The 72,089-nt window shown below is 36.9% G+C and overlaps 3 protein-coding genes across 6 annotated transcripts in view; 2 read left to right on the forward strand and 1 right to left on the reverse strand.

Moving 5' to 3' along the window:
* The first annotated feature begins 1,401 nt into the window (after nucleotides 1-1,401).
* LOC149816316 (uncharacterized) lies at nucleotides 1,402-19,233 on the forward strand. The gene is made up of 8 exons (XM_089987523.1): nucleotides 1,402-1,824; nucleotides 1,954-2,094; nucleotides 10,709-10,936; nucleotides 15,086-15,293; nucleotides 16,243-16,379; nucleotides 16,967-17,047; nucleotides 18,155-18,221; nucleotides 18,465-19,233. Exons 1-8 carry the CDS (start codon nucleotides 1,490-1,492, stop codon nucleotides 18,786-18,788), a joined length of 1,521 nt encoding a protein of 506 aa, XP_089843649.1. The 5' UTR covers nucleotides 1,402-1,489; the 3' UTR covers nucleotides 18,789-19,233.
* LOC149816317 (ubiquitin carboxyl-terminal hydrolase 4-like) lies at nucleotides 7,674-36,043 on the reverse strand. Of its 4 annotated transcripts, XR_016427661.1 has the most exons (8): nucleotides 35,378-36,043; nucleotides 25,145-25,261; nucleotides 22,884-22,982; nucleotides 22,612-22,800; nucleotides 22,312-22,493; nucleotides 21,283-21,686; nucleotides 17,369-17,505; nucleotides 7,674-7,852 (listed from the first exon to the last, which is right to left on the reverse strand). XR_016427661.1 is itself a non-coding variant. In XM_089987526.1 (7 exons), the coding sequence occupies exons 1-6, from the start codon at nucleotides 35,498-35,500 to the stop codon at nucleotides 21,287-21,289; spliced, it is 1,110 nt and encodes a 369-aa protein (XP_089843652.1). In that variant the 5' UTR covers nucleotides 35,501-36,043; the 3' UTR covers nucleotides 7,674-7,852; nucleotides 21,283-21,286. The 4 variants fall into 4 exon arrangements, 3 of the variants coding, with proteins under 3 accessions (XP_089843652.1, XP_089843651.1, XP_089843650.1); XM_089987526.1 differs by lacking the exon at nucleotides 17,369-17,505; XM_089987525.1 differs by lacking the exon at nucleotides 7,674-7,852 and having other exon boundaries at nucleotides 17,284-17,505.
* Nucleotides 36,044-46,535: 10,492 nt separating this feature from the next.
* Nucleotides 46,536-72,089, forward strand: part of LOC149816318 (ribosome biogenesis protein nsa1-like) — a 29,845-nt gene continuing 4,291 nt past the window's right edge. The window contains exons 1-11 of the mRNA XM_089987807.1: nucleotides 46,536-46,617; nucleotides 46,801-46,913; nucleotides 47,730-47,759; nucleotides 47,859-47,992; nucleotides 53,650-53,826; nucleotides 53,999-54,062; nucleotides 54,220-54,327; nucleotides 54,816-54,969; nucleotides 62,937-63,026; nucleotides 65,448-65,503; nucleotides 69,839-69,896. Coding sequence (XP_089843933.1) covers nucleotides 46,536-46,617; nucleotides 46,801-46,913; nucleotides 47,730-47,759; nucleotides 47,859-47,992; nucleotides 53,650-53,826; nucleotides 53,999-54,062; nucleotides 54,220-54,327; nucleotides 54,816-54,969; nucleotides 62,937-63,026; nucleotides 65,448-65,503; nucleotides 69,839-69,896 — 1,066 coding nt within the window. The remainder of the gene's footprint in view (nucleotides 46,618-46,800; nucleotides 46,914-47,729; nucleotides 47,760-47,858; nucleotides 47,993-53,649; nucleotides 53,827-53,998; nucleotides 54,063-54,219; nucleotides 54,328-54,815; nucleotides 54,970-62,936; nucleotides 63,027-65,447; nucleotides 65,504-69,838; nucleotides 69,897-72,089) is intronic.

Raw genomic sequence — 72,089 nt, forward strand, 5'->3', positions numbered from 1 at the left:
CGGATCATCATGGCTATTGTATCCTGGGAGAAGGACGTCGGTCCCTATTTGCACTGTATGTGGAGGTGAATCTTATCTAAGGGGAGTACTTTAGTACGCCTAAGCCTATTATATAATATTAACATGTTTTTGTTGTTTCTATTATGTTCTTTGCATCTGTTTTGTCATTTGCTTTTGTCTGGATTTTGATATTATGTGGATATCGACATGTTTGCTCCCTGATCTTCAATCAACTGTTAATCTTGATTACTGTGTTGATTCATTTTCTGATTTATGTCATGATGTTGATTGTGAAACGATGTAATGGGGAAATTATTTCAACATGCTCTTCTTTGTTCTCCCTTTTCTTCTTCTTTCTTTTTCGTTCTTTCCCCTTCTGCGAGGATGCTCGAGAATGAGAAACCATTTTATTATTTTGGTGAGAACCTGAGGCAGGTCGTTGCAGTTTTGCAGATGAGATTCAAGAGAGGCAACAATGACTCTGAACAACATAGTAGAAGTCTGAGAGGCATCTTTCTTTCTCTCTCTCTCTCTTTATCTTTTTGTATTTTTCTTTCTCTCTTTTTTTTATCTTTTTGTGTTTTTCTTTTTCTAGCTTGCACTGTGTACAAGTGGGGCCTTACTATCCTGCTTGCCTAACTTTGAATTTGATTTTTACTCAAAATGTGGGTGCATGATATTGCACTTACTTATCTTCTAAGTTTGTTTGCAGGCACAACAAGAAAACAAGGAGAATCCTAATTTGGCTCTATCTTGCTTTCCAATTTGTTTGACACGAAGATGAGCTAAGCTAATCCACAAGGGGAATGTTATTTATACAATGAACATATCACCTGAAATTTTTCTCGTAGGATTTTTTGTTTAGAAATTGGAATTGCTCGAAGAATAATTTTGTATTACTGGGGTAATTTTGGAGTTTTGGATTTTTTGTAGGGAAAATATAAAATGAGAGTCTGTTTGGGTGAGGTCTAGCTGAGCAAGATAATTGTGTTCTTTATTGGTTTTTCAATAAAAATCCTAGGCCATAACATCTATTTATCCCAAATCTGTCTACTAACAAACTCATATACCAAGAAAAAAACCAAACTGGTTAACAAGAATTGGTATACATATAATTTTTATGTTTTGGTATTTGGATTATTCAAAGCAAAAATCTATATTTAAGGCAAAAATTATACTTTGACAAAAAATTAAAACATATAAAATGATAGGCGAATCGGAAAACTAAGTAATCCTACTCATTATTGGCCAACTGTCATTAAACAATAAACATTTAAAAAACAACATCCACGTAACATGTCAAAACAAACGTTGGACTTGGTACAGTTGTCCCATTTTTTTTTTCCTCAACACTGAACAAGCCATAAAATTCCGTTTTTCTTGCAAAATATTTCCAAAGGTGCCACTCAGAAACTTACCAAAGGAGCGACCGACCGAGAGGGCGTCGTTCCAGGGCGATTGAGGGACTCTGGAAGCCCTAATTCCGGTGATGGATTCGCCCTCCGACCGGTTCTCTGGCCCGTCCGGTGATCTCGCGCACCAATCCGGCGAGAACGGCGTCGTTCCCAGGCACGCATCCGGCGGGAATGGGGGTTTCTTCAGTAAGGATTGCTCGGATACCGCTCCGGATCGGGCAGAGACGGCGTTCCCGGCGCCTTCTTCATACGCCGTATCGCCATCAAGATTGCGTCTACCAAAGGAATGGGAGAGGCTGGAGAGGGGCGTTTCTGCGTCGGCGAAGGGTTTTGCTATCGGCGCAGGCCTCAAAGGAGGCCTCGCCGCGTTCTCCATCCTCGCCCGCACGAAGAATCGATCGTCTTCGAGGTGAGAATTAAGTTTTTTTTTCTCGGAGAAGAGACACGGAGAGATAGGGTTTTTTGATCATTTTTGGTTTGTAGGCATCTCTTTTTCCCCTCGTATTTCATGTGCGATGTGGTCTAATTTTTGGTTCAGGAAGAGCAGATCTGTGTCGAATCATGACGCCGTGGTGATCGCCATCAAAGAGACGTTGCAATACGGGCTCTTCCTCGGCACGTTTGCGGGTACATTTGTTTCCGTAGATGAGTGTATCGCTGCTTTGGGAGGGGACGATAGGCACGTTACTTTTCTACGCCTTTGTGTCTCTCCTTGCTTTTCCTTTTTCGTTTTTCTTGTTTTCATATTCATTCTTCTCAAATTCTTTATGAGGTGCTCGATGGACTTAGTTTCCACCTTGGTAAGAGCAACAATCGAGTTACTGATGCATCCTATAACTTGGTTATGAGTGTTTGTGTTGACGACCCTCAGTTGGGCAGGCGTTCTTGTGCATTCTTGATCAATTTGTTTCTATCTTCGTTTTCAGGTCATTGCTATATGTTGAGTTATCATGCATTAAAGAACCTGGGGAGAATCCTACTTTGGGCAAAAGTAGATTTGTCTTTGAGGTGGATGATCATTGGTCCCCATCTTATTTCTTAATCCACCTAAGGCTTGCGACTATTTGATACCACTGTGGTGATATTCAAGATGACATCTTGCTCTATAAGGAAGATGGTTGTGGCTAGGGTGTTCGGTGTAAAATAACCATCCATATTAGATGTGCTTATTACATTGATTGCTGACCTTTTTTAATCTCCTCCCGCCTTCTTTGTGTCAATATTCAAGCAACCAAGTCTCGCTGCCTTTTTATAGTTTCTACTTTATTGCCTTTCGGTTCATAGCCTTCCTTGAGTAACTCCTATTGAACATGACTTTAATGAAACATATGTAAGTTCTTCTCTTCTAAATTCTAATAGCTATTGGAAAGGGGAGAAGCGATGTCTTAGTCCACTAGATAAGTAGTGTGTCCTTGATAATCAGCTCATATATCAACCATTTCTTTGGATATAAGCCAAATTATGCACGCTTCTATGTGATTGAAGCTTTTGGAGATTCAAGTAGCTAAGGGATACTAAATAATTCAATCTGAACTATGAGGAGACATTTAGTTTAATCACTTGAATGGGTGGGAGCTTACCTGGAAAGTAGTTGGCTGTGAATGGCCTGCAATGTGTAGATAATAGTTCTCATTCGGTTTGTTGTGCTGGTTAAAGAAGTTGGAAACAATGCTTTATTGACATAGTTTTGTGTTCAGTACAGTAGATCTTGGCTCTAAGAAACTAACCAAGTATGTTGAGTCCTTGAAAGATTTAAGTATTCAACACTCTTTTAGTGTCTCGAATATGGGATGGTGAACTGTTAGTGATAATTCAACAAAGAGTCACAAGTAGGGGTGTCAATGGGTCAGGTTTGACCTAGACCCAACCCGTACCATACCCTATAGGGTCAAGGTTTGGTGATAAACAAGAAGGACCAATTAGAATCTGGGTGGGACCCGAAGGGTCCGATTAATATATGGATCCGGGTATGGTTTGTGAAATTTCATACCACACCCAGGTCTGATCCAAGTTTCGACTAAGATACGCAAATTTTCAATGTAAAAAAGATAAAAAAAATATTACTTTATTGGGTATGGTTCAGGTCTGGTTCATGAAATCCTTATAGGAACCGGGTATGGTTTCTCTTATGTTGAGTCCCATTAGACCCGGGTCCGGACCGGATACCGTCATCTCAAATCAGGTCTGGGTTTGTTTCCACTTGGGTCTGATCCAAACCTGACCCGTTGCCACCCCTAGTCACAAGACAAAGGGTGTTTATTATCAACAAGTCCTTTTGAATTAGGGTGCTCAATAGAGCTTTATTGGGTTAGTAAAAAGGTATTTTAGACTTGGAGTTACTTCATGACTTCACATACACCATCATATTGGAAAACATTTATGTGTATGGTCAAGTAGTGAGTAATGCATGAGGGGAGAAAGGACGTTATGAAAGCATACTATTTGAATCAAGGTTGTTTGTATCGTGTCGATACGTATCGTTACTTTTTGGTCTAATGTTACGATACACACTTGTATCGTGATACAAGTGTGTATCATACTCGTATCAGGTCTATCATACAATACACTCCTGTATTGACCCCGTATTGTACGATATGGGTCTGGCGCACTTTAAAAGACCCGAAAATAAGTCTTTTCGTTTTGGGTTAAAAATTCCTCTTAAGAGTCGTCTTCTACACGTGTAGAGGCTCTTGGAAGGGAACCCACACACCTTAGGTTTCATGAGATCGATTTGGGGGCCAATTCTTGCGCAAAGGAGAGGGCTTTTGTGATTTTCTCAAGAGTGCATTTTCACCTATTTTTTCATTCAAGAAAGTGAGTTAAGGTAAAAAATCCTTATTTTTTGCTTGTTATTGAGTATTTTTGGGGGAAGATGGCATCGAAAGATCTGGCATGACAATGGTGCTCTCAAGTAACGAGTGAAAATTGATTAAGAATCAAATGCAACTATTGCCAAAATAGGTTTTTAGGTGGTATCTTTCGGTTTAAGAATCATTTAGTCAGGGCACATAATGTGCAAGCATGCACGTCAAGGAAATTGTCAGATACCGTAAAATGACAATGTTGAGAGGAAAAAGACAAGAAAGAGAGATTAATGAGGCATAAATGGGGTATGTGGAGCCCTGAGAGGATGTGTATCAAGGTTGTTAAATGCGATGAGGCGAAGCGAGGCGTTGAGCCTGCGCTTCGCCTCTGAGGCGTACGCCTCAGGTACTGAGGCATACGCCTCTCACAACATGAGACTTTCAAGTATTCGTGGTAAACGAGCCTTGGAAAGCTGAAACCCCGATAATACGTATTCGACTGCATCAGAACGACCTTTGTTTAATGATCAGATTTGGAAAGCTGAAACCCCATCTGTAAATAATCAGATTTTTTTTATATTTACCTTAGGTGCATCACTGCAACGCCTCAGTACCTTCAGCGTGCGCTTCGCCTCTGAAGCGTACGCTTCAGGTATTGAGGCGTACGCCTCTCACAACACTGATGTGTATTATGAAGATGAACTCCCTACTTCTGATCTTACAACCCATAGCATAGGATCTGAAGTACTAAGTTTTGCAGCGAAGAGAAAATGTATGGTTGGTATTAGTAGTAGTGTCGCGGGCACAAAGAGAAGAGGAAGAGGAGAAATAAGTTGAGCATGAGGGAGTTCTTCAAGGGAAGGACCAGGATGTAGAGCAAGGCTCTATTAGGAGTTTTTTCCCACCTAGGACTGCCCCTGCGATGCAGCCTGACATTTGTATTGATATGACTCCTCATCGTTAGTCGAGCATGCAGATGTCACGGTTGAGAGATAGTGTTATGATGTTTGCATTCATTTCAATGCGGCAAATTCCTTTCATTTTAGGCCATGACAGATGTCATATGACTCATAACCAGTATCAGGCCTGGATACAATATGCCTTCATATCATGCTTTAAGAGAAAATATTTTAGATGTTAATGTGAATGAAATGAAAGCTTATTGTGATGAGATTAGGCAGTCATGAAGAAAGACTGGTTGTAGCATCATGGCAGATGGATGGACAGATAGAAAGTCGAGGACCTTGATAAAGTTTTTTGTCTATTGCCCCCAAATGAACCTTGTTTTTGAAATCAATTGATTTGTCTGATACACCCAAGACAACAGATGTATTGTTGAGAGTTTTTTATTAGGTTGTGAAAGAGGTTTAACTTCAAAACATTGTACGGTTTATTACTGATAATACAACAAATTATAAGGCAACAGGTAAAGAATTGGCAAAAAAAGAATTGTCATTCTTTTACACCCCGTGTGCTGCCCATTGCATAGACCTCATGCTTGAGGACATTGGCAGCATGGATGGGGTTCATCAAACAATTGAATGCTGCCAAGAAATTACTAAATTTATTTACAATCATGCATGGGTTTTAACTTTTAAGCCTAATGAAAAAGTTGGCTAGTTGTGCTGAGTTGATTCGTAGTGCAGTTACTAGATTTGCTACGAATTTTTTGACAATGCAAAGTTTAGTAAAGAATAAAGTTGCACTAAAAGAAAGCACAGAGAAATTGTAAATATTGTATTCAGAAGTGAATTGTGGGATTCATATGTGAAGTTGTTAAGAATAACTATACATTTGGTGAAGGTGTTTTGATTGATTGACAGTGAACCAAGTATGGGTTATCTCTATGAGGCCATGGATAAGGCAAAAGAGGTCATTATAAATAATTTGAAGGGAAAGAAAAAATTCTACATACCTATATGGAACATCATTGATCATAGGTGGACTAGACAACTTCATCAACCTCTTCATGCTGCAATATACTATTTAAATCTTGCATTTAGATACTCTTCTACTTTTAAAATGGACAAGAAAGTCAATAGGAGAGTTTTGGATTACATCGAAAGGTTGAACCATGATTATAGCATTCAAGATCAAATTCATAAGGAAATGGAAACTTATGATAATGCATTGTATAATATGGGGAGACCTGCACCAATACAAAACCGTGCCACAGTGTGTCCAGGTAATTTATTTTGTCTATTTCAATTTTAATTTCAAATTGTTATTTAGTTATGATGTTTTGTATGATTGTATATTTGTTTTCAAAGTTTTTTTTTTTCAAACTTGTGGTGGGCCATGTTTGGAGGTGATGTTCCAAATCTAAAAGCTTTTGCCATTCGCATTCTAAGCCAAATATGTAGTGCAAGTGGATGTGAGAGAAACTGGAGTGTCTTCGAGCAAATCCATACAAAAAGAAGAAACATATTGGAGCACAAAAGGCTACATTCGTTACAACTTACGGATGAGGCATAGGTATATAAAATTATAAAGTTTATTTGTCATTTTCATTTAAAACTCAACTAATTTTAATTTTTGCATGTCGTTTTTTTAGGCAAATCGAAAAGTTATCAGAAAGGAGGCACAAGGAGCAATTCGATCCCATCAGTTTGGAACATTTTGATGAATTTGATGCATGAGTTGAAGAAGAAGCATAGGCCTTTTTGAATGAAGAGGACATTCAATAGATTAACGTGGAAGGAGCACAAGAGGTAGATGATGAAGACCCCTCATATCTTGGAGACGATGTGGATGTCGAAGAAAAAGAAGGAGAAGATAATGAAGATGATTATGATTATTGATGTATCATATATTCATGTTTTATTAAAAACTTGTTCTTGTGAGATGTTTTTATTTATGTAATATGAAGGTATGACTCTTGTAGTATGTAATAGAGTTATAAATGCTTCGAAATGTGGTTTTATGTATGTAGTTTGTGCAATTCATCATTATTTCATGTGATATGAATTTTTTGGATTTTTATTGAATTTTTTTATTTAAAATTTACTATACAATACGATATGGTGTTACTATTGGGTTGATCGATACGGGTAACGATACGCTGCTTATAACCTTGATTTAAATGAGCTAATTAAATGCCTATGTAGTCAAAAGGCTAGGTAGTGCCTAGTCTATGGACCTCTAAAAAAACTAGTCAGAGACTAGACGGGACTAGTCGATACCTTAATTAAAAAATAAAAAAATATAAAAAATATGCAAATGAACTGCTAAAATTGGTAACAAACATGTATGCAACATAAAATCAATCACCAATAAGTAAAAGATAAAAAAACATATTGAACCTTACAAAACTTGCCAAATATTAAAAACAATTGAATAAGCAAAGCAGACAACTATCAACAAATACCAACTAATTTAAAAAAAACTAAATTCTTAAAATAAAGTGCTAAAACTAACAACAAACATGTATCCAACATAAAACTACTCAACAACAAATTCACGAAGCATAAGATATTGCTATTGTCAAGCATATAAACATGTTATATTACAAAACCTGCCCAAATATTATTAAGACCAACAACAAAGATGTATCAAACATAAAATTAATCAACAAATGCACAAAGTACAAAATACCTCTATCATGAAGCACATCTGCCTATTATATTACAAAACCTACCCCAAAATTAAGAAGAATTGAATAAATAAGCACGTCAATATCAACAAAAGCTATGCAATTTAACCTTAATCTGAATTCTTAAATAAAGTTAACAAATGCTTAAGTATGAGATATCGCTATCATCAAGCATAGTAAAGTTGTTATATTACAAAATCAGTCCAAATAATAAGAACAAAATAGTCAATACAATTTTAAGGAGTCAAAGACTCCAATATATATAGTCAATACATATCAACCAGTGTTGTTAAAAATGCGCCTCAAGGCGCAAAAGGCACGACTCTCTATGCCTTGAGGCACACTTAAATAGCACACCTTACCCGTGGCGCGCACCTAATGCGCTATGAGGCGTATGCCTTAGGGCGAGGCGTGCCTTACCCTGAGGCGTATGCCTCATTTGATTTAGGTCAAAGCCCCCATTTGACCCAAATTTGGGGCAAGCCCAACCCTTATTAAGGTTAGGCCCTCTCTTCTTTACCTCTGTCGCTACTCAATCCTCTCTCTCTCTTGTCTCTCCATCCTCCCTCTTTCTCATCTCTTGTCTCTCCCTCCTCTCTCACTGCTCCATCCTCCCTCTCTCTCGTCTCTCGTGTACGCTTCAGAAGAAAAAGAAGAAAAATAAGAAAAATAAGAAGGTATTTCTTATTTCCCTCTCTTGTTGCTCACTCTCTCATCTCTTCTTTCTCTCTCTTCTTTTTCCACCTCTTTATTTTTTTATAGTGTTTGGCTGACCCTTTTGATATTGTGTTTGGTGAAGATAAATGGATTTTACGGCTTTAAATTAGGGGGTTTTGTGTGTTTGTTAATATTCTTGCATTCTTTTGTGTATTTGTAATTTTTTGGCATTCTATTGTGTATATACATGCAAAAATGTGTTGGCTGACCCTTTGATATAGTGTTAGGTGAAGATAAATGGATTTTAGGGCTTTAAATTAGGGTTTTTTGTGTGTTTATTAATATTTTTGCATTCTTTTGTATGTTTGTTAATTTTTTGGCATTCTATTGCGTATATACATGCAAAAATGTGTTGACTGACTCTTTTGATATAGTATTTGGTGAAGATAAATGGATTTTTGGCATTTCTTTTATTTACTTATATTTTTAGATATTTTTTTATTTTATTTTTAAATTAAAAAAAAACTGAGGCTTACGCCTCACCTCTGTTTTTGGTGGAGCACTACGCTACGCCTCAATGCTTTTCATAACATTGATATCAACAAATGCACAAAACAAAGAGAAGAAGAAGATGAGGCAGTGCAAGGGGGAGAGAGAAAGAGAGACACAGAGAGAAGAGATGAAGAAGACGAGGCGGAGGAAAGGAAAGAGAAGAAGAGGCGGGGGAGTGAGACAGAGACAGTGACAAAAAGTGAAGAAGAAAAAGAAGGGGGAGAGGGAAAGAGAGGCATAAAGAGAGAAGAAGAAGAAGAAGAATTAGAGGAAGGGGGAGAAAATGATGAGTCGGGGAGAGAGAGAGAGAGAGAGCTAAAGAGAGAGGAGAAGAAGAAGAAGAGGCGGAGGAAGGGGGGAAAGAAATGTCAAGAAAATGACACGAATCCCAATGCACTTCATAATAGATATCAAGAACCAAAAATACAATGTATTTGAATACATACTCGCTATAGAAGTAACAATGGAGCACAAGAATTATAAAATAAATAATTTCATTGAGAATGAAATTCAAATAATACAAAAAGAAATGCAAAATTACAAACCTCACTACAAACACTCAAAACCCTAAAAACTACCCATCACGCTCTCACCTTACAAAGGCACACACCCACCCATATATATATATATATATATATATATATATATATATATATATATATATATATATATATAGAGAGAGAGAGAGAGAGAGAGAAGGGAGAAGAAAGAGAGTTTAAAGGAGAGGAGGCGCCTTCTAGCCGTTGGACTAGCCTCCAACAACTAGAACTTAGTCAATCTAGGTTGACTAAGATATATATAATATATATAATTATATATATTATATTAATATATACATGTGTATATATATACACACTAAAAAATACATCCATCTTAACAAGAAGAAGAACAAAGGCCAAGGAGAGAGAGGAGGAGGAGGAGAAAAAGATGAGCCAAGGAAAGAGAGAGAGAGAGAGAAAGAGAGGAGAAAAAAAAGAAGAGGCAGAGGAAGGAGGGAGAAGAAGAAAAAGAATTAGAAGAAGAAGATGCAGACGGGGAGGGGGAGGAATAAGAAGAGCTAGAGGAAGGGGGCGAGAGAAAGAGAGAGGAAAAGAAGAAGAAGAAGAAGCGGAGGAAGGGGGAGAGAAGAAGAAGAAGCAGAGGAAGGGGGAGAGAAGAAGAAGAAGAGGGGGCAAAAGCATACTCGAGGGTGACAACGATGCAGTGAGGGCGACGATGGAGGGCAGGTGAGAGTGAGCGAGAGAGAAGAGAGATCGAGAGAGCAAAGATAGAGTAAGAGGGGGGAAAGAGTTTTATAACTCTTCCCTCCCCCTCTCGTTTTTTCGTATTAAAAAATTTACTTTATTGCCCTCATGCCTAGGCGAGGGCAAGTTAGGCGCTGAATAGGCATCTAGTCAGAAAAAAGGCCCTTTTTTTAACCTAGGAATCTGGCCAACTGGGCGCCTAGCCGGCGCTTTTGACTACATAACTAAATGCGTCAACCACAATCATCATAGTTGGAGCCATTTTTTCTTCTTTTTTTTGTTGTCACTTATTTTTCTACACTTTTTTTGGCATTAGCCTTGGTTCTCAAACTGAATTTGAAACATTTCTTCAAATAAAGCAAATAAAACATATTAAGATGGTCCATTTTCTCTTTTCATCATATCCTACTATTAAGTAATAACCACAGATTATTTTTGGTTCAGGACTGCAAGATGGAGAGCACTGGTTGCTGGAGGAGTTGCTGGGCCCTCAATGCTCTTGACTGGTCCAAATTCTCAGCACACTAGTTTGGCTATATACATTTTAATGCGTGCTGCAGTCCTGGCATCACGTTGTGGAATAAAGAGTGAGAAATTTGGGCATATTTGTAAGCCTTTGGCATGGGCACATGGTGACATCTTTCTTATGTGCTTGTCCTCTTCACAGATATTGTATGTGTGCATTTTGGGTTTGCAAATCCTCTTCTTAATCACATGATTCATTTCTTTGTATTGTTCACATGATACTACTGTATGCGCACTTATGTCAACTAACTTCAATATATTGATTATTAGAATAAATATAGTCCCTATTTGTGATCACAATTTTGTTGAATTATTTGATTTTAGTTCAATAATAACTCCATTCCATGTTGGTTTTATGTATCACCTCAAATGAGAAGCAAAATCTCAATCCTCACTGGAGAGAAAAAATGGGTTTTTGTTAGCCTTCTAATGTTCATTATGGGCTGTTGGCTGCCATAAACAATATATATTTACTAGAAGTCACATTGTTGCCAAAAAGAATCAAATTGCAGGTGTATTATCAAGCTAATAAAAAGTTAATTTAGTTTCAATGCTTTCATAATGCTTTGATATGAACAAGTTGCCCTTGTATTCTGTTGTAGTGTAGGGAGGGAGAGTAAAGGCTTGAGTAAGCATATCTTGAAAAAGTAAGTACACTGACAAAAGAAATGTGCAGACTCAGGATTGCTCTGTTGCTCAAAGCTCTAAACATGAGGTTGCACAAGCTGAAGAGAACCTGAATATCAACATCTTTCCTTTTCTGGCATGTATGGCTGGAAAAAATATAGATGACTAAAGAGTACTATTTTTCTTAGTGAAATTGTGCAATAAGATGCTTAAAAAGAAAGTGAAATGCATTATAACTGCTTTTTGCTTGTAGGATGGTGAATGATGAAATCAATTGGGATCCATAGATATCGGTTAGTGCTCAGTTCTGTTTGATAAAGCTGTGTAAAGGTGATTGATAAGATGTGATACCTAGAAATGCATTATAATTACTTTTGGCTTATATGATTAATGTAACATTAGTGAATAATGGAACATCTAGAGATCAACCAGAGAGTTTAGATCATGGGTTATCAGTCCCTACCAATATTGGGTACTCTTGGGTATGGGTCATCTAGGTTTCGAACTTAAATTGGCCCATTTGTCCATCTTATGTGCCAACCGTCGTGTAGCCTGTGCTTGACATTAAGTGTCTGTTGTTAACTGTATTTTTGTTGATGATTATTTGTTCACTAACTACATACCTTTGTCATGCTTTATATTTTTTGTTTGTAATTGACAGTCTATAGCTTTATATCTAGAGCATATTATTAAGTGTAGTATAATTGAGCATTATATATATATATATATGTTTGTAGGGATGGCAGTGGACCAGGGTTGGGCGGGGGGACAAGATTTCCATCCCCGCCCCTTCTCAAAATTTTGTGCCCTCCATCCTCGTCTTCATCCCCGCACAGGTTTTGATTTTAATCTCCATCCCCGGTCCATTCCCAGTTTCATGTCCTCCATCCCTGGTCCAAACGGGGCTAGGCGGGTCGGAGCCCGTTTCCTCGGTCCTTCTGCTGTTAGAGGAAGGAGAGGAGAGAAACGCGGCTGGTTAGAGGAAGGAGAGAGGAGAGATTCAAGAAAGGGTTTTATGTTAGGGTTAGGAATATATATATAAGGGTATAATAGTAATTTTTTTAGCAAAGATTGGGGCGAGGCTCGACGAGGCTGGGCGGGGGAAAGAGTAAGTCCATCCCCGCATGGGTTTTGATTTTAACCTCCATCCCTGGTCCATTCCCCGTTTCATGTCCTACATCCCCGGTCCAAATGGGGCGAGGGGAAACGGGGCCCGTTTCCCCCCCAGTCCACTGCCATACCTATATGTTTGTATATGTATATGTTATCCATACCGATGTATTCATCCTTTTGAAAGTTTTTGAGTCGTAGACTTTGTACCCATGTCGTACCCTGTATCCGCGCACACCCATGTATATGTGACATAGGTTAATAGTGAATACTATGAAAAGTTGTTTCTTTGCCAGCTATATCTTACTGTAGTCTTCATGAGGTACCTCTTCCTGTTTAGGTACCATTTGGCTTCCCCTACATATCTCCAGGATCTTTGAAAGGAACTGCTGTCAACAAAGGCGTAGCTAGGGGGGGTAGCCCAGTCCTGCCTCCCGAAACAGTTAAATTTTTTTTTTTAAAGCCCAGCCCTGATTCCATATGAAATAGGTTTTTAATTTTTTATCCATTTTTGTAGCCCAGCCCAGTCCTAGCCCAGCCCTGACTGCAGCAAATAGTTTGATTCGTCCATATGAAATAGATTTTTATTAATAATTATAGCCATTTTTTTTATCTCAAAAAAAAAAAAAAAAACGGGGGCGCTGCCCCCGAACCCCCGACTATCACACGTTTTTTTTTTTTGCTACCCCCCCCCCCCCCCCTCGCATGAATCCTAGCTACACCACTGGCTGGCAAAAGACTTGTACAACAACTTCACCTTACATAGATACTTTCTGCTACTTTTATGGCAACAATGGCTTTGGCCATTTTCTGATGATGTTGGTGCTCCATCTGTATACTGATTGAGGAAAACTTCAACTCCTATGTGCTCACTGGTGCAGTAGTGTGACACTAGTTCTACCATGAGTCTAGGTGCTGGACAAGTTGTTCTTACCTTTGTGGTTTTTGGGGCTTCATCTGGATATGTATGTTTTATGCTTCTAGTTTTTCTTTCTTTCAACTAGCCTTACCTAGCCATGTGTCAAAAGACAGTTTCCATTAGTCATCACTCCAACTCATTACCTAGTTCAAGAAACCTAATAAAAATGTGAAAATAATGATCTCCGTTATATCACTATATGGCTACGTGCTCTGTTAACACATGTTGCAGCAACTTCATCTTCAAATTTCTAGTTGCTCTGTCAATGATATTGTCTTGGATACTCCTTTGTAGAACCCATCTTAGGTTTTTAAGTTGTCCAACTCATGGTTGTGCTTCCCTGTAGCCTGCATTATGGGACTGCACATGGTTGGCTCTTTTTATTCCCTTGGTCACTTTTGTCATGTTAGCTACATGAGATAGTGATTCATTTTCACATGAAAGTGAAAGCTTTCTTGTGTAACATTAAGTGAGCTCAACTCAAGTTTGTTTGTTTAATAAACGAGCCAAGATCAAGGTCTACTGATCCCCACTTCATGGTGCAAGACTGTCAGTATGTTGGATAAAACCAGATCCAACATGATGCCAACCGGTAATGACACTCACTAGGATGGGTGTGGCAAATTAATTGTGTTGGATCCAGAGCATTGGATTCATAGGTGGACCAGACCTGGTTTAGGTATTTATTAACCATAATGAAGTCCCACCTAAGATCTGGTTAAGATATGTTCCTTTTATATTTATCTTTTCCTTAAAAGTATGGATTCTATCTTATCAATCCAATTTTGGTTTTGCTACCCTTTTACCGGACTCAAACTTAGGAACTTGATGCGTGTGGGTCAAAGTTGGATTCAGATCCAGAGATGGCTGGGCAATGACAGAATCTGACATGTTAATAGCTCTATGCAGACAATTTTGACAAATTGGAAAGTGTCCACTTTCATATATATTTCAGAACAAATATGAGAAACTGATTCACGAGTTTCTACAATTACTTTTGCATGTAAAAGTGAATTCCTAAACATATCTCGACCGAAGGATTTTTCTTGCTTCTTGATTGATTCCTTTGTTGTGGCCTTATCATTTTTCACTGCTGAAATCCTCTCAAACCTTAGGCCATCACTTGCTGCTTGTACAACTGCTTGTTGACAATTTTGTGTTTCAGAATTTTAAACTATTTAAATTTTGTCTTTTGCCATGTAAGGCTAGTTAATTAAATATTATAATTCTTAGTTATAGCCTGTGGATTTTGATGTTTGGGATTCTTCCCCTCGCACACTGCAGGTGATTCGTGTACTTCTGCTTCTGTTGTTTTACAAGCGTGCTTGCTTGCTATAATATACCTGTACTTTACAAGTTATGCATTGCTCTTGGTGTTCATGATTAAAATACTGCAGAACAATTATAGGTTACTAATGCCTATGTATGTGTCATAGGCAAACTCTTGACATAGAGAAGTCTTAATTGCATTTCTTGTCACATCAGACAGAAACAAAGATTTATAGCACACATATAGTAATTGTAACTGGCAAATAATGGGAACAAACCATCAAGTATCAAACTATCAAACACATGATTCTTTTGATGTCAAAACATGGTAACTTTAAATAGGAGATAATGCTTGTTTAAATGTTCTGCAGGTCTGCTTATATCCTGAAGCAAGATACCTTGCCTTCCTCATATAGGTCCTTCCTCAACAAGCATGGTGGGAAGGATTCTGTTATTTTGCAAGGTGTGAAAGGGATTGCAAGCGGCAAACCATTAGGAAATTTGGAGAAAATTGAAGGTTATTACAAGTCCATTGGTGTAAACGTAAAACTAAATCCTGATATGAAAGTCCCGTGCACGGTATACATTTTTCCATGGTTTATAATAGTTTCTCCAAGTCTAATGCTGTATAAAATTGACTCTGGTTGGTTGCCCATTCTGTTCAATATTTTATCTTATTAAAAACTATTTTAACGAAAAACACATCCATGAGTCCAACCGTGTAGGTTTTGTCCTTAAAATATGTTTAGAAACCAAAACTAACCTTTGGGTCATGCTTAGTATTGATCTGTTTACTAATTTCATGTGTTAAGGTTTACTACAGCATGATATTTTGACCATTTTTAAACCATCCACATCTTCATGAATTGGGACGCCTTGATTTTCACTGTCTTGGAAATTGAATCATGATACTTTGGAAACCTACTATAAATAAATCATGATACCCACATATGTACGGTCAGATTTACATTTGGTGGCTGTATGGTATCAAGGTTCAGAACCACAATAAGGGCATGTTTGTTTTGATCACAGGTTTTTCAGCTGTGAAAGTGATTTGTGTGATTCACATTCTCAGGCATTAACTTTCTCATGTTTGCTTTTAGGTTGTGAAATTGACTTGTATGAAAATCTATCATGTGATAATGTCTCATGTCATGTCATGTCACTGCTTTATCACATTCACAGCTAAGCATCTAATGCTTGAGAAATTTATTTGCAGGGTTAGATGTGTAAAACTTTCACAAGTTTTGAGGCTTCGACATTTACAGATGGAATCACATTCACGGGTTGCATTTTTGCATGTTTGCAATGCCCCTGTGGAAGTTCTAAAATGTGATTCAGAATCACAAGAAATCTGTGAAAGTTACAAAATCACAGGCATTGCAAACATGCCCTAAATTTTCTCATGTGTGTGTGTAATGTACGAATGTGATGGATGTCCGTTTGCATGTGCCCACATATATGTGTGTACGCTTTCTTTTGATGATAATATGTTCCAGGAAATAATGCTGTTTCTATGCATTTCCAGATGGTTCATGGGAATCAATCATGTGCTGGGCACACAATTACTTTCCTACTTCAAGCTTATGGAAGAGCATTGCCAGTTTATCTCCCTGTGTATTTGATTCCTGCACTTATAGTTCATAGACAGGGGTTGTTGAGAAGGTATTAGTTGTTTGCAAACAATAGTTCCTCTTTCCATGTCTTATGCAATATATTATTGGGTAATGTTTAGATTTAAGTAATCATAGTTTTCAGATTCTGTAGAATTCTTATAGACAGATCCACATTCACTTGTGATCCATTTGTTTACCAGTTAGTCGGTAACCTATCATAGTATAATTGCTGGAATTTCTGGCATGAATTTGCCACAAGAAGTTTAAGTATTTTGAAATGGTTCTTTTTATTGCTCCTCATATTTTACTAAATTTTCCTAGAAGAATGGATTACAAGTTGCTGTTAGCATCTTTGGGATTGTGATGTGGACTTCAGAGTTATGTTTAAAAAAAACTCAAAATGTCAAACAAATTTAAGTTGTCTGAATCAAGCCAGTTATGGTCTTAGGATTACTAAATATTTAGAGAAGTTAAAAAACCTAGCATAACCATAAAGTGATTGAGATATGGTAATAGGAGAACTGTTTTATTGCTTGCTTTACTACTACGTCATTTGAAAGTACCAAATTTGGGATTTATGAGTCTGCTGATTCATCTGAGCTATCCTTGGCTAATCCATTTCATAATTCAATGCAGGCCCTACACTATCCTCACTAAGAGCATTCTGGGCATTGCAAGGTCTAGCTTGTTCCTTTCTGCATATTGTGCATCAGCTTGGTGAGATTTTTATCCTGTTTCAATATCAGTAGTTCCTTTTTTTTCCTATTTAAGATCAGTCAGGGTTTTCAATTTTTATAACAACCTATGCACATTGTGTCTTATGTGGCTGTGATCTGGTTAATATGTTTTATCCCATGCGTGTACTTGTTGAGATTCACTGTTTGCAAGCAGAGCGATATGAAAGTATATGTTCTTAGTAGGGTAAGAGCAGAGCCAGGGTTTTTTTATAATGATAAATATTATCAAGATATAAAAAGTAACCAGTAGAAGCAGATAAAACAAAAAGATTAAAGGTCTTAACAATGGTATCCAACTCACAATAACCCCGTCCTCAACAGATTTGTCCCTCGCCACCTTTCTTTTTGCCGGAAGTATAACATCTGCTTGCCGTGTCATGGTTGGTTCTTAAATTTGAAATCCATCTTCAAAAGTCCCACTATTCCTTTGCAACCAGACTAACCACCAGAGATGGTAGCAAGTTAGTTGAGATATAAGCAGCAAGCCATATGCATAATTTTGAGTAGTTAGATCACTAACAGTTTGTAGCACACTTGATATGGACAGTAAAGATACAAGTTGGTTCTCTTTCACTCACTCGGGCTACTCTTAGGAAGCTGATGGAAAGATTTCAGCTGCTCGTTGTTACTCCATTTTTCAGAGGACTACCCCAATTGGATTTATTTTGTTTTATAACTACTCTGCATGGTGGAACTCTCTCATCACTTTGAACCTCTTACAAATGATGGCACCAGGCTGTCTTCTGAAAATTGTCATAGTGAATAAGATAATCAACTTGTGCTGGTTAATAGGTCTTTATCATAAAAGAAGGAAGCTCAACAAGTTTCTTTTTCTCCAGAATGTGAGCCAAGATTCTGGGCATGACTTCTATTTTCTGAGTATGTTGTCCTTTTTGTTTCATGCTTCCCATTTCATGAATAATTTATGCCACTTCTAAGCTAATGAATTGTCCATCTTTTTCCAGCAACCATTCCATGTTATGAATTTTTTATTCTGATTTCTCTTAATATTCAAAAATCCCTTTAATATTCACTTGACTCGATAAGTAGTGATTCCAACATTTGTTTTTGTCTTTCACCTTTTTAGGTCATGGACATGCTTGCTTTTCAAAATTTTCCAGAGATGTAATATTCCACTGGTTGCCCTAGGAACGGTATGAAAAATCTTCGTCTCTGTTTTGCATTTTATCTCTCATTTTCTGTGAGCAGTTGTCCTCTATTTTGGATATTGTGTGTTGCTAGATAGCGTTGTTATTCAAATAGAATGGCTGTCTGTATTTCTTAATTAAGTTCCCCTTGTTTGAACTGGAGAATCCATTTAAAAGTAAGTGAACGGCCTCCTATTTTTGCTGTTTTGTCGGCATTCTGATTGTACCCTTTTTGGTGCTTTTGGCCAGTCCCCTCCTGGCTTGGCTTTAGCAATAGAGAAGAAGAGTAGGCGCATGGAGATCTCTCTCTACTGCTTTGCACGCGCTGTTGAAAGCTTCTTCACATGGATGGCAGATATTGGATTGGTCCCTCCATCTAAGAAACTTGGCAGGGCAGACGTAGTTCTCTTTAGCCTATCAACTGCCATCATCATGCACTGCTATGCACAAGAAAGAGAAGTATTCCGCTCAAAGTACCTGAATGTGCTTGATTGGGTTTTCGGGGTGCCTCCGACAATCCGCAAGGAGGCTCAGGTGAATCTAGAAAAAAATCAGAAATCTCAAAATGTTTGAGCTATATTCTAGTTACTGGTTAGTAACAAAGACGAAACGGCAGATGCCATACCAACTTGGAAGACTTGAACGACCATCTGCTAAATGTGATGATGATCGTGGGCTTTGAGGCATCGGTTGGGGTAATGCATTGAATTTTTTATGGAAAGCTGATCAATTACATCATATAGAGGCCCTTATCAAAAGGGGCATTGAATTAGGAGGTTTGAAAAAGAATGAATTACAGGGTAATGTTTTGGCCAGGTGATCAGAGTAGTATCTGCTAACGCTAGAAGGATCTTGGAACACTATTTGTTCAGTATTCAAGACAAAATTCATCACATTACATATGCCTATGTATCCTAAGCATTTGAATGAAAAATGACTTGGATATCATTGTTGTATGCTCGAATTAATTTTGAGATATTTATTCCATTTATACATCATGTATTTATGCTGCCCTTTATTATAAAGTTCATATCAATTAAACTTTATTTGTGATAAAGGTTGCTTTTTCCCTTTTATCGAGCCACTGCCCAAGTAAGAAAATTAGTTAGCAGAATTAGCCTAATTTATCTTGAAGGGTTACAAGTTTGCTTAAGTGGCTCAAGTGAACTGTGTGATTAATTGCTGCTCCATATAGCAAGTAATCTTCAATCAGCAAAGGTAGAAAAGTGGTTCAATGGTTTCTTAACTTGAAGGTTTTTCCCATCTAAAATAAGTTGCAGATGATGTTTGAAGCCGCTGTTTGCCAGAAATGAAACTCTAAAATGTATGCACACAGTCGTGACAAGCTATATCACGATGCCTCATCCTAAGCAAATTTTACTGAGTAGCTGAAATGAAAGATCTGAATATAATCTAAACACTACTTTATTTTAAGATGAAATCAATGTCTGGTTGTGCTCCATTTTGAGCTGAAATGCGAGGCCTGAGTGTACTATTTTAAGCTGAAATAACTCCGCTGGGATGGAAAGCATGAATGTAGTATGAATAGCTAGAGATTGCGACCGACTTGAGAAAGGCTCAAGCAACTTTAACAAGCCAAGGATAGCAGGCCTTCTGGTGTGTTGAGTCAAGCCATACAGTACACACAAAAGCTTCGAAACATATGAGAAGGCAGCACATGAGAACGAAAGAAGGGAATCTGCATGAGCATGGAAAGGAAGGGGAATGAAGTAAGCTAGATGAATACTTCAAGAGTCAGAAGAGACGGTCTTTGGGATCACACTTATTCACAAGGTTTGGTGTGCCAGCTTTTCTATGTTCTACTAGGCAAGGCGTACTTGTGCTTGATCCACGATCGGGTGTGTTTGAATGCTTAGTTTGAGATTCATGAAACCTTGGCCAGACATTGAGCTGACCTGACCCCTCCCACCAGGTCGAGCCAGAGATTCATGAATCTACACTAGAAAATAAGGATCCAAATTCGGTGTTTGAATTGCTCAGATTTGGGATGAAACCCATGCTAAAAGCACCACTCAACCAAATAGGTGAGAATTCAGAATTCTCGGTTTTGTGAAATGGCCATAGAGATCAAACATCCAAGTTCTGGAATTCAATGGCTTACTAATTTTGCCACATCGGTGTCTCTAGGAGACCAGCTGGGTAAGTTAAAAAGACTAGTAAACAACCAGAGGGTACCAATCCAATTAAGTAGGGGTAGGCTGTAGTTGCATGGCTCAAGACCCACAAAAACTCCAACCATATTGAGAAGCATTTATGGGATTCATATCCACCAAGTATTTATAGCTATAAGTGCATTCATCTCTATCATAGTACTTCTCTGAGATCTTGCACTGCCAACCAATCGTTCCAAAATGGTAGCTACTAGCAAGGCAGTGCTTGTCCTGGCAAGAAAGAAACAGAAAAAGTGACATGCTAAATCCTCATTCAAAGATGCTAGAGAATGAGATTCATCTGAGGAAACAAAGCCTAAAAACCCCAGCCAGAAACCCAAGATGTTTTCATATAAAAGAAAAAAGTGTGAACCAGAAATAGCTATATAACTCTTGTTTGCCTGGTCAAAAGTGAATTATGTAAACTGAACAATGCTTTTCATTTACAAAGCAATTGAATAAAGAACAGAGCTCTACTAGAGAAATTCTCCTCTGCAATTATCTCACATAACCATCATTCTCAAAACAAAACGGCAACATCACCAAGCATTCTGGCAATAGCTACAGTCCAATTACAGACACTCGCTTGATATGCATGCACTCAGAAATGGAAGATGATGTTTTCTGTAAATATTATTGGATATTGAGAGAAATGAAGCAACTGCATTTCTATTAAATACTTGGCATCGAAGAATACAAGCATCTGTGAACTCTCAACCACCATTTACACTCCTTTATTGTCCAACAAGCAAAGGATAACGTGCTTCCACCATCTACTGTACATGGCAATCAGCAATCTTCCGCAACTCACACGGCTCATTTAGAATGGCTCTTTCAAAAAAGAGAAAGAGAAGAAAACAAAGAAAAACCACCATATTCATCAGGGAAAAGCCTACCTCTTCAACTCTTGCCACCTAAACTCTCATAAAACAGGATGTATCCATGATCGGTGTTGCTCGAGTACTCCTGAGCTGATCCAAAAAACGTCTGCACAGCTGATTCATCTATCATCTCTACATTTTCATCGTCAAAGAAAAGCCAATGGTTGTGGCTCTTCACCAAGCTGACATAATGACCATGATTAGGACCACTACCGACATGAACAACAACAGCAAACAAGGAATACTCAGAGTCTGCATTGTCCATGGTGTTGCTGAGCTTTAACTCCAGGGGAAAGACAACTCTGTATGATAGTTTTTTGTAGCGGCCAAGCTGCTCGATATATTTGAAGCGTTTCAAATGAATGACGAGGATGTGAGGAGGCTTCTTTATCTTCATCCTCTTCTGTGCTTCCTGCAAGCTGCAGAGCGAGGCAATTCTGGTTAAAATAAGAACAAGAAAATCATAAAAGCAAAAGGCAAAAAAAGAGTACAGGCTAGAGCAAAAGACTTAGTCGATAAAATATTTGATTGATGCATACAACAGTTTTCCTTATGATACAAAAGGAACAGGAACCTGATGTTTTCAACCAGTGTATTCCAGTATCGTGTTCGTTTTATTTTGTGTCAAATATAAAATGATTCAGAAAGGTAAGTTCTCCAGCAAAGTGACATCCAAAATAACCAATAAGAGAAATAGAAGACAGTTTATCAGTAACAAGATTATTGGGAGGAGGGGGGCAGAAGCTGAGCAATAAAAAATGTGCCAACTATTAGGTTTATGTCATCATAAAAGGAAAAAAGGAGAAAACGGCCAATAAGAGGTTCATAAATGGTAGAAGGTTGACCAACGGCTCAAAAAATTGCAGAACTGCCTGGTCACGCAACAACACAAACATTCCCAGCAACTGCCCATGTTTTATGGTAAATAATGAGAAATATATGAAACCTTCCACCAAATTAAGATCATCAAAAGTATGAGTATGAAACATAACTCCATTTGTTGATCCTAAGGAAAGATTAAAGAGAATGATATAAACACTGAACCTGCAACATTTATCACAGAAGAATTTATCCTCAGCATTCAATGTCTCAGTAGAACTGAAATTTTTGAGACAACTGGTGATGGAACTGTTCTGTTCGATATCAAGGCTCAAATCTAAAAATGTTTCATCCCTTGCTGTAACCGTTTCACACCTTAGGCATCTAGTTTCATTGGTGAGGATACCCTGTAAAGGAAAAACAATGGCACCAACATCACCCACTTTTTAAAGCATACATCTTGAACAATTAACAATCTATAAATTACTCAAATAAGTTGCTAGAGTGATGGAAACTGCGAAGTACCTGAAAATTTTTGTGAACCCATGTAGTCAGGGACTCTTTCTGAACACCATTAGCTTGAACATTCCGCTGTCCATTTGTGGCCTTCTCTGATGGTGATGAAGTCCCTGGAGACCCTTTCGCATCATTCAACTCTTTCTCAAGGATGTCAGCAAGCTCATTTAATAGGAAATTCAAGAATTCATGTGCATCCTACACAAAAACAGAAAGACGTTCATTCATCTTCCAAAAACGATGGGAAAAGTTTGCAGGATCATCTAAGCTTACACCCATACCTGATGCATGTAACTACGGAAAATCTCATTCTCTTTCTTCACCCTTTGCACAAAACGTTTTGGAGCAATAACACCTGTTTTCTTTTTCTGAGAGCTTATCTGCATCAAATTAAAGAACCCACTTTTGGCACTAAAGACCGTACATGCAACACAGAGTACATAAAGTAATTGAACAATTGGCTTGATCATACTTATAGAGAACCCATATTTTGGCATACAGGATAGAATGGGATAATATTGGCTACACTCATGGGTAAGGAAACCCTTAGTGAAAAAATGTAACATTTTTATTTTTTTTTCAGTTTTTTTATACATCTGACCCTCCAGATGTGATATTTAGTAGAAACTGACCTTTGGATCATGTTCTTCTGACATATGTCAGATTTTATGAGGGTTGAAAAATCAACGGCCTACAATGTACCAAATTTTCAAACCTCGAAAAACACATTTTTATGTCCAAAAACTGTGATTTAAGAGTTGATTTCTACTATTTTGGCCATGCTGAACGCATCCATGAAGTCAGATGTGGTCAAAACAACCTCCAACTGTGAGTTCTAACTACAGTTTTCCTTATCCATGTGGGTAGTAAATGCTATCCCAGATAGAATATGCAGTACAAAGTACATAAAATACTAAGAAAATAAATTAAAGAAATCAACTTTAATTCCATTTTAAACAAAAAGTACAACAAAAACCATCATGAACACCTCTATTGTGTCTCATATGTAGCACTCCGGAAGCAAAAGCTCAATTGATGATCATATTACCATACTAGTTGGTTGGTCCCAGGTTAGGAGTTGAGAATTACATACTTGCTTAACAAAGTAATACAGGAAGCACTAAGTGACCCAATAAATTAGGTTAAGTTTCTTTTCCTGCCTCTCAAAGAGAACACTGATCTTAATTCTCTTTTCAATTTTCTCTAGTTTTCTTAAGATGAAATCAACAATATTTACATTAAAAAGAATAAAAGAATATGTTCTAAGTCCTCTAACCCACAAGATCCAACCCCTACTACTAAATCAAGTTTACTGTGTTTGATTCCAGCCAGTAGCCAGTTGCAAGCGCCCTGAGTGCTATTTGGATGAACATGAGAGCTCATAACTACATCTGGTGCAAGAACGCTGTTATGTGACATCTCTCTCTCTCTCTCTCTCTCTCTCTCTCTCTCTCTCTCTCTCTCTCTCTCTCTCTCTCTCTGACCTAACCATGGATAACTTGGTGCAGGAACCTACACACCCAAAATTATTGGACACGTGCAATGAAAAAGAAAGAGAAGAGAGAGAGTTTATGAGGGTGAAATCTAATGAGGATAATAAAATAGGTAATGATTATTCATTATCATGGTTTAAAGTGATGATACTGTGACAAGAAGGATGTCTATGCATTTGGATGAGTGAGGGAAATGGAGTACGCTTTTGAGTTGTAGGATTTATTGGGTATGCATTTGAAATGCAAAAAGAAACTGCATATACTTTGCTATTCTTTTTTCTTCTGGGGGGTAGTTAGGGACTTAATGTGCATGGACCAGGGGGAGGGAGGAGGGGTGGCTAGCTTTTGGTAGTATAATTTTTCTTTCTTGCTTGCCTTTAATAGAAGTGAATAGAGTAAAAATAGGGCTCCTAAAATATAAATTGCCGCATCATACAGAATGTTTTTGATAGGTCCCAACAATGTCATGCAGTTATTTGAAATGCTGATACAACAGAGAACATTCACACCAGAAACAACCATCAATAGAGGTAGTGTATATCATGCAAAGCAGATCGGATGACTCCAAGCAGCCATATGCCAATGTCATGCAGTTGACCTATAAAATGCTTAAATTACAGGGAATGCTCAAAGTCCGAACTGCAAACAATACCAAGGATAACTAATCACCCATTAGACATATTTTGCAAACGTTTCCACATTTTGAAAACAAATACCATACTTTGTAAATGTTTCCAGTCTTGTTTAGTAACTTCCACATTTTTAACACAAAGGCTAAAAACTTATCCAATGATTTGCAATGTAGAAAGATGATCAGACTTATTGTTCTCCAAACAAAGATGGAACTTAAACGTGAGTCATGTGTTAAGATGATTTCTATGGTTATACTTTATCAATAATTTCCCCTTGCTCGAAAAAAAACCCAAAAAATACTGAAACAAAAACCAAAAACATAAAATTTAAATTAATACATATAAATCTGAGGAAGAGATGAAACAGAATGCTGGTTATTGAATAATAATGCACCTAATCACCCACTAGACTTGTACCTGTGTAAATAAATCTGCCAAGCATGTCAACAGATTCTCCTCTGCATCTCCAATATTCTTATTGTTAGCATAGTACTCTAACAACTGCTCACGGAATGGTACACAAAAGTACAATGCCTGTACCACAAAATAAAGTTGAATTTCTTGTTCTTACAGAATATCATGCATAAAAGAACATGTATATAGCCAAAGCACAACCAAAGCGTGTCACAATTCAACCATTTCACAGTTAGGCAATCGCTGATTAAAGGAGATCAGACAAAATTACACATCCATCTCAGCAGTGTAAATCAGAAAAAATTCTTTTATACACTAACATATCACATTGTTACAAATTCAAACTCATGTTTGTTATAGACATTTAGACATGAATACCAGATAAATTGTTCAGGTAGTACATATGCTTCTTAACTGGAAGCAGAAAGAATGACATTGGATGGTTGGATAACAAAACAAGGAAATCGGGTACTGCCTATGCTAGGTAGACATTAGACAACTATCGGTTTGTAAAGCCTTCCCTCAAGAGATTAGTGGTTACTCTTGCCCTTTGATCCAGACAGGGCTGCCCAAAAACGGTTTATTGGCCTGTTAATGTAAACATATATGTATGTATATGTTTACATATGTATTTCTGTACATATCTAATTAGGGGCATTTTGTCTTTTCATATGTATATCTGAAACAAATGTATTTTTATCTTTTTTATTTTTCTATTTTATTTATTTCTATTGTTGTAAATATTCCCAGCCAACATGGGCTTTTTGGGAATTAGTTTGGAGCCGTTGGGTAGGTCCCAATGGCTCCCTAGGAGCTTTGTCTTGTACATAAAGGGGTCTAATCCCTCTCTCATTTTATGCAATCTAAAGGGGTTATTCCCTAATAATATTCCTTATTTTTTGTGTTGTCAGCCCTTAAGTGGCTTATTGTTGTGTTTTCTTATGTTGACCCATAAGAGGTCATATTCTCAAAGTGTTCTTTTGCCCATAAGTGGCTCACTAAAGCATATACATCAGTTTGTGACACGGTATCAGAGTCATATCATCTATTTGGTGATATTCAACTCTTCCTCAAGCATATTTGAAGTGGTGCGAAGATCGGGCCTTGCCTTGGGAAGCATGCCTACCAACTTTCTTAAAGATTAGTCATCTCATGAATGCATAGAGGCATTGGTGCTTCAAAAAGAGTTGAAAGTTGTTCCAAGTATTTATTCATCTTTCTCTCTCCTCTCTTGCTTTGTATCTTTTGGTTCCATGGCCGACAAAGAAGTGATGAAAGTAGTCCCAATCAAATTTGATGGAAAGAACTATAATTTATGGGCTACCGCCATTAAAAGAATTCTTATTGGTAAAGGATTATGGGAGTATGTTGATGGTTCCGCAATTGAACCACAACTCTTACAAAATCTATTAAAGAAAATGATGGAACCATTAAGGAAGAAGTTATCAAAGGAGAAGAAAAGGGAAAGGCTCTTGTTGGATTATAAGAAAGCCTTGAAAGAATGGTAAATTGGCCATGCTAAGGTATTTTCCCTATTCATAGGAAGTGTGAATGAAGATACATGTGAGACTATTTTGGAATTTGAGAAAGTCAATGAAGCATGGCTCTTTATCACACAAACGTATACTCAATGTGATATTGCCTTTAGATGGAAGCTTCAAGATAAGATACACAATTGTAAACAAGGTGACGAGAGTGTTAAGAGGGTATTTTGGCTCTTTAAAGAAGTTGTGGGACCAAATGACTAAGTTAGAGCCCATTTGGGAAACTTTCAATGGTGCTCAACTTAAAAAGAAGCAAATAAATAACGAACAATTTTTTCAATTTATGAGAGGATTGAGACCCGAGTTTTAACAAATGAGAAGTAATATCATTCATAGTAGACAAGATGAGCTGCATCATATCCAAGAGGTTTTAGCTCAAGTTTGTATGGAAGAGACTAGATTGAGGTCTCAAAATGAAACAAGAAAAATTAAGGACAATGTATTGGCCGTTTCAAAGCCGAGAGCCAGCACCCATACATACAAACCTCCATACTTTTACAAGAACAATAACTATGGGAAGAATCGGGTGTACGAGGGAAAAGAAGATGGAAAGAAAAGATGAGGTATTTTTTATTGTCTAAAATTCACGAACAAAGAGGAAAAAAAGGTTGCTTCGGTTGGTACTTCACAAGTTGACCAAGACCCTTCAAGCAAATCAATTTCAAACATGCCTCTTTCTCAACTCATAAAAGCATTGCAACCTCTTCTCAAAGGAGAATTTGTGATGGTTGTCGCCGTCTCTTCCTCTTCTCCTTCAGGTATGACTCCTTGGCTTTTAGACTCGGTTGCCTCATTTCATATGATGTATGATGAATTCATACTTTTCAATTATAGTAATTTTACTAGTAAAAGAAATATTTTTACTGCCAATGGAACCTCTCTTGATGTTAGTGAAATTGAAAATTTTGAAAAATGTCCCAGTTTTAGTATTCCACAAATAAGATTTGTTCCAAAACTAAATTTAAATTTGTTTTTTGTTTCTCAAATCATTGATCATGGATGTAGAGTCTCCTTCACTTCTAACCAATGCTTAACACAGGATCTCCGGTTCGAGAAACAGATTGGGAAGGGCATAGAGAAGGAGACTTGTACTACATGGATCAGTTGAAAATCTCCATCAAGACTTTTTGCCTTAATGTTCAAAAATTGGATAAAGTTTTTTAGCATCAAAGACTAGGACATCCTAGTATGTATAAATTATCAAATATTCCTCATCTGAGAACTTTTTGTAATGAAGAAATTTCATATATTGATTGTATTCTTGCTATAATGAAATCAATTCCATATCAAGAGAGGTCCTTGTCTGCTACTAAAACCCTTGAATTAGTTCACTCTGAAGTTTGGGGTCCTGCCCCTGTTGCCTCTAAAGAAGGATATATTTATTATGTTATTTTTGTGGATGATTACTCTCGCTATGCTTGAATATATTTTCTCAAATATAAATATGAAGTATTTGAGAAATTTAAAAATTTTCACAAGTTAGTGACAAATCTTCTGAAGACAAATATATCTATTTTTTGTTCTTATTCAAGGGGTGAATACATGTCTAATGACTTTCAACAATATCTAAGAGAAAATGAAATACTTCATCAAAGGTCATGTGCTAATACACCACACCACAACAAAATAGTTTAGCCAACAAAAAGCATCAGCACATAATAGAAACCACTAGAACCCTTCTCATATCTAAGAGTGTTCTCAAATAATTTTGGGCTGAAGAAGCAGCTCCTACTGCAGTAAATCTTATAAATAGGTTTCCCTCCTCAAAAATTCACAATTTTTCGCCATATGAAAAGATTTATAAAGTCTTACCTGATTATCCGAGAGTAAGGGTCTTTGGGTGTAGATGTTTTGTACTCACTCATACGAATGATAAACTATCCCCCAAAGTCATCTCATGTATATTTTTAGGATACAGAGAAAGCTAAAAGGGATTTAGGTGTTATGATATTAAAAATAATAAGTTATATATTTCTAGGAATGACATATTTTAGAAAGAGAAAATGGTTTGGACATTAAAAAGATAGAAATGAATACAACTTTTTAGAAATTTCTCTTGAAAACAATGTCACACAAAATGAAGACATTAATGAGATAACTTGCAATGAATCTCATTATGATATTAAAAAAAATGAATCCCAACATCATCCAACAGGCATTCATTACCAAAGAAAAAAAAGATAATGAACAACTAAGTGCTTTAGAAAAATATTTGAACATAGAAGAATAAGAAAACACAAGAATTAGGCACTCAGATAGACCACGTAGAGTCTCAGATAGATTTGTACTACATGAATCATTTGAACCTCATTATAGAGCTTGTTTAGCAAAAATTTATTCATACTTTGAATCTTCTACATATAATCAAGCAAAGGACTATCCTGAATGGCAAAATGCTATGAATGAAGAAATTAGAGCCTTAAAGAAATTCCAAACTTGAGAATTATCTGATATACTAACTAATAAGAAATCAATAGGATCTAGGTAGGTATTTAAAGTTAAGACTAAAAGTTATGGATCTTTAGAAATACATAAAGCTAGGTTAGTCGTCAAAGAATATACTCAAGAATATGGAATTGACTATGATGAAACTTTTGCTCCTGTAGCACGAATGTCTATTGTTGGAATTCTTATAGCCATAGCCTTTGTTAGGAAGTGACCAATTTACCAAATGGATGTTAAAAATACATTTTTAAATGGTGATTTAAAAGAAGTATATATGGATCCACCCCCTGGATATAATGTCCCTAAAAGAAAAGTTTTTCGCCTTAGAAAAGCTTTGTATGGTCTTAAACAAGCTCCAAGAGCTTGGTATGATCGTTTTAGTTTTATTATGATTAAGCTTTGATATATTTTATGTTATACTGACACCGCTTTGTTTGTTAAGAATTTCGCTGCAGATAGTATTATTTTACTACATTATGTTGATGATATGATCATAATTGGAGCAGATAAATAGGGAGTAGATCAGGTTAAATTTATTCTTAAGCAAAGGTTTGAAATGATTCACCTTGGTTTTCTCAGATTTTTCTTTAGAATTGAGGTTGCATATTCCCCTAGAGGATATTTGTTGCCTCAATCCAAATTTGTAGCTAAAATTATTGACAGATCTGGAATTAATGATGACAAAAGAGTGGATACTCCTGAAGTGATAAATGCAAAGATGATAATTGATGATAGAGAACCTCTAGAAGATTCAACTCCATATCGGCAGATGATTGGGGCATTGACATACTTGACTATTACCAGACCAAACATAGCACATTCAGTTCACACGGACAGTCAATTTTAGCACTCTCCTACCTCTGTGCACATGAGTGTTGTTATGTGTATTATCAGATATTTGAAAAAATCTGCTTCTAAAAGATTATTTTTATCTTCTTCTTCTCCTCCTAATTTAATTGTTTACTCTGACTCAGATTGGAGGGAGACCCAAATGACATACGCTCAACTACTGGTTTTTGTAAGAGATTCTCTGGTATCATATAAACGTAAGAAGCAACAGAAAGTATCGCTATCCTCCACAGAAGTTGAATATCGAGTCATATCGACTACTACGACTGAAATTATATGGTTGAGTCATCTTCTCAAGAATATGGGAGTAGCCGTAACAGAACCATCAAGACTATATTATAATAACAAGAGTGACAACTACTTGGTTGGAACTCACACTTTTCATGAGCGCATGAAACATATTGAGATGGACTGTCATTATGTTCGAGAAGAATTTTTTAAGAAGACCATTTTACTGTCATATGTGACATCAGAATATCAACTTTGCACACTTCTTCACAAAAGCCTTACCTTCCACCAGGTTTCATTTCTTGTTGGACAAACTCTCGGTGATCCTACCATAAGTTTGAGGGAGAGTGTATGTATATATTTACATATATATTTTTGTACATTTTTGTACATATGTAGTTAGGGGTATTTTTGTTTTTTTACATGTATATCTGAAACAAATGTATTTTTTATCTTTTTTAATTTTCTATTTTATTCATTTCTATTGTTGTAAATATTTTCAGCCAACATGGGCTATTTGGGAATTACTTTGGAGTTGTTGGACCCTACCCAACGGGTAGATTTCTAGTCGTTGGGTAGGTCCCAACGAGCTTTGTCTTGTATATAAAGGGGTCTACCCCCTCTCTCATTTTATGCAATCTAAAAGGGTTGTTCCCTAATAATATTCCTTATTTTTATGTGTGTTCTCAACCCTTAAGTGGCTTATTCTTGTGTTTTCTTGTGTTTACCCATAAGAGATCATATTTTCAAAGTGTTCTCTTGCCTGTAAGTGGCTCACTAAAGCATATACATCAGTTTGTGACATGGTCCACCAAAGAAGTGTGCATATACTGACAAATTAAAAGTTGGTTGCCAAGCGAAAACCTTTTAATCATGATGACAAAAATCACAGCCATTGACCAAACAAACAGCTACAACTTTTACCATCCTAAAAATGCAGTTGACAGAGACTTTCTATAATTTTAGCACATTAAATAGTCAAATATGTCAAACAAAACAGAACAAGTATGTCCCACCAAATGAGGAGAGAGAGCCACAAACATGGGTTGTTAACAGGTTACCAGCCTACCTTTGTCCAGGTTTCAGCTGATCAATGGAAGCTCAAGACCGATAAAAGCAAGGCCTCTCCCTGACACAGTATTGGGCTTTGAACTAGGAATTTAGCAGGCTATTGGAGAGAGAGAGAGAGAGGTTCTTTTAAGTTGTTTTAACAATAGTAGCAGCCAAACCAACTCAACCTGCACAAGTAACAGGCCCTGTCTAGTCAAATCAGTTAGACCTAGGCCTAGCTTGATGACCAATCCTGACAGCACTGGGAACAAAGGCATGCCCAATCATTTAGCAAGCCAGGCCATCTAAAGTATGGTTTTCCAACATGTCCAAAAAGGTCCAATCTGAGGTTGGCCCAGCCAAGTGTCTACCCCTTGTCCCAACTCAGAATTTTATAATGAGATGAAATGGGTTGATTGATTGAACTAAGTCTATGACATGAGGTGCCTGAACTTCAGTTAGAGTTTGACACATAGAAGCTTGGTTGTCCACTTGGATAGAAATAAATCTCAGATTTTTTTAATACCAACATAGTGGGCTCTTTCGATTCATGTAAGGACTCAGGATAATGTACTGTTGTGCACAACAAACAAATAGTTGAAATCAAATGTCTTGGATTGGTAATGCTAGGATCAATCCAAGGGCCTCTGTTGTGTCAGACTTGATTCTATAGGTGAGACCTTGTCACCTGCGTATCTCTCCTCTTTCATTACTTCAATAAAATGATTCTCTTTCTCTCACAACAGTGACAATAATTTAAATTCAAAAGAATTCAAGCATGTGCTCTATGGTTACAGAAACTACAAGTTAATTAACAAGTCCATGCAACATGTGTGGTGGTTTTCATGATATTTGCATAAATTTGTAAACTAGTAAAACACAGTTGCCAATCAGAAAAGCAACACTTATAATAATCTATCAAATAGTTGACAAACTTTACTACAACAAACCAGGTGTTAAATTCCCAATAATTCCTGAACTTATGCCATAAGATGCTCCAATCATTTCATTAAAATTAGCACCAAAGGAGAAGACTCAATTCGATGGTTGATCCACTAAAGTTCAGAGGAGAGGCTTCTGAACTGAAGCAGGGTTCTGAACCTAGCTTGCTACTATCACTACTATTGTCGTCATGTACGCTAATTCTCCCAAATGTAGACAAGGCAAACTTTAATCTTGGATGATCAAAATCAGCCCATCGACCATGAAGCTATCAAAAAAATAAATGAAAAGAAAGCACCAATAAAAGCATTTTTCAAGTCTCGCCGGACTTGCTATTGGTGGCTGAATTTAAGCATATCTAAACAAATAGGAAGTACAAATTGGGTATGAGTAGGGATGCACATGAGCCGAGTTCGAGCCGAGCCATGAATAAAAAAACTAGTTGTTCAAGCTTGGATCGAGCTCGAGCCGAGTTTGAACAGCTTTTGTCCAAACTCGGCTCCAGTCGAACTCGAGCCGAGCTTGAGCAGCTTTTGTCCAAACTCGGCTCCAGTTGAACTCGAACCGAGCATTTTTATTTAAAAAAAATGAACTGCATTGAAAACAATGGGTTTTGAATTACCCACCTCCTCCGTAAAAGGCTAACACCTTACCCGTCTGAGCAAGGCCATTTGATGTGTTAAATTTTCAAACACAAATAGTACAGACATATATTATACTATGTGCATTATATAACTACGCAAAACGAGCTTAATCGGGCTAATCGAGCTCAAGCGAGCTTGATTGCCTGATCAAGCTTGGCTAATTTATGTGTACCGAGCATGAGCTTGTATTCAAGCTCGGCTCGTTTATCTACCCGAACGAATTCAAGCCGAGCTTAAACAAGTCGAGCTCGAGCCGAGCCCGAGCTAGCTAGGCTCGTTGTGCATCCCTAGGTATTAGCAACAGCTTTACCCAAGCAGTAAGAATTGTGAAACCATTTCATCACTACAAGCAGAGGAAAGGTGACTGAGATTAAAAGTAAGAATCATCTCCGGTTGCCAACTTTATGTCAAACACAATAAGATGTCTACAGGCAGAACCAATCACATATGGCCATATAGGTACCCCAACCAACTCTCTTACAAATCTACACAGATGTTGCATGACCATCACTATGATTAAGTTAAAAGCAGAGATATCGACCTACTCCGCTTGTGAGTGATCTTTCAATGGTACGAGTCTATTGCATATGTTCCATGTCATATTAACCATGTCACTTGGACTGTCAAATAATACAAAGAGTACTGTATGCTGATGAGCATTGATTCATTAATAGCAAAAACTCAAAGACTGCTAAATGGACATGCCTTGGCCATGAAACAATCTTTTTAAGATTAAAAAGAAAAAAAGGCTTATTCAAATATTTTAATGGGAAAAATCAGACGGGATGGGATGACAAGATACCAACTTCTGATCCAACCGCAGTTAAAAACCAAGTGAAGTAGAAAAGCATAAACGAGGAGAGGACCAAATTTCAGATGGTAAGATACAATACAAGAAATATAATGAAGTATATCCATTTTCAGAAGAAAAAAAACTGCCCATTTTACTCTAAAATAATTAAATAAACGAATACATCAACTGAACATTGGTACTTGAATTGAAAAAACAAAAAGTTAGGAGCAGGAAGGTACAAAGCCCAGCCCAAGAATAGTTCATCAAACCCAATATCCCTATGTATTGCAGGTTCGAGAAGTTAATTCTAAACACTTGCAAACAACCTGACAAGTGCTGAAAACAGAAACCTGTCCTTAGTATGTTATTTTCTTCATGCTTTTTGAGAACTTGCATAGGAAGATCACCCGTGGCAGAGTTTCAAACAGAAAGGTTAACAATTTCATCTACAGCAGCAAGGTTCCTGTGCCAAATGACCTTTTAAAAAAAACTATCAAAAAGTTACAAGTTAAAAAGTCCAAGACGCAGGAATCTATTGTCACTACACGAAGACCTATCCAGTTAATGGTTCGGTAGCATTTAGTATTTAAAATAAGAAAAATGGCAGGCAGGTGCAGGATACAAAATAGTGGAGAGCAATAGGAAAACAAACGACAAAGATAGACACTCTTGTGATATAGTTCAAGGAAGGCATGCAAGCATCAAGAATCCAAAGAAATTCATCTCATGAAGCACTACAAAAGTCAAAACTAGTCATTCTTGTGATGCAGTTCCAAGACGACATGCATGTATCCAGAATCCAAGGAAATTAGGAAATTCATTTCACGATTGTCATAGGTAGCAATAGCAATGGTGCTCCATTTCTATAGAATCACTTGGAGAAGAACAAAATAGTGTTAGTGGAAGCCATGGAACGCATTCCTGAACCACAGTGGCCATAGCAAATGCATGCTAATAGGCAATTTGCACCACAACCCACTTATTTTCTCTAATGAATAACCAAATTACACTGAAACGACTTAATCTGCTTCCGTGAATCACTTGACATGGATTGACCTAATATAGAATATGATCAATCTTCTTCAATCGAGCCTCGGTCTACAAAAAATCTCATCATGAAATTGTGAAATTGCCATCGATAGTGCACTAATTCGATTTCAAACACTGTCCAGAAGACCATTTCAGAACAAAACCAAACACCACAATAGTACAGAATCAGCATGGACCTTCCATCCACACTCTCCACAGAAAAGGCTACATCCTGATATACCAGTTTCAAAGATGATTCATTCCATCTTCTTGCCAAAGAAAAAATAATCCCTTTCCTCTTGTTCGATCAATCCCAACCACAAACCGCTTTGAGATACAAAAACAACCATCCAATGGATGAATTCTAAAACCAAATACCTAGAGCGCACGCAAATGTCTTCGCATCATGCCTGGAACCAAAAATTCTACGGCGCCCCTCAAAACCCCACCAACTGAAATCATTATAAGAAATCAACAAATGCAATTTCGAACGAAACCCACAAATTCTTAACGACTACCAAGATGGCGAAAATAAGTAAAACTCCAAGATCTGTATCGAGACAACGTAATACCGGGATACCACGTTCGGGAAATCACATGCTTCGACAGCAAAATCAGGAAGACAGGCGAATATTTAGGGATTTCAATTGGATGAGGGGAAGAAAAACAATCAATTGGTTCAAGACGGAAGATTGGGAGTGAATGGAAGAACCTGCAGAACGCTGTTGCAGTAACAAGTGTTGCCAAAATTCTCGAGGCCGAAGTACCTCTCCCCCTCTGGAAACTGATCGCCCAAAGCCTTCTCCAGCTTCGAACCCGCGGCTCCCATGACCATGAAAGCACAAACAAGACGCCCTTCTGATGCACGAACCCCTCTCCTCTCTCACCCAATCCTCACCCCCTCTGCTTCCTCCATGAACCTCTCTCTCTCTCTCACGCTGGGTAAAAAGAGGGGAGATCAAATCAATATAAGGATACAGAAGGCAGGTTCAGGGAAGATGATAACTTCTCTTTGGAGACGAGAGAGGGGATGATGACTCTGAATCTGATCTACCCTTTCTTCACAATTTTCCTGTTGACCATCAAACGAATTGATTTGTGGTTGTGTCTCTCATGAGTTTATAACAGCACTACAGCATGTGCTGTCTCCGCTGAAAATATGTGCACTATTGGTTTAAAAGGATCAGCCTCTCTCCGTTCAACCTATTTTGCTCATGTGTGTGTGTTATGTGGTTTGTTTTTTTGGGTGATGTGTTTGGGAGGGGACAGAAATGGATGGTTTGATGTGGTATTGAAAGGCTTCCTTATTTGAGTACTTGAGAATTGGGATATTCTTCTGGCAAAATACCAATTGCTTTGCGCCCTAAAGGATTTATGTTTGGGGGATAGGGACGTTGGTGGGGTGTCAATGGGTTGGGTTTGAACCATACCCAACCTGGACCAAATCTTATAGGGTCTTGGTGATAGATAAGAAGGTTGAATTAGAATCTGGGTCAGGCATATATGGAGTAGAGTATGGTTTGTAAAATTTATACCAGATTCAAGTTCCGATTAAGATCTATGATTTTTCAATGTAAAAGAGATAAAAAAACTTATTTTATAACGTATATATTGGGCCTGGTTTATGTAATCTTTATAAGACCTAGGTATAGTTCAAGTTTGGACTCGGTGTGAGTACCCACACCTCAAAGTCAGATCCGTGTTCAGACCTACTTGAGTTCAAACTAGATCCGACCAGTTGACACTCCTACATGTTGGGGTTGGTAATGGCCAAAATGGACTTTGACTTGCGTGTTGAAATTTTCATATTTGAGGTTATGGTTTTCATGAATGTATGACTTTAGGCTACTAAGGAAGTGAGTATGTATTTAGGTGAGATTGGAACTCAAGACCCTTGATTATGATAGTGCAACCTAACCATCTAGTTACTTCATTCAAACGTGAAGTTTAGTATTTGGAATAAGAGAAACTGATGGTAGGGTTGAGAGTGATTGCTCGAGAAGTAGAGGTTGCAACAACTTAGACTAGGGGCCTCACTGCCTGGTTTGACTATCCAATGAGAAGATGAAAAAAGAGTGACAAAGATACTTGTGATGAAAAATGTATCATATTTTGTGTTATTTTATGTTTTCTAACATTAAATTTAGAAATCTATAAGTATATTTTCATTTGATAGATGACATGCTGTTTAAGCCCACAGAGTTTCATGTTGTCTTTGATCTTGTGGGCTGTTTCTCTGTGTAAATAAAAAAAAGGCTAATATCACCAGGTTGACAAGACATTACAAATTTGAAACCCTTAGGGGCTGTTGGGATGGCAGGTGGACAAAACCCGGTTTTGCCCCAAAACCTGGTCAATTCAAATACTGATTTATAGGTTTTTAGTCGCAAAAAAACAATCATGAAAAAAAATCCCTACCGGCCATTTTTCAGTCGGGCCAATATTACCAGTGTTGGCGACATCAGCCCAGCCATTTCTTGATCAGTGGCTGGCCATGCCCAAAAAATAAAACAAAAAACAAAAAAAGAAGAAGGCAAAGTTTGGCCATTTTTCGACTGGTTGTTCATGAAAAACCCAGTCATTTCCAGCAGGCCACCAGCCAGAAAATGGCCTGAAAATAGTTAGGGTGGGAGGGGTGGAAGAGGGTTCCAAACCCCCTCGCCAATTGAAAACTTGTGTGTGTGGTGGTGGTGGTGGTGGTGGTGTTGGGGTGTGTGTGTGTGTGTGTGTGTGGGGGGGGGGGGGGGGGGGAGGGTGTTCAGTTAGCTGGGTTTACACCAAAACCCAGCTTAAAAACTAGGTTTTTGTGTCATCCAAACGATACCCGTGTGTGTTCTTTTCCACAAGGCCAAAGATGGGTGTACTCCTTGGCTGGGCAAGGGGACCTGGGTTTTACATGCAAGAGAAATGATCTGTACAGTTCACTTTCATGTTTGATGAAGCTATTAACACTCAATAGAAATAGTTTATAGTCTCATAGGGATGACTCAAAAAAACATGGAATCGAAACAGTCTATGACATTCGAGCACATGATCTTCTATTTTGAATGATAATGGCTGCGATTCGGTTTGAGGTGCAGAGAGATGCTGGCTGGCCCTTAAAAGGACCCACAAGGGGTCAAAATGTATGGCTTTGAGAGGGAGGACCGGGCAAAAGCATCAATTTTAAAGTATAATAGATGTTTCATGCAAAAGCAAATGTTTTTTTTTAAATAAGAAATGCAAAATTTATTTAACAAAAATGTGGGTCTTTGTTTATTTTACTGCAAATAGCCACGTAAGGCATAGCATCACCTCTTTTTCATTTTAGTAATAAAATATATCAATAACTCATCTTATCATGCCAAAGAAACATATATTGACAACTTTTTATTTTTTAATTAAACAATGGTCAACTTAGTGATTTTAGGACCGATAGCAATTGAGCATGATATATATAAAGTTGGTTCTTTTTTGGTAAATTACTATTGAAGTTCTTTCTAGACCTATTCTTGGATCGAGTAGTAAGCTGGTAAAGTCAGGTCCTGGGTCTCACTCTCGATTTTTTTTGGCACATTGAAAAAGGTTTGTTTAGTAGAAAATGGGTATTCAATCATGCATTTACGATGTATAAGCAGGACTTTCATCATATATAAAAAAAATCAAAGACCCATAATGTTTGAAAATTTTGTGGCTTAAAGAGTCATGTCTTCCGTTGAAAAACACACAATCCAATTTGTGAACATGTTGCATGCATATATGAGATCATCACCAAAGATTATCTCATATATAATAACATCATCATCAGCAAGCCTTGTCTCAACTACGTACATGGGTTGGCTTTCATGTGTAAATTATAATAGCATGCAAGTACTAAACAACTATATCTTCTAAACCACCTCAAATGACTAAAAGAAAAAATATTGCACAGGTGTTTGTTTAATTTGATGAACTTGCAAATTATTTTATATAATTTACTTAGTAGAAAACATGCTTTAAATGAGGTACTTGTAGGGCTGGGAAACAAGATGAGCCGCTCATGGCTAGGCTTGTGTTTGGTTTGTAGAGTTTGATCAACCTTGTGAAATAAGCTCGGGCCGAGCTGAACATGAGCAAACGGGTGTTTCAGCTCGTTTCGGCTCATATAGTTCGTTAACTAATAATAAATATATTTTACACTATAAAGTATACATGATTTAAGTGTTTGGGCTTGCAAGTAATAAGTATAAAGTACAGATCCTGGTGGTTACAACTTTGAAATAATGCAGTTTTTCTACGAATGAGCAAATTTGAACTTCAATCACTAGGTTTAAAGCATAAGCTTTGTTTGTAATACTCGACAGATTTTTTGAATTTTGAAGTAATTAAAAATAGAATTATTCTGGCATTTAGTTTAATTTGTCATTTTTGGGCTAATTAATTATATATTAATTATTGATTATATTTAATTAACAAATTAAATAATTTATTTAAGGATTTAAGAGAGAATAAATATAAATGATTCAAGTATTGATTTGGATTTACGAGATTGAAAGACATATTCGGGTTTGGATCTTAATAAAGATTCGATCAAAACCTACCTACAAAATTCTGAATTCGGAGTATCCAATTGGAGCATATTGGATCCAATAAATATAATATTTATTTGAGTTTGGATCTTAATGGATCAACACGAGTGAACCCACCCAAAATGGGGTTTTTTTAACCTTATGTGTTCGGATCCTTATTTGGATGTAGGGAACCCAAATAAATCAATACTTGATTGAGATTTGATACACTTGGTGGATCCGATCAAAGTTAAAGCTAAATTATGTTTTGATCCCTATTTGAATCTAAAAAATAAAACAAATAATAAATTTGGGTTTAGATCCAATGACCCAAAATCCAAAAACCATCACATCCCTTTGCCCACTAATCCCTTAAATTTCTCACCAAACATTATCACAATCTCTTAAATCTATCATCAAACAATCCTTTAAATCTCTCACCTACCTCTCTCTTACATCACACTCAAATTCGCCACTATATATTTCTCTTTGTAATTACTCCTCTTTGTTAACTCTCTCTCACTCTCAAGTAGGGGTGGACATCGGGTCGGGTTTTTAACGGGCTCAGGTTTGAAGAAAGGCCCATGTCTGGACCCATTAGCCCAACAGGCCAGTGTGAAGCGGGCAGAGTTTGGGCTGGCTCGGGTGGGCAAAAATAAGATGATTTTTACACAAAGCAATCCTAGCCAACTGTGTGCAATTAATGTGATTTGGTGCAATTAATTATCTCTCATAAAATTAGTGCAATCAATTATGTAATTAAAAGTAATTAACAAATTCTCATGTACCCAAGTTACTATGTAATTTTTATTTTCATAAAAAAATAATTTACTTTTTATTAGTTTTTATAACTCAGTCCCACTAATGGACCTGGTCCGATTTTGGCCCGGTTCCTAATGAGCTCGGGCCTAAAATCCTAGTTCAAACCCGACCCATGGTGGGTTGGGTCGACTTGTCCCATCTGGCCGCTTGGACCGTTACCCACCCCTACTATCATGTTTTCTCTCACTCTCTTTCTCTTCTCCCTTTGATGTCGATTTTCTTGGAGTAAAAAAGCTTCTTCTTTTCACGATTTTTAGAGTGGTCTCTAATTAGTCTCTCTCTCTAAATATATGAAATTAGGGTAGCTCTCAAGTGTGGAAGCTCACTATTGAAACTTTTTGTTATTTTTTAAAATTTTTGTTCTTTGTAAATTTGTACAGAATTTTAGGTAGGGTAAAATTACACTAATTTTGGTATTTGTGTGATTCTAATGCATGATTTAAATTAAGTAAAATAGATGCTCATATGTGTTGGTTTACGAATAATATATATATATATATATATATATATATATATATATATATATATATATATATATATAATGTGTTCGCATGCATGGTTTTATGAATATAAGTACATATTCGTACGTGTTAAGGTTTAGGTTTCTCACATTGTGAAATATGTATGTTTGTAATTAAATATGCATATTTTTTATTTTTTTGTGTATACTTCGAGATTCAATTTATGAATGTATGAATATTGTCAAATGCAATGTTATGATATGTTATTAGATGATGTGATGCATGTTGAATAATGCATATATTAAATAAATGAATTACATCACAATTGAAATGAGATGTATGACAATTTCTTTTTATATGAGATTGACTGATTGATCAAGCCTATACCGGTGGTTCATGACCTTATGTATAGCTATTTGAACTCATATGTGTTGGTGTCTCAAAGTGGCGGTCGATAATCTTGTGTATGATTAATTGAATGTATATTTACTTATGCCCGAATTGATGGTCCTTGACCCTATGAGTAGTTAGTTGTGTTTATGTACGTATGACAATAAAATCATTGAGGAACTATTCTAAATAAAATATTTGTGAGGTTGTGTTAGAGTGATAAATCTTTATGATAAGGTACATTGTCCAAGACTAGAAAACCCACTGGAATGGTAGATCCCTGTGAGAAATTATTCAAGATCAAGCAACTCAAGTAAGGCATAAACTCTCTATAAGGTTGTACATCTCCAAGACCAGGTGATCCATAGTAGAACTTGTTTTCAAGATATGTTGAATCTGTGAGGATGAATACTTAAAGTAAATTTGGATATATCATATTAAGGATGTATGTTTGTTATTACTCATGTTGATTATGATAGAAAGTTTAGATTGATATATTGCATGCATTCTTGAGGTTTCATGCCCTTATCAACTATAGATTGTGACATGAGATTATGATTGAATAAGTTAAATATGTTAGTGTATGACACATCACGTCTACTTAGTTACTTAGTAAATGAATGCACTATGTTTTCGAGAGTAAAATATATCACATATGTATAGAATGATTGATGTACATCATGAATATCTGATTTGATAAATTATATTATCATTAAATATGCTATATGTATTAGCTTTGTACACTCACCATGTGTTCGGGTGTAGACCTACTAGGTTTTTATAAGTTTTGACCCTTTTTATGAGATCCAGGTGATGTATGGTTGTAGAGCATATATGGTATGTTGGTGTCGAGAGCCAGTCCTTTTCTTTTATTGGGCACTGAATTGTGAATACATGTTATAAAAATGTTATTGTTTATTAGGTTACAATATTTTGAATGAAAAAAGTTATCCGCTTTAAATTCAGTATAATCATTATTATGTGAAATGTAGCTTGCAAGAGGTTTTGAACCCAAGTTTAAAAAAATTTTGCTGACGATTTTAATAAGATTTTTTTTTTTACATGTTTTACAAGTGCTTACAAATCTCGAGAATTACATTATTAGTTGTAATCTAAAAAATGTAATTTATATGAAAATAAGCTAGCTCGAACTCGACTCTTTTAATTCAGGCTTATCATGAACTCGAGCTTAACTCGGTTAACTACGAAAAATGAGCCAAGCTCTAACACCCTCAGTTTAGTTCATTGGTTTATTTTCTAGATCTAGATAATTGTCATATTTACATGTGCTTTTGGATCTAAAGCCTTGTTTAGAAGTTACTAATCTATAGAGATAGAGAAGGTGGTAGTTGCTAACGAGTTTTCTAGCTAACTAGGCTTTCAAAGTTTTTTTTTATGTTTTCCTTAAACTTTACCTTACAAATACGTTCTACATTCTTGATTTGATAGGAATCGACTCTTGGATCACCCAATTCTAGTAAGCAAGTAGGTTTTTTAATGTTTAAAAAATCAGTAGTCTAAGATTATCCTAAACATTAAAGGCTTAAAAAAACATTTTTTCATCAAAAAAATATGATCCAAGTATTGTTTCCGAGTAAATTGACTGTGTTGAACACATCCTCAATGTCAAATTTATGTAATACATGGGAAAACCCTTCAAATGCATGGTTAGTGTGGCAATTAGATAGAAAAGTGGTTGGCAGACAACGCACACACAAATTTGTCGATACAAACTACCACCTGCATGAGCTGAAGATTTTATATATTATTTTACAAACCCAACCCCACAAATATGTTCTACATGATCTGTTTGCAACTTTAATTATAGGGTAGTATGCAATATAGTTTTAATGGATCTAACCATAAAATGTCGGATTTAATGGTACAAATATGTTTACATGATTTATTTACCTTGTTAGTAGCTTTAATTACCTATAATGTCTCATTTTATTTATTTTTCAATGAGGTAATAAGTCATTGACACAATTCATACGGATGAGAATGATTTAAAAATGCCTTAACAATCGTAATAACACGTGAAAATAGATAATGGATTGTGATAAGCATGATCCATTGTAGCACCTTACAATGAAGACAATGAATATACATTTTTTGTTTTCAATATTTTAATAAATGTTTAGCCAGAAAAACCAAGATATATGACTTTTACAATTTATCTAGCGGAAACCATGTATTAGATTAAAGGCTTTTTTAGTGTGATTAGTGCTAACAGACATTTTGTCTGACACGATGACTATTTTGTCTCATGTTTTTAACCCTACAATCGACTTAGCAAGTGTTTTTTTTTAACACAACCTTATACATTGTGATCTACATGCTCTTTTTAATATGAACTGACATTTGGAGCTTGGAACTGTCTTGAGATGTTTAATGGGTATATAACTTTTTGCAAACCCGCGACATGCCAGACTTTTTACTCTGGCCAACCTAATGGTCAAAGGCCACACACCAATACTTTTTCATGTGCTGAATCATTTCATTGGCCCTGTATACCACCTCATGCACATCTATCTAGCGAAAACTGACCAAACACATCTTCAAATGCGTATTCTATCGGATTCATGTCACTTATGTGCATAGCCATTTCATACCGGCTAGCAAGTACAAGAATGCCTTAGCCTCGCATGTCATGGAGCGTATCGTGACTCCATGGGTAAGCCCAAACACAATCTTGCCATAGAAGGGACAAGGCTTAACGACCTTCAGTCTGAAGACCAATTGATGATTGTATGCTATAGCGAAGAGCATCACCAAGACATATTCATCGGCTCCTAGGCATTCACTCGCCTAGCCCCGAGTCACCATACTTGGAACCACCGAAGGTGATTCTTGGTGCAATTAGCCCTAACGCACATGCACTCTCGTGCATCCAAATGTTATGATTGAGAAAACTCGTCCAAGTTAAGATGACCTTAACCATTTTTTCAAAGGCAACATCCTCTGATCCATTGACATTACTTAACCAAACAATGCTCCACGTCGGTGCCGCCACATACTGTTGCACCAACCACAATATTGTTGCCTATTGCATGTCATGCTATCACCACATGTCACTGATCAAGCCAACGCATACCACATGTTCCAACACTCGGTGCATTTTTCACTCAATAGAGCTCTGCACTGCACATGTCTCATTCCGAAAGCTCGGTCTGGGACATTCTCCCCCACCCAAACCATTGTCTTTATCGATAATGTCAGTGCAGGTAAAAACACAACCTTAAATAATATGCTAGTTTTTCTTTGCACTTATCTTTGGTCTTATTTTCTTCACCCTACTTAACTTATTCTAATTTTCATTCGTCATCGTTACAACCTTTAACCCGCCAAGTCTCATTCCTCAACGCACCTCAAATTACTTAGACAATGATCTTTTACTCCATCAACATCGAGCATTCTTTACTCGTGGGACCCCAGTTTAGTCCCATACACAAGCAGGTTATTCTTGCCAGCACGACAAACTTGGCATCATCACGCTCTTGGCCGAGGTGCCTTCCGACCCCAACAAGGGCAATCCCAAGCCCTTTATGGTCTTTACAAAGAAGAGTGACTACCAACTTCAGTTTTTCAATGGTCCAAGCTAGTCCTCAAGTGGAGGATGCTTACTTGCGTATCACCCCAAAGCTATCACTCAAAGCGTCTTTCTGGTCACTCGTCTATACAAGGGGCAACCTATGGCCAAACACTGCAACTCATATATGGAACCAGTACACTGCAACACTCTTCTGAATCCAGTACGCTGCAACTCTCTTCAGAAGCCAGCAAACACATTATTGCATGAACCAAACCAATGAGCCATAGACAATAACTTTTTTCTGCACACACAATCTATAGAGGAACTGCCAAACTCAAATGACCAAACCAACGAGCATTCTACTCAAGATGGGCAATCCGCTAACCGACAATATTGGGAGAGAACACAAAAGTTCAATTGAATCTCTCATATTCAAAAATGTAAATCCATCCAGCCGAATGCAATGCATATTCTCTGCATGCACAAGGCAAGCACCATGATCTACCTGCGAGCCTGGCGTACAACAGGTAAGAATCTTTAGCTTGTGCACGTTCTCTTAACCAACTGAACAATAACCTTACACTTTTGCTTATCATTAACAAGATGACCAATACCACCCTCTCAACAACTTGCTTATGTGCTCGATCAACTAAACTTCAACTATGCAAATTCTCGTAAACAGGACAAAACATCACTGCCTTCTACAGTGTCGGACTCACTGAACAACAATATCTTCGTGAATCTTTCTGCTTTGATGCCAATTTGTCACAGACATATAATTTTTTGCAAACCCGCAACACGCTAGATTGTCTAGTCTGATCAGCCTAATGGCCAAAGGTTGCACACCAAAATTTTTCATGTGCTGAATCATTTCATTGGCTCTGTGCACCACCTCGTGCACAACTACCTATCAGAAGTTGTTAAAATGCATCTTAAAATGTGTATTATATCTGATTCATGCCATTTATGTGCATAGTCATCCCATACCGGCTAGCAAGCGTATGAATGCCTTAGCCTCACATGCTATGGAGCGTGTCACGACTCCATGGGCACGCCCAAGCATAACCTCGCCATAGAAAGGACAAGTCTTTGCAACCCTTAATTCGAAGACCAATTGATGATTATATGCCATAGCGAAGAACACCACCCAGACTCATTCGTCAACTCCTAGGTATTCACTTGCCTAGCCCGAAGTCACCATACTCTGTTGGCACCACTTAAGGTGATTTTTTGGGCAATTAACCCTAAGCCACACGCACCCCATGCGTCCAAACACTTTGAGTATAAAAACTCATCCAAGTCAAGAGGTCCTTAACCAAATCTTCAAATGCAACATCCTCTAACCCAATGGCATTGCTTAACCAAACAATGCTCCACGTATGTGCTGCAACACACCGTCGCACCAACAACAATACCGTTGCCTATCGCATGCCATGCTACCACTGCACGTCATCGGTCAAGCCAACACATACCGCATGTTCCTACACTTTATACATTTTTTCACTCAGTAAAACTCCGCACTGCACATGCCCCATTACGAAAGCTCTGTCTGGAACAACGAGTTTAGTGTGAAATAGCGTGGATCCCACAACTACTATACACATCCCATCAAGTGTTTTTTTTAGGGGGCTTTGGTTACACTCCCACCCAAGGGATGCCTCTTTCCTTTGAAAGAGCCATTTTGGAGGGAAAGTGCTTTCTCATGTGAGGTATGAATCCATTTTGACACTATCTTTTGTTTTTTGTTTTCTCATTGATTATGTAGGTAATACCACATATTTCTCATGTCATGTTTGTTTCATCCTTTTTAATAAGGAGACCCTACTTTTTTAGGAACACGAAACAAACGCCTTAAGTTTTAACTGACCTACAGGACGGGGCCTTCTTTCGTAAGAAAAAGTGCATGTTTCTCATGTTTTCGGGCGAAACAAACACCTCCAAGAAAGGGTTTCAATTTCCAGTGAGAGAGAGAGACTCCCACCGCTCGTCTGCCCGCGTAAAGCAATCCCTCTTTCAAACCCCTCCCCAAAACCCTAAACCCTCTCCTCTCACGCCTTTCTTCCCGCCACCCACCGGCCTGCTGCACCCCCCCCCCCCCCACACACACACACACACCATAACCAATCGGGAGACGCAGAGATGCCTCGCACCATCGCCGCAGAGTGCGTTGGCTGCCCCCCGCTGCGAGCCATCGCTTCCGACTCCTTGGGCCTCCTGAAAGGTGAGCAGAAACTCTTATTGACTCCGCTTTCCGCTCCTCTGGAATCCCAACAAACCTATTTCGTGTCCTATAAATCTACCCCCCCCCCCCCCCCCCTCAGAAAGGGGGTTTCAATCCCCAGTTTGATCTAATTGGTTTGATGTGTTCACTATTCCCTCCTTTTTTCTTTACGGTGTTCGGCAGTTCTGGAGTCTCACAGCGAAAAGGGAAAACCCCAAGTGGTAGACAGATGGGGCGTGCCCGATCCTTCCCGGTACGTGCTCGCCGCGTCGGCAGCGGACCATCCAAGTAATCCGGTAAGCCGGCTACGATTCTGATTCTCTTTTTTTCTTTTTTTTTGAATTTCTTGCTTATTTTTCCCGTATAAGCTGTGCTTAGTTGAATTTGTAGTGTTACTTTGGTTATTATGATGCTATTTCTAGTGCATTTGTCTGGAAAATTCAATTTCTTAACCACGAGACGAGGGCAGGAACCTTTTTCTCCTCCATGAGTGGATAGCTGCTGTGGAATTTGTACCCTGTGATTTTCTGATAAGATGATGTGTCAATGTTGGTCTAGAGTCAGAATAGGCTTCTGATGTAGGGTGGATGCAGATGGCTTAGATGCTTGTTATCGACCTTTACTAGTTGTGATACCTATTTAGCAGAATTGTTAGCGTATTGGTGACTTTTACTAATTTTATTGCGTATGTAGTAGAATTATTTGCAATATGTCCCTTTCTCACCATGCATGATATGAGAGAGATTTTAAGAGATGGTGTTTCACTCGATTTCAGACATCTGCCTTTCACTAATATCATGCAAAATTTTGCACATAGGCAATGTGCATTTTGTTCTGTTTTATTATATTCAAATTGCTACGTTTTATTACCTGCAATATCATAGTTTCAAGTATGTTTGATTCTGTCTACATGTTGTTTGTTGGGATTGGGGGACGGGGCCTTCTTGGTCTTTGATGTTGTTTCATGATCTTGCTGGTCAACAGTTTAAATGGGTTGTTGTCGTGGTAGTTGATTTCATTTTTTTCTATTTTATTTTCGTTAGTTTGTAGTATATGCTAATAAAGGATCCTTTGTTTTTCGTATATCTTAATGCTTGAAAATGATTTTGCAGTTGCTGGCCGTGGCAAGGAAAAATGGTGAGGTAAGTTCCTCCACAGAGATGTGCATTGATATGAGTATATGTTTTGTTGAGATATTGTTCAAATGCACTTCTGTGGTTAACATATTGCATTGCCATTAGGTTGAGGTACTCAATACTCGAGATGGAGCAGTTTATGCTTCAAAGAATATTGCAGATGCTGATGATAAGGAACATCTCAATAGTTCAAAGGCTGAATTTGACTCTATTGTGGGGCTACATTTGTTCAAAAGGAGGTCTGATCATTTCCATAATTTTTTATTTTTTCATCCACTGTTTACATGCTTGAGTCAAATAAATTTGTTTCATGTCTTTTAGTTTCTCTTTTGAAGGCTTTCTTAGATATTTTCTCTGTGAAATCTTCTACTTAGAATGTGTAGACAGATACATTGAGTCTGTCTCAGAGATTTTATGGTGGCTATGGCATTGGTATGAAGAAAAGTCTCTAACATGGTTAGGAAGAACGAGAGCTGACCTTTAGTGAGCATGGTTCACGTGTAAAAGAATAGTGATGAAGCAAGTTGAAAAAAAGGGAAAGGAGAGAAGAAAAGGGTACTTTCAGGCATATTATATGTGCTTATATGCTTAAAACCTTGGATAATATGATGTAACCTTATTCCATTTTTTTCAGATCTAGGTGTATTGATTATTTGTGACAACTGTAGGTAAGATGTATTGCCTCAAAATGCTATTAATTAATTCTTGAACAATGCGAAGTTCTCATCTATGGTTGTGTTGCGAATTGGGTTACTCTGTTATGTACTTGGAGGTTACGTAGTTTGAACAAGTAACGTTCTAGCGAAATAAATATCTCTGTTTGATGAATCTGTTGATTTTCATGGTTTAAAATGCATAAGATCCAAGTTTCATTCAGATCAATGCATCTTGCAATGAGAAAAGTGCATATGAGATACATGGTTACGTATTTCAGATTTTGTCTACAGCAATGTCTTACTGGTTTCATTTAATACGGTAAAATTATGTGCTATGATACAAATCTTGAAAATTTTGATGATATTGGTTCCCACTGAATTTATACCAAATTTTGGAAATAACATTTAAAGCCATAAAAATGGGGTGATCTCATATCTTTTGTAGAGTGGAGATGGTGGGGTTGGCTTATGAAATTTTCTTCTGTTCATTTGACTTTATACAATGCATTTCTTACAAAAATGTTTTTTCCCCTTACTGCAAAAGGTTATTTGCTTTTCATTTTGCAAAAAGTTGCCATGTACCAAAACGGTATCTGTGTCTCAATAAGAAAAAAACCTGCAGAATTCTCGTTATTGATTTTAACTTTTTCTGTTGGACAAGACATCCTCTTGATCTTGTATTATGATCTGCTGTTTTGGATAAATATGCTCATGGTTGACAATTTTTTGATGGGAGGCAGTATCTTCTGTTGTTATATAAACACCGACCTTGAGTTTTCCTAATGTCTTGGTGTGTTTTCGTAATTCACAAAACTGAAAGAGTCAGTCATACACCTTGTTGATAAAAGATGACTCATAGGCTATGTCACATGGATACGTCTGCGGATACGGGGATATGGCCATTTTTATGAAGTTTCCAGTATGACTTGTATATAAAGGGATACAAAACGACAGTCAAAATGGAGTATCTGTGTGACATAGCTCATAGGAAAACTAGGTTATAAAATGAGCAATGATTAATCAACAAGGAGGCAGCCAAGCATGATGGATGTAAACGTGTATGTCTATGGTTATGATTTAAAAAGTTCACCAAGATAACTTCTGTTCAAGCCTTCAAGGTGAGAAGAGGGGCAAGGTGATGAGAAGCTAGGGGTGGCACTAGACCTACAATGAAGGAGTTCCAAATGAGGTAGAAAATGTTAGAACCATGAGCTTAAAAGAGAGGAGCAGGTTCTGTGATGTTGCTGTAAACAGGAAACTTTGAAATTTAGGACACAATTTGTAACGCCCCAAAATTTCGACTTGTGATTTCGAAAACTTTATCGAAAAACCTTTTAAAGATTTAAAGTTTTAACTTTTAAAAATGACAGCGGAAGACATTTAGAAAGGAACACAAGTCAACAATTCTGGGTACGTTAGCTGAAAAACCATCATTCACATGTACAACTACTTAAAGGAATTTAAGAAATAAGGCAATCGATTAAAATCTGCAGTTTATTACAAAATGAACATTTTATTCCAAAGTTCAATAAATCTAAGAAAACTCTAAAAAGACCCAGAGCCAAGCCGCCAGCAGAAAGAAGATGAATCTTGATCCACGTTGCACCACGCCATCGGCCGCCAGTGAAGTCCTACTCCTCACCTACACATGAAATGGGTCAGTTTCATAACAAACCAGTAGGTGCACGAACAGATAAGTAGAATGAAAATAAAACAGGATATTCATGAGATAAGCAGTTATGATATTTAAGCAATTAAAGCAGTTGTAGTCTATTCTAACAAATGTAATAAGTGCAAAGAGTGGTTAGTTGAAGCAGTGTAAGTCTCAGTCATCTACATATATTCATGAATATATTCTTTAAGTTCTGATATTAACTGGCCTGTGGGTACGCACAGACGCGAAACGTAGAAACAGCCGAGACCGATCCGGGGGTTTATTATGTCAGGTGTTTTCATTAACCCGGATGGCTGACTGAGTCCGCTCCTAAGGGGACGGTCGGTGACCAAGAGAGTAAATCCCCAAAGGCATTCGTGGCCCATGGATGCATCCAACTTCTGCAGAAGTGCCTGAGAGTTACCACTTAGGATAATTTATGGTAATCCCAATTCCCCTAACTCCGATGACTGGGGAAAACCGAGTCTTTTGCCCGTGGGGCGGTTGTTAACAACCTGTCCATCGGAGTCTTTGTACCATCCATCCTCTCCCTTGATGAACCGTGAAGATTGGATGGGTACGACGGGGGTTTCTTAACCGCCGTCTCATCCTACATGCTCTGGTCCATTAGACCCACTCGAGCATCTTGCCTGTGAAGGCGAATGATCACCCTTTATGTGATCTCAGCATTGTACTAATTGCACTCATCGAGGTTGCTACAACCTCATCATCCTACCATCGTAACCCACATGGGACGTACTTGTCCAAAAGTACGATCGTACCTTCCTAGAGGTACAACTACGATGAGAGGGCAACATAATGTTTTATGATTCTTTTGGTTCATGCATAACATGAATTGCTCTCTGAGCAGAGGGGCCTGTGGAAGCCGGTATTATCTCATGGATATCAATAAGGAGTTTCTTAATCACTTTGAGGTACTGAATGACCTCCCGTACTATTGTATCATACTTTCTTCAGGTCTAATTACGAAAGTAAATTTGTGGGTTCTTGATAGATAACCTATCACAAGGTTCTATAAATGTCTGTATTATGCTTGGCATGCTCGAATACTAAGAATCAAGAAGTCGCATCCAAGATTCATCAGGCAATAATCAATAAGGCATTTATAGTAACTTATAACAGTGAGCAAGGCGAAAATACAAGAATAAGGTCTTTCTAGCAATGAGTCTACTCGTAGAGCTTCAACAATAAGCATGAAATTTCAAAAGAATACTGATGCAGAAACATAACACAGATAATCACCAGTTAGGAAATTCTACGAGTGAGAATGCATGCCAAATAAACTATTCTATCACAAAATCCTTATAATTTTATTTCATTCTTACAACCCCATCGTGCGACTTTCCCCTACCTCGGGATGTCGTGCAGCTGCGTGCGTCTACGCCTGTAGATGATACGAGGCTCGGGCCGCGGAGCCAGAGCGGGGGTCCGATGCGAGGTCTGCAACAGTGCTACCTTAATTATTATGCGGAGAAAAACAAGCCTGCCTATAGGAAAAAAGAGAGGCAGCAGGGGTGTGCCCCTGCTGGACGAAATCAGAAGAACGTCAAGGACAAGCCTTTTGCCTGCAGACCGCAGCGGGGCGACAGGGGATGAGCCCCTGTCGAAAAAAATACTGAGGCGGCAGGGGGTCAGCCCCTGCCAACCGCAAAGAAGCGGCAGGGGCTGAGCCCCTGCCGGCAAAATAAATGTGGCAGGGGCTGAGCCCCTGCCAGAAACAATCAAGTGGCAGGGGCTGAGCCCCTGCCAGCAACAGCCAAGTGGCAGGGGCTCAGCCCCTGCCTGCGAAAATGAAAGTGGCAGGGCCCAGAACCGATTAGGTGGCAGGGGCTGAGCCCCTGCCTGCGAAAATGAAAGTGGCCGGGGCTGAGCCCCTGCCAGCAACAATGAAGTGGCAGGGGCTGAGCCCCTGCCGACAAAATGAAAGTGGCAGGGGCTGAGCCCCTGCCAACAAAATGAAAGTTGCAGGGGCTGAGCCCCTGCCAGCAACGATGGAGTGGCAGGGGCTGAGCCCCTGCCAGCAACAATTCTGTGGCAGGGCTGAGCCTCTGCCGGAATCATCGAATCGGCAGGGGCTGAGCCCCTGCCGACAGACAAGAGACGGCAGGGGTTGAGCCCCTGCCGATGGCGGTGAGGTGGCAGGGCCTCGGCCCCTGCCTGGAAGAGTCAACGAATGGCAGGGGCCCCAGCCCCTGCCAGACCGAGTTAACGAATGGCAGGGCCCCCCGCCCCTGCCAGACCGAGTCATGGCAGCCCCCAAAACGATGACGGCAACAGGTGCCGCAGGGGTGAGTGGACCCCTGCCGGCCCTTCGACAGCCCCGGTAGAAAGGAAAAAAAAAATGGCGACAGGGCCTGAGGGCACCCTATCGACCCTCCGAAAGGCACAGGGGATGCGGGAGGGCGCGGCGGGGGCCGTGCGCCGCCTGTCGGCCTCCCGACGAGGTGACAGAGGGGGGGGGGGGGGGGTGAAGAAGAGAAGAGGGAGGATGGCGTACCTGGGAGCGGTGGCCGGCGTCGGCGACGGGGCGCAGCGAGGGAGGAGACCGGCGCGGAGGGGGGGAGCGAGGGCTGCGAGAGGGAGGCGTGACTCCCCTCGCCCTCCAACCTCTCTCATAAAGGCGCAGGGGGCAATCGAAAGGGGAACCCCTGGTGGGTTTCCCAAACTTGCCCGCACGCGAAGGGGAAAGAAAGGGGGGGGGGGTTGCGGCGCCCGAATGCTCGGGTTTTTGAAAACCCTAAAATAAAAAGGGGCCCGGGTCGGGTCCGGACCCGACCCGGCCCGGGTCCAAACAGATTTTTTTTTTAAATGGGGTTTTACACAATTCTAACCCTATTTAGATCTGACTTTTCTGAACATAGCTAGAGGAAATATGACCCAGTTTGATAACTGTGTCGGAATTGAGATGTGATTTCAGAAAAGTGCCTAACATATCTGGAGCTTGAATTTTTTTTAGAGATTTACTAATGTACTTCATGGCCAGAAAATATGAATGTATAGAAATTGGTTTGTAGGGATCTGTGGTAGGCACACTATATTTGCAGGAAAGGTAAAGGAATGTCATTATCATTCACATGCTATTATATTTGGTTGAAAATGGACTTACGAGTCTCGTTTTAGGAATTCTTCAGGCTTGACTGCCCAAATTAACATGCATATTTGTACTTTTGATAAATGGGCAGGCCAAAATCTATGATATGCTGAATTGCCAAATTGTTTTTTTAATCTTGTCTATACAATCCTTGCTTATGCTGGCATATTCTTGAACCTCTTCTCCTCTCTTTAGTTCAAATAACAAGTTTTCCTTCTCAACATACAAAAAGGAATGAAAGCGCCTGTGAACAGAGACCATGTGTATCCATTTCTTTATGTTGATACCAGTATATACCTGGTAAGGAGTCTGAGCTGTGGTCTAGGCCTTGGGTAGTTGGTTTTGAGGACTCTGAAACCTCTTATCCTGAATGCTTATGTGCATCTGTAACTGGTTTCATACTAGGTTATTCAATAGGCATATCTCATATTTTAAATATGCTTATAAATGATCTGTTTTTCTCCTTTTTTGCAGATCAAACATGTTTGTTGCTTGCACGGAGAAAGGAAATGCAAGTTTGAATTACTTCCAGAGAGATGATGCTTTATATCCTGAGCATCTGGATAGCCCAAGGGCATGGAAATTATGTGGCTCTGGTACTGTTTGTTGTTTTTCAGTGGATGGAAGTGAGACTCATTCCATCATTGGAGGGTTAGTTTTTTGTTGCACAATATGAACTGAAAGACATGCTCTGTGATACATTTTATTGCAAATTAAGTTCATATTTGATACAAGCATTTCAGATTTATGTATTGGATTTCTATTGAAAGTCCTGGGAAACTGGGGTTGCCTCCTGACTCTATTTCCCCCCCCTCAAAATTAGGAAGGGTGTTGAAGTTAGTGTTTGGGATCTTAACGTATGCAGCAAGATGTGGACGGCCAAAGCTGTAAGTTTTCTCTACATTTTTTTCTTGCTTAATATTCTGTTTTGTGTAGGTATGGTGGTTATGTTTTCATTCGTATATACTTTACCATTAAAAGCTTTTCTTGTTACATGTTAAGTTTATGATATTAATCTACTTAATATTGTTGATTCCATCGCAGTCCCCACTTAACAGTCTTAGGATATATACTCCTCCTTGGTTTACTGCTGCTACATTTCTTGAGAAAGAAGATCATCGCAAGATTGTGACTGGAACCTGTCAGCATCAGGTACTGTTTCCATTTTCATTTTCTGTAGACTGCAGACCATACATCTGGCCATTAGTGGTTGTATAAGGTTATTAGTGATTGATTAATCTGCACTCCCCACCTCACAACCCCCTCCCCCCTCTTCTTTGTAAGAATGATTGAACACACTGGCATTGATATATAATTTATTTATTTTTCTTCTTTTAATACATATTTCTGATTTTGATGTTTTTTTCCAAATAAAATTGTTTATCTCCTGTTGCTTTTGGTTCTCATGTTCTTTCCTTTCCTTGTAGCTGATGTTCTTTCTTTTACTTTTACAGTTTTACCTGATATGGTACAGTCATCATGAGTACGTAAACATGCATATTCACTTTTTGTTTTGGTAGAAAACTACTTTTTTCATTTTGTTAAGGAACTTATGATTGTTTTCCCTCTTGTAGGTTCTACTAATGTGCATATTTGGATTGTTACCTGCTAATCTGCTACTCTTGCACATTGTGGCATAGGTTCGTCTTTATGACACTGCTGCCCAAAGAAGGCCTGTTTGTACCATTGATTTTCAGGAATCCTCAATAAAGGTTGTTACTGAAGATCCAGATGGATATACAGTGTATGCTGGAAATGGAGCTGGTGATCTTGCTTCCTTTGACATGCGGACAGGTAATACTTTCAACTTCAAATCTATAATGCTAATTGTGCTGCATGTGTCTGAAGACAAGATTATGTAGCTGGTAGTGTCAAATAAATTATTTTCTTTTCTTTCACATTCTGATTATGATTTGAGGTTGAAGCCATTTCTGAGTTAAGAATTACTGCATTAGCTGAAGAAGATGAGAACTTATGGAAAACAAAACTGAAAAAGATGAGAAGTGTAGAATAATGTCTCCTTGCTGATTGTCCTTTTCACTGGAGATGCAAGAATGGCATGCTAGTGTCCCCCCTCTCTCTCTCTCACTCACGCGCGCAAACACACACATGGCTCAGTTTCAGGCATAAAAAAACCATGTGACCTTTTTGAAGGGCATTTTCCAGCTTTTTAACTTTTGATGCTCAGAACACTGTCACGGTTTTCTGTTTTAGTAGTCACACTGAGGGTAGCTTGACAAAAATCTTGAATAATATGCCTTACTCAAGTTCTTCTTCTTGAGGTACATGTGCTGGAACTATTTGCTTCATGCATTAAATCATCTGTCCATTGATGTTTCAATGTCATTGTGGAATCTCCTGGAATTGTTTGTGATAGCATACTGACACCTGTTATTTTTTTTGTTCATACAGGTTTATGGCATCCTTCAGTTTACTATCTCTTCTTTTTTCATGTACTCTGCCGAATATCATTATAGAAATTGTGTGAATTCTTCTTCAGAATTCTGGGATGAATTTCTGTCTGGAATTTGAACCAAGACCACCGAAGTATAAACTGCTTTTATTTAGCAATGAGATCCCTTTAGGGAACTACTGATATATAGTAATGAAGTGAGCAAACAGTGAACTACTAGAAGAAATTTAAGATTTAGAATTAAGGACACAGTGCACTTGAAGGAAGATAAAGTGTGTTATTATGTAATCTAGTACCCCTTTCAAACTCATAGCAAATGAGGAGAATTTTCAGCATGAGACTGTGAGGAAGGAGACAAAAAAACTCACTGAAGAAATCTTGAACCTGAAGATTGGATAATGGAACACTCTTACAATATTTTAAACAAAGTTTGATTTTTGGACATCTCCACTATGGTCCCAGCTTTGATGAATCCCACGTAATTGGGGTGGCTACTTTAATGAATCCATAGAATTTGGAGTGTTTCTTCTTCAGCAACATATTTGATTTAGGGGCAGAAATTTTGTCAAGGTGTTAACGCCTACTGATGGCCATGTTGATAACTAATTTTCATACTTGCATGTAGATATGCTAATTAATTTTCATCTATTTTTTCATGAGTCAACAATGTGTTTTTCGCCTATTTTTTCATGAGTCAACAATGCTTTTTTCATCTATTCACTTTGATAGTCTGAAAATTTGATACCATGTAGTGTCCAGTATGTTGCCTTTTACGAAATGATGCTGATGGAGCATGTGTGCATTGCTTTGTCAACAATTGCATATATATATATATATATATATATATATAGAGAGAGAGAGAGAGAGAGAGAGAGAGAGAGAGAGAGAGAGAGAGAGAGAGAGAGAGAGAGAGAGAGAGAGAGAGAGAGAGAGAGAGTTTGTGACACTTTGTGACTTGGATTTTCTCTTGATCTTTTGATTGCAAATCACACACCACTTTCTCAAGTTTAGTAAAACATAAAAATGTTCATAGCCTGTGATTGTGATTCTCACTTGAGAATCCTATCCCTTGAAACCTGTGATTCTTGGTCACAAAATTGACCTTGTGACCCAGCTTCTACTTTCTCAGTTCATCCCCACCTGCGGCCAAAGCAAACGTGCCCATAGGGTTGAAGTTTGTTACAATCGTGTGTATGTACAAATAACTTAACAAACTCCATTTTTTTATTAATTTTTTGTTCTTTTTGGGTCCTAACAACCCCATAAGGATGTGAACTGCATGCTGTTTTTAGTTGGAAGCGGCTTTTGAATCCCTAGATCCGACTTATATACAGGTTTTTCTGGTGATGAACAAATCAATGGTTGTAAATGCACCATTTTTTCCTGACTCAAAAAAACATGTTTCTTCATCGCAAAAAATGATCAGAGGGTCGATTCCCACTAAATCGACCATGCTGAACACATCCGTGTGGTTATATTGAGTAAAAACTTGTATTGTGAGATTTCAACTAGATTATGCATTAAATCAACTGTATTATATATATATATATATATCTGTGTGTATTCATGCCTTTATGTGTATATGGATGCCAGAACAAGGTTTATGTTACAAAGTGGTGCAAAACCCAAGACATTCTAAATCGTAATCCAAATGCCAAATTGAAATGCATTTGAATACTAACAAGATACAAACTAATACAAGTTTTGTGAATAAATGATTTCATTCATAATGAACAATAAAATGCATAAAAAAATAAATAAATACATAAAAACCTCACTACAAAGTACACTCAAGAACATTCAAAATACCTAGAACTACCATCAGTCTCTCAACCTCATTTAAGCACACACACCCTGTATATATACATAAGAGGTAGTCCCAAATAGAGCTATTGGAATAGTCTAACAACTATAAATAGAGCCGTTGGAATGTTCCAATAGCTATATTTGACTAGTCAACTCTATGTTGTCTAGTCCAAAAAGAACCTAACTAAAAGGAAAAAGAAGAAAGAAAAAGGAAAAATAATAGTTACAACTAGTTACTATATTTACATAAATACTATGTCACATGGGTGCGGGTGCGGCACTTTCAAAAACCTTGGGTGCGGCAATATATATATATATATATATATATATATATATATATATATATATATATATATATATATAGAAGGGGGGTCCGGGGGTTCCCCCCAGCGCGGCCCCCAAGATTTTTTTAAAATTCTGCAGCCCATTTCATAGGGAAAATAAAAAAAATCCAAAAATGGACCAAAATGACCCTAGGTGCATTGACCGCACCAGGTGCCGCACCCGCGTTGCGTCGACGCGGGTGCGGCACCTGTCTGGCCGAATCCTTGTGACATAGCATAAATAACATAGTGTATACATACTTTAAGTATGTCTCTATATATGTATTGTACATATACATATTCTATGTATATACTATATACATTTTAACAACATTTATCTTAACACCACCCCTCAAACTTACGGTGCCTCACTGTAAGTTTGCAATTACAAAAGAACCCTTTACATAAAATGTCTTCATTGACTCCATCAAGTTCTTCCATAAGATGTTTCCTTAGAGGGTGCTCTTGATCTTCAATCATATGCTCTATTATACAAAGGGTCTCTATGATCTTCAATATCATCAATATTTGAAAACCTGCAAATAGAGCTAACAAAACCACCCAACTATACACAAGGATATATATCATAAAACATAAAAGAAGATTTCAAAAATAACTATAGGTTTATTAGTTATATATTATGAAGAGAGGATAGTCAAAAACACAAGATATATAAAATATCAATAAGGTAAGTAAAAAAAAATTCAAAAGCATTAAACATAAAAAAGGTTTAAAAAAATAATTTTGGAAAAACAAAATCATTGATAAGAGAAACATACCTCAAAGATAGTCACAAAAACATGTATTTCAAGAAAACATAAATCCTAATTAGAGAATTTGTCCACAAAAATTCAGACAAGCACATGTATTTAGATAATCATGCATGCATAACATTCCAAGGTTTTAAGAAAATAAATCATCTATCTGATTCTATCATACTAAGCAAATTCAACATTCATGAATACCAAATGTTTTAAACTTTAAACACAACCCACAAGAGGAGAAACCTAAATTTACACATATATCCAGCATGTGGTTATATTTAACACATGAATATAAATCTTTGACTATCAAGAACAAGATCTGAAGAGAACAATTAAACAAGACAACTCACCATGGAGCTAAATTCACATGAGGAAATAAAATATTCAGGGAAAGGGTTTTTCAAAGAATAATCATTTTTCTTACAAATGTACAACAAAAACAATGAGGAAATTCAAAATCTCACATACAACAAAATCAAGAGAAATGATACTCTACAACAATAGTTTGTTTAGATAGACATTTCCTACAAAAATGATCACAACAATTTAAATTTCAATAATAGTAACATCACTAAATACTTTCAATATGTATCAACCTATGGAACCAAGGCATATCATAATGTATAAGCATGCTAATGGATCATTTAAACATAATTATTTCCCGTATAAGGGTAAAGAGCAGCGAAAAGATTAGAAAACACACGAAGAAATTTTAAAATCCTACATATAACAAAGTTTAACATCATAAAAGGAGAAATGATATTGGAAAATCCCAACAATAGTTTGGTCACTACAAGTAATCACCTCATTAGATCTCCAACTCAAAACCTCAAAATTCAAGTGCATCATCTCATACAACAAGAGATCAAACACAAATGTCAACCATTACCAAACCAATGAGCATGCACCAACAAACCGATAATCGAAACTGATAACACCAGCTACAACTATAAGAGGTGCACATACCTCACCTCACAAATGATTGTAAAATTACAAACATCAATGGGTTCACATAACTCACCACATTGATAAACATCTCTTGTCTAACAAAAAATAACACTCAAATAAGAGATATGAGTGGAGAAACCAACGAGGTAAAGAGAGATTGTAATGAAATCAAAATAATATCATCAAGAACACAAGAAAAATGATTTACAAATCAAGGCGGGGATATTAAATTTTATAAACTTTCGAAACACTATGGTTTAAAAAATAGATAACCATCACATATAAACATAATTATAAGTATTCATCATAATAACAATGCCCAAATATACAAATGAGTGATACAACACACTCATAGAACCAAAGATCAAACAACCGTCAGTTAGAGCCAAACTATAAGCCGACAATCTAAACTGACAAAAATCGAGGTTCACACAACTCACTCCAACAAACATCTCTGGTTCAACAAAAGCAACATGGATTTAGAGACCAATCAACTATCAATCAGACCCAAGACGAGTGTCAACACAACACTCGTAAACTTGATAGTTCAGTCTGATAAGATGATTTGAGGTGCACGCATAACTCACCTTAACGGCTAACTTCGACATAACAACAACAAGGCCAAAAAGAAATGATGCATCATATAAAATTCTGTGATGGACAAAACAAATGCCATAAGAAGGCGATATAAGCACATGGAAACCAATTTCTAAATAAGAGAGTTCATACATAAGAATTGATTTGAAAAACAAAGTTCTCAATCAAACCCAATATAGATAGATAAACCATGTGCAAAATAAGATATCAATTGATAATTTTTCATAAATCTTTTGCAAGCAAAGGCAATCAAGATTATATCAATAACAATGGTGAATGATCATGACCAATATTTAGATCATAAGTCTACTGTGGGACAATGTAACATTAAGGAAAAAACACATATAGAGATTTTCAAAGAATTCAAGAGCATACATAATTACCACCAATCATGAATACTCAAAGCAATAATTTAATTTAATAACTTATAGCAACATATGCTATACAAAAGCTGTGAATTTTAATACCACATATTAAACATCACTCACAATGCATCAAATATAAACTTTCTAAGAGGCACAAGTACAAGAACCCACGAGGGGACAAAATACAGTCCATAATGGGAAAACGGGTTAATATTATGTCACACAAAAATGCATTCAAGTATATGTGAACAAAGCATTCAATGCAAGAGTCATTTTCAATACGAATGACAAAGAGAAATGAACACAAGTCATATAAAAAAAATTCAAGATCGTTCTCAAGAATAATCAATCAAGGATATTTTCAAAGATTTAATTTTGCACAATGAGAGTCATTCAAAAGTATGGAGAAATTGATGGAGATGTAAATCATAGGATAAAGGTTGGGTGGATGAAATGGAAAAGTGCTACTGGAGTGCTGTGCGATCGTAGAATGCCATTGCGGTTGAAGGGAAAGTTTTATAGGACGACTATTAGACCCGCTTTACTTTATGGTACGGAATGTTGGGCTGCCAAGAGACATCATATTCAAAAAATGAGTGTAGCTGAGATGCGGATGCCTAGATGGATGTGTGGAAATACAATAAAAGATAAGATTCGGAACGAAGAGATACGTAAGAAGGTAGGTGTTGCACCCATTGAAAATAAGATGCGAGAGAATCGTTTACGGTGGTTTGGACATATTCGGCGAAGGCCTAATGATGCTCCAGTTAGAAGGTTGGAGAAATGGGAAAATATATTAGTTAAAAGAGGTCGGGGTAGGCCTAGGAAGACTTGGATGGAGATGATAGGAAAGGATATGAATGCTTTGAACCTCACCGAGGACATGGCGTTGGATAGAAATGATTGGAGGAAAAGGATTCATGTGGAAGACCCAAAATGAATTTCTTTTTTGGTTCATATCGCTGACCCCAATTGTTTTGGGATGAAGGCGTAGTTGTTGTTGTTGTTGTTGTTGTAGAGCAATGTCTTAAAGTCAACCATTGAAGCCACATAATCATAAAAATATGGGACATGAGTATGTCGATATGCGAGCATACAAAATATCCATGGTATTACCAAATAATTTAAAATTATGATGACTCAAGGTATACATCATACAAGAATCTAAAGTTCTTAATGCACACATTTTTGCATGAAATTCACATAATATATCTAAAAATCATGCTTTGACACATGCTTAAAGTCACCAATGATCATTTCGATAAAACAAAATACGTACAACAAAAAAATAGTATTTTGCAAACAACATGAAAAACATATAAGCATAGTATTTGAGATTTTAAGAAACCACATACTCTTGCAAAATATAATTTTCATGATGATACTTTTCAAAAAATACATATTCATAATCAAAACATATATTTCAAGCAAACATGCTTACGCCAAAACATATATTAAAAGACAATAATTTCCATAAATTCTAATTTTAATTAATTTGAAAACATATTCATTTTTAACATATTTAATAAATAGCCACAATATTTCAAACACATTTTTAAATATATACCATAAATATTTAAAGTAGAGAATCCAAAGAAAGTATATACTGGAATACGAGAGTCTCGAGTCCAAGCCGTACATCAATTCAAATCTTTCTTTTGAAGCACAAACATAACAAGATACTAAGACCAAGATGCCTTGCTCTGATACCATGTCACGAAGTGGCACGGAACCTAAGACATTCCAAATCGTAATCCAAATGCCAAATCGAAATACATTTGAATACTAACAAGATACAAACAAATACAAGTTTTATGAATAAATGATTTCATTCATAATGAACAATAAAATACATAAAAATAAAAAATAAATACATAAAAACCTCACTACAAAGTACACTCAAGAACACTCAAAATACCTAGAACTACCCAGCATTCTCTCAACCTCATTTAAGCACACACACCCCATATATATGCATAACAGGTAGTCCCAAATAGAGCTGTTGGAACAGTCCAACAGTTATAAATAGAGCTGTTGCTGTTGGACTGTTTCAACAGCTATATTTGACTAGTCAACTCTATGTTTTCTAGTCCAAAAAGAACCTAACTAAAAGAAAAAGGAAGAAAGGAAAAAGAAAAATAATAGTTACAATATTTACATATGTTATATATGCATACACATACATATATACATATACAAATATGTATACATACTTAAGTATGTATACATATAGATACATGTATATATACTGTACACATACATATTATATGTATATACATTTTAACAACATTTATCTTAACAGTTTAGTGCACCTTTTGTGCTTGTTGACAATGGTGTTTTTTATGTTGGTCTGATATGGCTGACCTCTCTCAGTCTCTCATGTGTACAATAGTGCCACTTCAATGGTCATGTTTGAGTCCTTACCAAAACTGTGGGAAAAAACCCTCTTCTTTGCTCTGTTGTTTGGATTACTCAAGAATCTGTTTTCAGTAGCTCTTCTATGGTACATTTGAATGTCAAAATTTATATTTTCTATTTATTGCAGGGAAATTGATTGGTTCGTTTATTGGTAAGTGCTGTGGAAGCATAAAGTCTATTGCAAGACATCCTGAGTTGCCAGTGCTTGTCTCTTCTGGTGAGTTATGAGATGTATGGTTGTTAATTACTGAAACTCATTGCCTTAACATTCTATTTTACAGTGCAACTTTATTGTCTGGAATTAGTCTATTGCAAGGGCTTGGTTTTGGATTCTTTAATAGCTCGCTAGTTCATGATGAAAGAAGGGTCTTCCCTCCATTCATTGTACTAAGGGAGATGACAGGCTTGTATGCAGGTCTAGACCAGACCATGGGATCAAGGTTCATGTTGGATCATCAAAGCCTGTTTGTGCTAGGCCTCGATTACTTTGAGGTATCATGACCTTGCAGACCTGCCTAGAGTCCATCCCCCATTGATCCTAAAAGCAGAATAATCAATTTTTTGCTTTTGTTATATTCTAGCATTTTCTTGGTCACATAATTTGGTTTATTTAATGTGTCTTGGCGTCCATAGGTGGAGCTTCCAACTAGTGTTCTTGCCTCATTATAATCAAGAACTATGTATGACCTTGACAAGTTTGATGAACAATGTGGGGAAGTATGATTAGTATTAGTAATTTTTCATTAGGTAGCTCTGAGTATATATTGCGAAATTTATTCTTTCTGTTGCTCAAATATTTGAAAAAACGTATCAAAACCAGTAGGTAGCTATTTTATATTAGCTGTGACATCGTGCTGCTAAAATTATGGGAAATTCAAGAAGAATAAAAAACAAATCAAGCAGGAGCAGGACAAATTAAATTGTTACATAAATAACTTCTGAAAATATTAGTGTCTGAGCTTGCATATATGACTGTACCTGTATAATGCACAGTATGTTCAGGGTGATTTTTTTTTTTAAATTTTTAAAGGGCATTTTTATGCTTTTTATTCACCTCTTTTCAGTCCTATGAAACTATTTCTGAGATTTTTTCTATCATTCTTAATGTTCTTGTTCTTTATATTGTATTCAAGGGATCATGGATTTATGTGTGTGTTGGGCTTCTAATGAAATACACGTTCATTTCACGTGTTCTTTCTTCTTTGATCCTCATAGTTCATAAGATAGATCATATCTCTTTAAACTTAGATAATGTTAACTGTGTGGGTAACTTTATTTGATTTAGCCAAAAAATCCCCTGCTTAGTAATCCCCGGACCGAACCATTCCACCATCCTGTCACATGGACATGGGCATGATAAGAATTATTTTTATATTTTAATATATAAAATACATATAATATTAAAGTTATTGTTAACAAATATTAAGAAAATTATGAAAATTATGTTGAATGTGTCATAGCATGTTATGTGGTGTGTCCTTGTGTGTGCCTAGACACAAGACCCTATATAGCGTGTCCTTGTGACATAGCCACCACCAGTTCAGTATTAGAATATTATCAGCCACTTTTGGGAACCTGAAGATCTGATTGATTGCTGCTATAAAATTAAGCATACTTTGTTATGACACCATAGAAAGAAATAAGATAATAATTGTTTTAAGATGTAGCTGTAAGTGTATTAAACAGCAAATAAAATTACAGAAGCCACATTTTATATCAAGAGGGATGTATGAAATGAATTTCATTCGGCTGCTATGATCTGTCTCATGCATAATACAAATTTTGGAATTACTAATGAGTTCCTCAGTTGCTTTGAGATAAATTTCAAATGTTTAGTCCCTTAACTTGTTAAGTGTTAAGGCTTAAAAATCCCCATTGGTGTGCTGCATGAAACTTGACTGACTTCTGTTACTATTATAACTTGTTCTTTTTGTTATGGCGTTTTTCTGAACTTTCCTTGTTCCGGTACTAACATATGTTGGTCACAACCGATAATCATGGTTCCAAATTTTGGAATATCAGCATTTTCTTGTCAACGGAAAATTTCATGACAATTTAGAAGAGTTTTTTTTGACAAATGTTAGGAAAATCATGGTATTTATAAATTTTTAAAATAGAAAAACATAAAGAAAAACATGAAAAACATGAAAAACATGAAAAACATGAAAAACATGAAAAACATGAAAAACAAAGAAAATAAAAATAAATTAAAATCATGAATAATGGAGAAGATGATATTTTTGGCACTATTTGGATTTTATTTTTGTAAAATTAGCACGTAAAAGATTGTTGTTAATTGAGATTGTCAATGTCCAATCAGATGTTGAATAAAGGTATCTATGATTTTCCATTCCACACTGCTCAAGGTACAAAACTATAACAGGGCAAAAGCTAAGGCTTCAATATTTCCCTTAAGGGTAATCCATTTTATGATTTATTTCTCTTACATCTGTGTTTATGGCCTTCAAGCAAAATTTTTATTGCTGTATTTGGTTAACTGATATACATGTTTGTTCTTCTAAATCAGAATGATTTGGTAGATCAGTAACTGCATTTGTCAGGGTTGATGTGTTATTTAAGCATGTAAAATTTCTTAGTGTCATGGTCACTGTTGACTTGAAAACTGACTCCTATGTAGGGTTGGATCGTTATTTGCGTTTTTGGGATGTGAAAAGCCGTCAACTTCTGGCAGCAGTAAGTTTAATCTCAATACTTTCCCTTAGGATAAATGTTTTCAGATTCTTGCAGGGAAATATAATTTTATAATGTCAATTTCATTTCCCTTAGTGGTCTTTTTTGTAATATAACTATCATGCATTAGATGTGATATTGGTTAGAAGCTTAATTTGTCATGATATATATATATATAGTTGCTACTAATGAAGGTAAGGAACTAATGAGCTAGAAATCATAGGTGTAAGTTGCATCGCCTCAATCTAACCACATAGATGTGTTCAACATGGTTTGTTATCTAAGGATCAAGCCTTGGATAATGCTTTTCTGATGTAAAAATGTGATCTTTTGAGTTATGAAATTTTGGCACATTGTGGGCGGTTGATTTTTGGACCCATTTTAAAACCTAATTACTTGTCATAATCACATGATTCAAAACAAGTTTCCTACTAAACAAACCATGTAGATCACATATGTAACATTTGATCTACAAAAAATTGAAAATTTTGAAGAAAAGAGTGATTTATACTCATTAGTTCCATACCTTCATTAGTAGCCAATATTTACCCATATATATATATATATATATATATATATATATATATATATATATATAGAGAGAGAGAGAGAGAGAGAGAGAGAGAGAGAGAGAGAGAGAGAGAGAGACCCGTAAGGTCGAACAAGGACACTTGTTCATTGATGTCCATAAAAAAACAGACTTTAGCGGTGGTTTCTGACCACCGCTAATGCCTTGGGGCGGAAAAAGAACTTTTATTGCACGATCGCCACTAAAAGTCCTTTTCATTATTGCGTGCACGTCCAACGTATCATCAAACACATACACGATCAGCGACGCGCGCACGTCCAACGTAACACTTTATGTGTTTGATGATAAAGGTTTCTCTCTCTCTCTCTCTCTCTCTCTCTATATATATATATATATATATATATATATATATATATATATATAGAGAGAGAGAGAGAGAGAGAGAGAGAGAGAGAGAGAGAGAGAGAGAGAGAGAGAGAGAGAGAGAGAGAGAGTATGTGCTACTAATGAAGGTAAGAAACTGAGATAGAAATCATAGGTGCAAGTTGTATTGACTCAATCTAACCACATAGATGTGTTCAACATGGTTTTTTTGCTAAGGATCAAGCCTTGAATCATGCTTTTCTGATTTAAAAATGTTATCTTTTGAGTTATGAAATTTTGGCACATTGTGGGCCGTTGATTTTTGGACCCCTTTAAAAACCTAATTACTTATCTTAATCACATGATTCAAAACACGTTTTCTGCTAAACAAACCATATAGATCACAATAACATTTGATCTACAAAAAAATGTTTTTTTTTTTGAAAAAAGTGATTTCTATTCATTAGTTCCTTACTTTCATTAGTAGCCAATATTTACCTATATATATATATATATATATATATAGGTGAGAGTGTAAGATCGGATGCTAAAAGCACATCGAACGGGTGGACGTGGTGAAAGGGCTATAGTGGCAGTTAGTGATCACTGCTAAAGACCCTTTTTTTTTGACAGACGTGCTCACAGATCCAATGTTACATTGACGTTTATGAGTGCACTGTTTACACCCATCTCTCTCTCTCTCTCTCTATATATATATATACTAGATATTTAATGGTCCATCCATATGACTGGTCGTGGATGAATCATGTTAATCTTTTTATGACAACTAAATAAATGGACATACACATATTTATATGTTTAAAACACATTATAACTTATTTTTAAAATATACAACTAAATAACTAAAGGAAATAAATACCCTTTTTTATGACTTAATATATACTTAAATTAAAACATAATGGCCTGTCGATATGGACTGGCCTAGATTATGTTAATTTTTTATGATCAATTAGATGAATAAACATAGAAAAATGTATGCATTTCAAACACATTTTGTTGATAACATTATGCATGGGCCTTGCTAAACCATGCACAAGTTTTTTTTATGGCTAATGGAAAAGGAGAAGAGTGATTTATGAAGATATTTTGAGAGAGAGAGAGAGAGAGAGAGAGAGAGAGAGAGAGAGAGAGAGAGAGAGAGAGAGAGAGAGAGAGAGAGAGTTATATTTGGTAACTTAAGAGTCTAAAAAATTACAAGATGCCATGCAAGTAAGACTTTTTTTTTGGGAAAACTATATAAAGAAGGGCAAACAAATTTAGTGACATTATAAGAAAACATGGTAAAGATGTCAACTTAGAAAAAGTAATAAAGCATTTAACTTTTGACACCTATTTCCCTTACTTCTGCCCCTTTTGCTTATATATAGAGAGAGAAAATATATGGTGGTTCTGTACCATGATACCATATTGTGGTACACACTCTTGTTTGCATAGATCTAGATGCGAAATGCTAAATCTAACCATACAAATGTGTTTAGCATAATTTATTTAGTATATTAGAAGGTTTTATCATGATTAATACACCATAAAATTTTATTTTTAAGATGGTGAAAATCAATGGCTCACAATTAATGAAAATATTGCTGGTTTAAAAATACTATAAAACATCATATTTGAGTCAACTTTAACATATGAAAATAATAAATAGAATATGCTAAACATGATCCAATAGTTAGATTTTGCTTTTGACACTTGGATCTATGTAAATCAAGTGTGTACCACGATAAGCTATGGTGGTACAGTACCACCATTGAACCCCCCCCCCCCCCCCCCCCCCCCCCCCCCCCCCACATACACACACACACATACATACATATATATATATATATATATATATATATGGTAATGATAATCTACAAAATGGGCACGATGCTAAATAAAACATACTACTGGATTTTCATTTTTTTTGAAATTCTGACCCCATAGATGTGTTCAGCATGATTGATTTACTAGAAATCAACACTTGGATCATGCATTTTGGATGAAAAAAATTGTATTTGGAGCCTTGAAAATTTATGAAAATTGTAGGCCATTGATTTTTGAAACTTATAAAACCTATCCATGCATCAGAATCAAATGCTCCAAATGTGATTCCTATAAAAAAGTATATAGATCACATCTGTACGGTCATAATTTCAAAGAAACACCAAAAATTCACTAGCATATTTCATTTAGCACCATGCCCATTTTGTAGGAGAGAGAGTAATGTGTAGCTTCCAGACCATTTATCTCTTACGCTATCATAGACCCTTTTAAAAAGCATATTTGTATGTGTTTTTTGCTTAAGACGAACCTATAGATGTGTTTATCATTGTTTATTCACTAAAATCTATGCTTTGGATTGGATTTAATTAACAAGATTGCTCTAGTGTGTGTGTATATATATATAGGATTTATAATCGCTACAATCGATTGCACCTACAATTGAGTTTGAATCTCATGATGCGAGTTGTTTTGACACAATCTAACCTCATAGATGTGTTCAGCATGCTCGATTTAGTAGGAATCTACTCTTGGATCATGTTTTTTTGACGAAAAACATGTTTTATGAGTCTGAAAAAATTGATGCCTTTATAGATGACTTTTGGATCTCCGGAAAAACCTGTATACAGGTCGGATTCCGGATCACATCTATGGTGATAGATGTGAGAGAAAAAACCAAACAAGGGGGTTCCACCCATTTTCTAGGTCGATTGTACCTACAATTGACTGTAGCAAATATTAACCCATATATATTTTGTGTACATACTTACCTTTGTATGTTTATATGTGCCAAGGTTTTAGTGATCTGCATCTATATCAAATGCTAGATTGCTAAATCTGGTGTACCTGGTGATTAGTGAACTAGCAGGTTTTCCTTAGTTTCTGATTTTTGCCCTCAAGTTTAGGAAACTATTGTTATTTTGTGGATCTCTACAAGTGGATGGCATTTTCTGGCTGTTGTGACCAAACAATAAGTGACATTTTTTACACCATCCAATATTTGTGGGCTATAGTCAACATGATTAGAGTATCTTACTACCTACCTTTTTTCCCCCAATGTTTTCTTAATGTATTCCTTGTTCTTGATGCTAAGATATTCCACATGCGTTTTTTTTTTCTGGTGGGGGTGGTGGAGGGGAGAGGGGAAGAGAAGAACTTTATGAGTAGGAAAATGGCCTGCAATCATTACTAGATCAAGAGCATTGCTTTCATGTAACTGCACTTGGTGGGATATAAGTTTATTATTCTCTTTCATCTCGGAAACGTACTTGGGAAGTTTAATAAGTCAAATTCTCTTGCACTGATCCTCCAATGACATGAAGCACTTAAGTTGTTTTACTTGTCAAGACTGGCTTTGGTTGTTCTGAATTGATTCTCAGCTTTATTATAACTAACAATGCTATTCTTCTGAATGATACAATTTGGAATTCAAACATGAACAGGTATTTCTCAAACAGGAAGTCACAAATGTGGTTTTTGATACCTCTTTTGTTACGCCAGGTATTCCTTTCATACACAATGGGTTATGTTCTTTTATTGTCTTCATGCAAACATTTTTGTTGGTTCGTTGTGCTGTCATTTTTTATTTTGTGGACACATAATAAAGTTGGATTTTCCTTTCTTGCTTATAGCCTGCTGTTTCATTGTATATATAATTGTTTAACACCTTGTTCTAGTTGTTTGTTCACCAAGAATAACTGCAAATATGCCTGTGAAGGTATATGTACAAATTAGTAACTGTAATTGCTAGGCTTGGTTAATTGGAGTTGGTTGCATGCTGTGTATCTAGTCTTCAGTTGGTGGAAAAGCCGCAAAGTCTTATTAGCCTTACAAATGTAGCTCGTTATGCAATGATGAACCCATTTCCCGAACCATCCAAGGTACTTCCCTTTGTCCTATCTCCAAGATCCTGAGAAAAGAAAACAACAAAGAACAAGTAAACAATATCTTTGCACTTTACTAAAAAAGGAACATTCCTAACAAGGTGCAAAATTTATGCATAATATGATAGTTACTTTAGTATGAAACGAAAAATTTAGAAAACCAAAGTTTTTAAATCATACATTATGTTAAAACAAAATGAGCGGAAGCAAATTATGCAAAAATTACAAGAATGCATAATGCATTCATAAGGTCCACCATTGGACAAATATAACCCCATAATGGGGAATAACAAAAAGATCTACTAAGGGATACCACAAGAAGCCTACGAAGATGCATAACATACATATGCTTTATTGAATGAGAGCCCAAAAAAGGCCATAAAGAGCATATGCATATACGAATCATTATATGAATTAATACTCAAAGAACTAAAACATGCTTCAAACATGTAGTGAAGTTCCAAATAAGAGAAACGAAGTCTCCAAGCATACTTTAGGCAAAATAAACCAAAGAGTTTTTTTTTTTTAAAAACATTTATGAAAGTCACACTTAATGGAAAAAGAAAAAAACATTTTACATATAAGGGTGGCAAAAACCATAAGCACTTAATATATAGATTAAATGCTAAGAAATCAACTTGATATGCATATCAAAAAGATGATTTACTTGAAAAATACAAGTCATGAATGGAATTTTGCAAATTTCAATAATAGTTTATTCATTACAAACAACTTCCTCATTAGTCCTCCAAAACCCATAAATCAAGTGTATAAGCTACTAGATCAAGAATATAAAGCCATTAAAGGCCAAAGACACACACAAAGTTGTGTAAACGAACCTCTTGTCTACATATAATAATACTTGAAATAAGTGCATCTACGACAAGAGCAAGAGAATAAATGCCAACATGGACTAAAAAGTATCTCTTGTCTACGTAAAAAATACACTTAAAACCAAGTATGTTCAGCTACTAGAACAAGAGTAAAAAGCCAACCATGGGCTAAAACATAATGCATCTCTTGTCTACATAAGATGACACTTGACATGAGTGAAATAAGCCAACCATGGGCATACATCTAAGCGACTAGAACAAGAACACAAACGCCAACATGGACTAAGATCACACACGATGGTGTGAATCAACGTGTCTTGTCTACATATAAGATCACTCAAGACAAGTGTGTTCAGCTACTAGACCAAGAGAGCAAAAGCCAACAAAGGGCTAAAAACACACGAAGGTGTAATAAAATTCTTGTCTACATATGATGACACTTAGATAATGGGCATAAAAGGAAAAGACTTTTGAGGCAATAAACTTGTAATGAAAATAAACCTCGAATGAAACAATATTTCTTTTTAAAAAAGAATACTCATAATAACATTTTGGAATAAATGCAAGTAAAATGTATCTTCAACAAGATACTACAACCGATAAAATAATATTCTTTAGAACAAATGTGTGAACATACACACCAAGAACACTTGTGAAAAAACACAAGAACACATGTGCACAACGAGCACAACATACGGAATCACAAATGTGCAAATGCACTCATAAGATTCATAAACAAATAAAAGGTTGGGCTATAATCCCAAAACATCTTGATTTTAAATGTACCTTAAAACATTTAAGGTTTCAAATACCATATGTCTATCACATTTATATATAAATAAGAGCATCCATAAGATCAATGGCCAACATCAAACTAGTGACACACTCATATACCAAATCATTCTAGAGTCCCAAGGTGCCCATAACTCACCTCAACCCCCATCTATAATATGGTAAGTGGACGATCTAAAAAGACA

This window comes from Nuphar pumila, chromosome 14 (genome assembly GCF_984573655.1).
Source record: "Nuphar pumila chromosome 14, dmNupPumi1.hap1.1, whole genome shotgun sequence".
NCBI lineage: Eukaryota > Viridiplantae > Streptophyta > Magnoliopsida > Nymphaeales > Nymphaeaceae > Nuphar > Nuphar pumila.

Coding starts and splice junctions, on each gene's coding strand:
- LOC149816316 (XM_089987523.1), top strand. CDS start 1,490: ATGGATTCGCCCTCCGACCGGTTCTCTGGCCCGTCCGGTGATCTCGCG. Junction 2,095..10,708: donor GCTTTGGGAGGGGACGATAG/GCACGTTACTTT, acceptor TTTTTGGTTCAG/GACTGCAAGATGGAGAGCAC. Junction 16,380..16,966: donor AGACAGGGGTTGTTGAGAAG/GTATTAGTTGTT, acceptor AATTCAATGCAG/GCCCTACACTATCCTCACTA.
- LOC149816317 (XM_089987526.1), bottom strand. CDS start 35,500: ATGGTCATGGGAGCCGCGGGTTCGAAGCTGGAGAAGGCTTTGGGCGAT. Junction 22,983..25,144: donor TGGCAGATTTATTTACACAG/GTACAAGTCTAG, acceptor AATTTGATGCAG/ATAAGCTCTCAGAAAAAGAA. Junction 22,801..22,883: donor TCCGTAGTTACATGCATCAG/GTATGGGTGTAA, acceptor GTTTTTGTGTAG/GATGCACATGAATTCTTGAA.